This window comes from Bombina bombina, chromosome 3 (genome assembly GCF_027579735.1).
Source record: "Bombina bombina isolate aBomBom1 chromosome 3, aBomBom1.pri, whole genome shotgun sequence".
Classification (NCBI taxonomy): Eukaryota; Metazoa; Chordata; class Amphibia; order Anura; family Bombinatoridae; genus Bombina; species Bombina bombina.
The window spans coordinates 820,797,841-820,869,929 of NC_069501.1; positions in this window are offsets into that span (position 1 = coordinate 820,797,841).

The window sequence follows — 72,089 nt, forward strand, 5'->3', positions numbered from 1 at the left end:
GACTTGCGCTGTTTTTTTAATGTGCGTAAGGGTTGCTGGCCTGCCTATGTGTAGCGAGCTAAAACTGGCGTAAAATATATCCATTCTGCGCGCTTAAGATCATGTGCTGCCTTTGTGATATTTACTGCCGACGCCAGTTCTATGTTAGTCTATGGGAATAAAAAATGCACACGCTGTGTTTAAAATCTACATGAGTAACATGTGCTGTACCGGGTTTGTGATTGTGCGATGTGTGACAAAAATAGCAATCCTGTTTTCTTTTAAAGAATTTTTTATTGAGGTATGCAATAACATAACAGATATTCAGGTATATCATATCACAAACATGAAATAAAGTTACAGGTAAGATTAGAGTTCACAATAAACATAAAGTATTCTGTTACAGTAAACAGTAAAAATGACTGATCTTAACCAAAGGTCTGAGTAATTGTGATGAAATATGAGAAGTGGTACCTCATTTTATTTATCCAAACAAATTATCTTATAAGTAAATATCAATGAATAGTAGTTAAAAGTATTATCAGTGGCATAATTGGAAGTATCTGCTCTTTGGGAATAGCTTTTGCAAGGAGCATATGTGAGGAGGGAATGGGAAGGTAGGGGAATAGGGAGAAAGGAAAAAAAGGGAAAAGTTGTGGGAGGGGGGAAAGATAGCAAAAAAAACACACAAAAAAACAAACCACACAGTTTATTTATTTTCTCTGTTCATCTCCTCCTTATATAGAAATTTAGTCTGGAAACTCCTTCACCCAGGGTGCCCATGTTTCGAAGTAGATGTTGAGTTTATCTAGAGCTCTATGGGAGTAGAGCTCCATCTGCTTAATATATTGTATTGTAGTGAGGGTTTGAGTGAAAGATGGTGGATCTTGCTATTGCTAGTTTGGTAGCCATAAATAAGTAAATCGTTAGTGCTTTACCCGCTGGGGTTAAATTTGTTATATTCATGTGTAATAAAAATACTTCCGGGGAGTATGGTAAGGTGAGATGTAATTGATCAATGAGTCTGTGTAGTTTCCGCCAGGTTGTTTAAACTTTAGGGCAGGACCACCAAATATGGAAAGTGATACCTATTTATTCAGTCTCTCCAACACATGGGGTACTGTGTGCCGTAAATCTTGTGCAGTGTGCTGGGGACTAGGTGCCACCTGACTAAGATTTTGTAATGGAGTTTCCATAAAGTTGCACAATGCAAGAGTTTTTTGGTATCAAGGGTTTGTTTGTACCAAGTGTCAGCGTCGGCTGCGAAACCGCAGAGTTTGATTAATTTTGTGTTGACTATGTGGCTTAAGGAGGAGCCCGTAGTGAAATGAGAGGGCCCGTTTGACCGAATGGGCTTGAGACCACTTTCATTCCCAGCTCGTTAACGGTCTAATATTGTGTTTAGGGTATCCCCATGATCTCAAAAGTGAGCTAAGTCTGAACGCCTCAAAGTGGACTCTGTAAGGGACTTGATACTTTGTACATAGTTGGGAATGTAGGATCCATTTATCAGATTCATAAAGGTGAATGACGTATGTGATTTGAAGAGTCCACCAGATTTCAGTATGAGAATCTGGGAGACAGTAAAGGGCACTGGCTAATGTGAGGACTGGAGAGGGATGGGGTGTGATCTCAGGATTGTGCCTGATTTGGTCCCAAAATTGAAGGGCTTCACGGATTATAGGCTGAGCTCTGCCTAAATCTTTCCCAAGATGTGTGGGTATCCATGGCAAGTCTGAAAGACCTAAGCCTGAGGGTTAAAAAGCGAGGTCTCAAGGTCATGCCAGGCTGGGAATAGCTCGTAGTATGTGATTATATTAGGGAGGGTTAAGCCTCCATGTGATAGTGGTCTTTGTAAGGTTTGTCAGGAGGTTCTGTGTCTTTTGTTTCTCCAAATATAAGTAGTAATGAGGCTCTGAAGCTTATTGAGAATGGGCCTGGGGATGTTGAGCGGGATAGACCTAAAGAAAGGTTATCTTAGGAAGAAAAGACATCTTGATGGCTGATATTCTCCCTGTCCAGGATATTTCTTTAAATTCCCAAGAGTTTAATAAGCTTTTAAATTCTGAGAGTCTATCCGAGTAATTTTTTTATATGGTGATAGATGAGTCATGACTCAAAAAGGTTCCCAAGATCTTGATGGACTGCGAGTTCCAAATAAATTTGTGGGAACGCTGTAAGTGCACTAATTCTCGTTGGTTTATATTAATTGACAAAGCTTCGATTTTGAAGATATTGAGTTTATAATAACTTATTAGGCTAAAGTAGTTAAGGAGGCTAAATACTGTTGGTATGGAAGAGGCAGATGAGGATAAGAAAAAGGGTGATGTCATCCGCATATAAAGACATTTTTTGTTGGGCGTGTCCATGAGGGAAGCCTGAGATGTTGGGGTCAATCCTAATGGTTTGAGCTATTGGTTCTATTGCTAAGGCAAACAGGAGAGGTGATGGGGGCAACCTTGTCCAGTGCCATTAGAAATGTTAAGAGTGTTGGATTGAAAGCCTACTCCTCTGATCTTTGCTGTAGGGCAGGTATATAGGGCTTGGACTGCTCTTATAAACTCAATAGGGAGGTTTAATGCACCCATGACCTCCCATAAGTACTCCCATCTTACCCTGTCAAAAGCCTTTTCAGCATAGAGGGACAGGGCAAGAGGGGGGACACCCTCAATAGAGGCAGATGAGAGAATGTTCGAAATGTGCCTAGTAGCATCAGGGCCCTCTCTATGTGGGATGAAGCCCACCTGGTCAGGATGTATGAGGGAGGAAATGACTCTAGACAATCTGCTAGCCAATATTTTAGCATAAAGTTTTGTGTCCTGATTGATAAGGGAAATTGGGCGATAACTTCCACAGTCTTCTGGGTTCCTGTCTGGTTTTAGCATTGTGATAATTGTGGCTTCTAAAAATTCTTTACGGAAAAGACCTTTCCGCATTATTTCATTAAACAATTTACATAAGAGAGGGGTTATCAATGGTTGGAATGTTTTATAAAATCTGATAGTATAGCCATCAGGGTCAGGGGATTTACCAAACTTTAAATCCTTTATGACCCACTGTATCTCCTCAGACATGATTGGAGAGGTGAGAGAAGTGAGATCGGCCGTAGAGAGCTGAGGTAAATTAAGAGTGTTTAGAAAAGATTTAATTTCAGATGACGAGAGGCAGGGGTGATTGAGATAGTCCTCGATGTTGTAGAGGGAATGATAGAAAGACCTAAATGTTTCTCCTATTTCTTTGGGGGAATGTACAATGCTGTTATTCTTTTTTCTGATGGTATTAATTCTAGACTGACCCGTCCGGTGTCTAAGTTTAGCTGCAAGTGGGGAGGAGGCTTTATTACCTTGATACAAGTAGATTTGTTTAAATTTCTCTAGCATGATTTGTACTTTCCTGAATTCTAACGTCTGGATTTGTTTGGTGATGGTTATACAGGGAGTGCAGAATTATTAGGCAAGTTGTATTTTTGAGGATTCATTTTATTATTGAACAACAACCATGTTCTCAATGAACCCAAAAAACTCATTAATATCAAAGCGGAATAGTTTTGGAAGTAGTTTTTAGTTTGTTTTTAGTTATAGCTATTTTAGGGGGATATCTGTGTGTGCAGGTGACTATTACTGTGCATAATTATTAGGCAAATTAACAAAAAACAACTATATACCCATTTCAATAATTTATTTTTACCAGTGAAACCAATATAACATCTCAACATTCACAAATATACATTTCTGACATTCAAAAACAAAACAAAAACAAATCAGTGACCAATATAGCCACCTTTCTTTGCAAGGACACTCAAAAGCCTGCCATCCATGGATTCTGTCAGTGTTTTGATCTGTTCACCATCAGCATTGCGTGCAGCAGCAACCACAGCCTCCCAGACACTGCTCAGAGAGGTGTACTGTTTTCCCTCCTTGTAAATCTCACATTTGATGATGGACCACAGGTTCTCAATGGGGTTCAGATCAGGTGAACAAGGAGGCCATGTCATTAGATTTTCTTCTTTTATACCCTTTCTTGCCAGCCACGCTGTGGAGTACTTGGACGCGTGTGATGGAGCATTGTCCTGCATGAAAATCATGTTTTTCTTGAAGGATGCAGACTTCTTCCTGTACCACTGCTTGAAGAAGGTGTCTTCCAGAAACTGGCAGTAGGACTGGGAGTTGAGCTTGACTCCATCCTCAACACGAAAAGGCCCCACAAGCTCATCTTTGATGATACCAGCCCAAACCAGTACTCCACCTCCACCTTGCTGGTGTCTGAGTCGGACTGGAGCTCTCTGCCCTTTACCAATCCAGCCACGGGCCCATCCATCTGGCCCATCAAGACTCACTCTCATTTCATCAGTCCATAAAACCTTAGAAAAATCAGTCTTGAGATATTTCTTGGCCCAGTCTTGACGTTTCAGCTTGTGTGTCTTGTTCAGTGGTTGCAGTCTTTCAGCCTTTCTTACCTTGGCCATGTCTCTGAGTATTGCACACCTTGTGCTTTTGGGCACTCCAGTGATGTTGCAGCTCTGAAATATGGCCAAACTGGTGGCAAGTGGCATCTTGGCAGCTGCACGCTTGACTTTTCTCAGTTCATGGGCAGTTATTTTGCGCCTTGGTTTTTCCACACGCTTCTTGCGACCCTGTTGACTATTTTGAATGAAACGCTTGATTGTTCGATAATCACGCTTCAGAAGCTTTGCAATTTTAAGAGTGCTGCATCCCTCTGCAAGATATCTCACTATTTTTGACTTTTCTGAGCCTGTCAAGTCCTTCTTTTGACCCATTTTGCCAAAGGAAAGGAAGTTGCCTAATAATTATGCACACCTGATATAGGGTGTTGATGTCATTAGACCACACCCCTTCTCATTACAGAGTTGCACATCACCTAATATGCTTAATTGGTAGTAGGCTTTCGAGCCTATACAGCTTGGAGTAAGACAACATGCATAAAGAGGATGATGTGGTCAAAATACTCATTTGCCTAATAATTCTGCACTCCCTGTAATATTATCGTTTATAGCACTTGAATATGTTGAGTTAAGTTGAAGTCTTAGCATTCTTAGTTGTGAGGTGAGATACGAAAGAGGGTCTCCCTGGGCTTTACGCATGAGGGTGTCATTTTCTATATAGTGTCCTCTTAGGAAAGTCTTAAGCGAGGCCCATAGGACCTTGATCGAAGTTTGAGTGTTATCGTTAAAATTTATGAACTCAAGAATTTTGTCTTTTGTCTTAAGCTTATCAATTGGGTTTGCAATTAGCCAATCTTTAAGGCGCCATGGAGGGGGAGAAAAGTTAATATTAAGAGGGCCTAAAAATAATGACAAGACGTCATGTTCTGACCAGGAAACTGGAGAGATTTTAGTGTAGGATATGTGGTCTAAAGCTCTGTTGCTTGTGAAAAAATAATCAATACGAGTATATGATTTGTGTGTTGATGAGTAAAAGGTGAACTCTTTATCTTGAGGGTGGAATGCTCTCCACGCATCATATAAGTCATATTGGCTAAAGAGTTTCTGGAATGCACTAGAGAGGGAGTGAGTCGATCTCTGTGGTGCTGATATCTTTGGCCCCATCCTAGAATCAGTTTCCCCTGCTTCACAGTCAACACTGATCCCAGTAATTTTCTAAGGAATCATATTTGTTTAGAATTAGGTGCATATGCATTAACTAAAGGGATATTAACCCCAGATTTTTTCTTTCATGATTCAGATAGAGCATGCAATTTTAAGCAACTTTCTAATTTACTCCTATTATCAATTTTTCTTTGTTCTCATGTTACCTTGATTTGAAAAAGCAGTAATAAAAGGTTAGAAGCCGGCCCATTTTTAGTTCGGCACCTTGGTAGAGCTTGCTGATTGGTTTGCTACATTTAGCCACAAATCAGCAAGTGCTACCCAGGTGCTGAACAAAAAATGGTCCGGCTCTAAAGCTTACAGTACTGTTTTTCAAATCAAAATAGCATGAGAACAAATAAAATTGATAATAGGAGTAAATTAGAAAGGTGCTTAAAATCTTAAAATCTCATGCTCTATCTGAAAAAAATTGGGTTTCATATCCCTTAAGGTATATAGGGTGTCGTTAAATTTACAAATCAGTATGAGGAATCTAGCTTGAGGGTCACATTCCCCGTAGATGGGGTCGTACTTAACATTTGTGCTAATAAGTATGGCTACTCCTCTAGATTTGTATTGGAAGGAAGCTTCCACTACTGTCTGATATTTTTTGTATGTGCGTGCAGTACCTGGGGAGGAGATCCAGTGAGTCTCTTGAAGGAAAGCAATATCAGTTTTGGACTTATGTAAGTAGATCAGTAGGAGACTATGTTTTGTGCGTGAGATGAGACCCTGTGTGTTGAGAGTGATCAGGCGGAGACCTTCCATCCTGTGGAGAGAAAAAAAAGGAAAAGTGAAAAGGATTATGCTACCTGCTCATGACAGTCGTGTAGAGATTGTCTAAATGAGGGTGGGTTTGGGAAGTTGAGGAGTGATGTATAATGGTGAAAGGGGAACCAAGATATGTCAAGCTCAAAGATAGTTATATCAAATATGGAAAGATATGTAAATTAGCATTAATATGACAGTGAGTAATAATATTTTATGTTAAACCCGGAATCTCAGGTAAACCTTAATTCTATGGCTAAAGGAACATTGTAAGAAACTACATAAAGCTATAATCTCTAAAACAGTGGTAAGACTGCAACAATTATGGTCTTAAACTAGTGTCCCGCCCGTGCCCCAAAAACTAAATTATAGGATACATTCAAGCCTGGAGCTGCCTCATTGGATTTGTTAAGCTGAAAGACCTCTGGGTCCAGGTCTCTGTATCTGAAGTGAGTGGGATAAAAGTTATACTACTTGCAGTAAACAATTGTGCAGAGATTGTCTGGATAGGGATAGGTCCTGGGGCCGAGAAGGAATGTATAGAGGCACAAAGAGGACAATGATATATCATGGTTAACCTAAATTAAATCCCATATGCATAGAGATGAACATTAGCCTAGACATAACAGTGGATTAAGGAAATTCTAGGATATGTTAAACTGTGAGTCCCAGACAAGCCTGGAGTTTAAAGCTAAATAAATAATGTGATAAACATTATGAGAATATAATATCTGAGACTGTGATGAATCTAAGACTAGTAAGGTTTCGGAATAGAATCTGACCTGTGCCTTTGTATCTATGGTATAGGATATGTTCGAGCCTGGGCCTATGTCCTCATTTTCAGTAGAATAAGCGGGTCCCTAGGACTAGGTACCGGTAACTGTTTAGGAGCTGAGTGATTAAAATTATCTAAATACCGTCTTGTCAGGTGACGTACTAGAGAAAGTAGGGGGATCTACTAATAAGACCGGGTCAATCTGACACATATTATGGGTAGTACCTATAGTAAAACTTACTAGAAATAAACCTTTAACTGGTCATGAACTTTAAACATTTAAAACTAAGGTCATTAACACATCTGAATCTGAAATTTATCATGTAAAGGATAAAATCAGACTTAGATATAAATCCATATTCATGGCATGTACTCATGTGTAGAACCTGAGCAGTCCTATGTGAAGCTCAAGGTCTCTAGTAGTTGAGAGTGGGATGGCTTGAGTTCAGTTATGTTCTCTAGATTGTATGGCATCTTTTCTTTTAGAATGTAGGGTTGATCTTCTAGGGAGTGGATCCCACTCCGGAGCAGAAGTGTTGAGTGATTTGGGATTCTCAGTTTTGTTGGTAGCATCAGATGGTTGATGTAAGCCGAGTGATTGAAGGAGTTTCATCCCCTGGTCCGGTGAATGATCACCGTGTTGGAAGAAGATACTTCACACTGTGTTGGCGTAGGGTTTGGGTAAACTATTGGAATGTCCTTCTCTTGGCTTGTGTGTGGGGGGAGAGGTCCGGGTATAACTGGATAGTTTTATAGACCATTGAGATATCCTAGGAGGTCTGGATTGCCAATGTCTTCAGGTATACCCCGAATCCTGATGTTGTTGCGATGTGACCTGTCCTATAGGTCCGCCAATTTGGATTCAAGGTCTGAAATCATTTCGGAGAGATTTTGCGTGTAAGGTAGAAGAATTGCGTGGTCTATATTCAGATCCTCATGCTTCCTTTCCAGAGTCTCTGTTCACTCTCTGAGAGCTGAGATGTCTCACTTAAGTTCACTGACTAATTGTTTGAGGTCTTGCTTAAGGGATGTGTAGTGAGTGTCCATTTTATCCGATAAAGCCTTAATAAAGTCTAGAATAGAAGACTGTGAAGAGGAAGATCTGTCTAGATGTAAGTTATCAGCATTGTGTTGTCCTTTGAAGGAAGTGGTGGATTCTCTAGAGTCTTCATCTGAAACCTCTGGATTATAATGATTTTTACTATTGAAATGGTCCGTTTTTTTTCTTCATGGCATGAGCCATCTTGGTAAAGAGTAACCCCTTTGTGTTGGAAAAGGAATATCAATGTAAAGGAAATGACTAGTAACTACCCTGGTGGGCTTGAAAACTGGGGAGAGTCTGTCCGGCACCCCTGTCCCTAAGTGATTAGACCTACATGACCAATCCCGTTGTTCAGAAGGGAAGCTGAACTGATTAAGTTAGGATGATTTGGGTTATTAGCTCAACTGTATGAAAGCCAGGTAGTAACCCTATTTATCTTCTTCTGATCTTCAGGCTATCAGTTGGTAGGGGTCTTCAGTGTAAAGCCCCCCCTCCTAGGGAAATGTCTCCTATCAGTGAAGTAGGAAAAAGGAATAGGGGTATGACCCATGGGTAATGGGCCCACAGGAAAGGGAGGAGGAGGGTTTAACCCAGCATGAGAGTGGATTAATTAGATCCTAGGTTTAGTGATCACTCCAGAGGTATACCGTTTTATTTGTAAAATGTAGGAGGGAGTATGCAGGCGCTGCAGGCAGTGCTGGGGATAGGAGCTTCAAGGGAGTTTTATTTATTTGGAATATGAGGAAGGCTAAGTGATTTGATAGACTTCAGGGCTTGATATGGTACATTCTCAAATGAGGGGGGATCTGCATTCTTGAGCTTTGAGTGCGTAAGTGAATTAGATCTCAGCCCCTTGAGTGATAAGGCAATAGTAGTTACTTTCAGGGCCAAGCCAAATGCTACCGTAGGATAGGTGCAATTATTCCAATTGCCTGAACCTCCTATACTGTAGTAATATCCTCAGGAACCAATGTGCTGAAATTCTAAGCGCTATCTCCCTTCCCTAATATGCTGTCTCAAGTCGTGCTCTGTACCGGGGCAACACTATCTGAGAAAAGATACTGTCCGGTATCATGTAGAGTCGTGTTGTGTCTCCCTGAGGGGAGTGTGTCAAACAGGAGCTCCGGTCGAATCTCTACTATTCACTTTATTTAATCAACAGTATGGGGTGTTAGTTGGGGAACATACCCTGTAGGTGAGCTGGGAGAAGTCTGATGACTTGTCTGTGATGAGCTGCGCACTGCATAGAGTTCCGTAGACTGAAGGCCAATTAAGATGGCAGTTTTTCGCGTGCTTTCAAGCGCCTTCGGAAGTGCCCCAAACAAGCGTGAGGGAGGAGGAGTCCGATGTCGTGATCTGCTCCGGAATGTAAATGTGGACCTCGCTCTCTCCAGGGGGAATAGCACTTTTTCTGCTGCGTCAGGTCTGTGTGTAGGTTCAGCTCACTGCAGCTGTTGTAATGTCGCAGGTCCGTAACCTTCCCTCAGTGCTCTGTAGATACTCCGCAAGGATATAGGATATATAATTAGGCTTAGGAGACCAATAGGGGACAAAATAATAATGATATTATAAATTTTTAAGTTATATTGGACAGGTTTTCAGGGCTATTATGGAGGAGCTCTGCTGTGCTGCATCCACTCAGCTCCGTGGTTAGCTCAACCTCCGCAATGCTGTTTTTTACTCACGCCCCAAAGTATTTGATTGAGGTCAAAGTATACTTGTGAATTATTTTACATGTTTCTACACAGACACCTTTTTTTGTTTTTAGCAAACGCACAGTCCATGTTGTATAGGAACACTTCAAATAAAACTCCCAGCTCTACTGATATAGCAGATGAGTGGCCATGTCGACGAAGTTTTGCTGAAGTTGAAATCCGTATAGTTTTCTATGGGAGACACATTGCCACTCATCAGCATAGAGAGGGTCTGCCCACTTTTTTCAATATATCACCAGACCCATGGACTGCAAGATTGGCAAGGCCAGAAAGGCAATGTACCATAGATCTGATAATGTTTTCATTATCGGGCGATAGTGATATACACAGCTCACAGTGTCAAATATGCTGTGTATTTGTTGTGTTTACTAAACTGTTTTAAAGTACCAAGTTATAGTCACAGTTATGGAGAACTTTAGGAACCTCTTTTGAGAGGTGTAATTTTTAAATAGTTAAATATTAATGCTAAATATTTCCTTAATAAAAAGCTCACAATAAAGTAAAGGACATATTTTTTTCATTTCTTCAATATCTTTAATAACTGGAGAAATGTTTAACTAGTTTATTAGTTCTTTATAGTGTTTGAAGAATGACTGTTTGTTGTCCTCTAATACTGCACATCTTCATATCTATTTTGTTGTGATGAGGTCTCCAACTAGTACATGATGACATCAGATACAATAAGCTAGCGTCTAAATGCAGAGGCACTTATTCATTATGGGAGGGTTGCACTTCTTCATTATGGGAGTTGATTGACACCCCCTGCTAGCGTCCGCAAATATGCAGTTCTTGTGAACTGCTGGTGCAATGATAAATGCCAACAGCGTATGCTATCTGCATTTATCATAGTGCGAGCGGACATGATACGATGTAGCATATCATGTACGCTGCACATTGATAAATGCCAATAGTATACGCTGTCGTCATTTATCATTGCACCAGCAGTTCTTGTGAACTGCTGGTGCAATCCCACCCCCTGCATATTCGCGGCCGCTAGCAGGGGGTGTCAATCAACCCGATCGTATTCGATCCGGTTGATTTCTGTCTGCGGCCTCAGAGCAGGCGAACAAGTTATGGAGCAGCGGAAACAGGGGCATCAAGTTCCATACGGAGCATGATAAATCAGCCTCATGCTGTTTAGTTAAGGTTTAATGTTTCCTATGGATGTTGCAATTGCCTGGTTATAACTACTGCATTTTTTGCATCATCAGAACTTTGACCTTTGTCTCCTGGTGTTTGTTTTGTGTTTTCATGTTTATATAGTTGCCTTTTGTAAAAATAAGTTGTCAAATGTTGATGTGATGAATTTTCAACATAATATTAAAAATAGATTTTTTTTTTTCCTTGTAGGAGCCTGCAGCCATGTTATTGTAATATAATAATGACATAGAAATAAATGGATAATAATCCAAGTTTATCTTAGACCTTATGAACATTTTCCAGAATACAACACTGAAGTATATCTATAATCTATTCCAGAAATTGTATAATACATTTATTTAAATGTGTAAAAAGGATTATACTAAAGATAATTTATAGTGGTCACGTATTTTGTGAAAGTTGCACATTGTGATTTTATCACTATAATTATGTACTTAAGTACCAATTATAAATGTAAAAATTACTTTTTAGGTCTGAAAAAGACTGTATTTAAACACTCACATATACTTAAACTGGTATGAAAATGTACACTTGTAAGAATTGCTCTGTATGAAAATTTAAATCCTCTGCACAATTCATCTTCTGTAATTATAGGACTATAGGGCAGCATTTCTGCTTCCCATTCTTTAATAAATATTACTTTCTATATGTTATATGTATAGGTTTATTCTTCTGCTTGTTTTATTTATTCTTGTCTCACTAAGGGCCCGATGCTGGAATTATAGTAAAAAGGGTCAGTCCCAGTCTCCTTTTAAAAGCAAAACAGCTTGCTGGAAAGTGACACTTCGCTCTCTAGAGCAAAGTTAGCAGTGAGCAGGGGGCGTACTTTAAAAAGTAACTCCTAAAGCCAATATAAATCACATTACACTGCTTTGTGCATATAGCATCTTGCAATCACCTATTTTCATATGAATGTGTTTTTCAATTAGGGTTATAAGAATTTGGAGTGTTTTGAGAAAAGCTAACCACCTTTTAGTTTACAAGAAAAAACTGTGAGATTTGCAATGCAAAAATATGAATAGAATTATGCTGAGATTAGAGAGACAATTTCATATACACCCAAGGAACGCCACTGGAACAATTACACTTTGTATAAGTACACATTTCTGTGTTTTTTGCACCTCTAGTTTACTTAAATTACGATTTACACTGTACATATTTAATACAATTTTTTCCTGTGTAATTTACAGACAAATTTAGTGTTTTTTTTATAAAATATGATTTTTGGTTACAATCAGCTAGATTACGAGATTTGCGTTATGAGTGGCTCGGTAATAACTTGCAAGTTATTTCCACCACTCACCTTTAATAGCGCTGCTATTACAGGTTTGCAAAAACCCGGCGATATGGCTGCATTGAGCTCCATACCGCACACAAATACCAGCGCTGCTTTGAGCTGGTTTGACGTGCTCGTGCACGATTTCCCCATAGACATCAATGAGCAGAGCCGGCTAAAAAAAAGCCTAACACCTGCAATAACGGAGCATAAAGCTCCTTAACGCAGCCCCATTGATGTCTATAAGGAAACAAAATGTATGTTTACACCTAACACCCTAACATAAACCCTGAGTCTAAACAACCCTAATCTGCTGCCCCCGACATTGCCAACACCTATATTACACTTATTAACCCCTAATCTGCCACCCCCAATGTCGCCGCCACCTACCTACACTTATTAACCCCTAATCTGTCGCCCCCAATGTCGCCGCCACCTACAAAAATTTATTAACCCCTAATCTGCCGCCCCAACATTGCCGCCGCCACTATACTAAAGTTATTAACCCCTAAACCTCTGGCCTCCCACATCACTAACACTAAATAAATATATTAACCCCTAAACCTAACCCTAAGTCTAACCCTAACCCTAACACCCCTAACTTTAATATAATTAAAATAAATTGAAATAAAAATTACGATTATTACCTAAATAATTCCTATTTAAAACTAATTACTTACCTATAAAATAAACCCTAAGCTAGCTACAATATAACTAATAGTTACATTGTAACTATCTTGGGTTTTATTTTTATTTCACAGGTAAGTTTGTATTTATTTTAACTAGGTAGACTAGTTAGTAAATAGTTAACTATTTACTAACTACCTAATTAATATAAATACAAATTTATTTATAAAATAAAACCTAACCTGAGTTACACTAACACCTAACATTACAATAAAATTAAACAAATTAAATTAAAAAAAAACATTTATCTAAATTACAAAAAATAATAAACACTAAATTACACAAAATAAAAAAAGAAATGATCAAAAATAAAAACGAATTACTCCTAATCTAATAGCCCTATCAAAATAAAAAGGCCCCCCAAAATAAAAAAAACCCTAGCCTACACTAAACTGCTAATAGCCTTTAAAAGGGCCTTTTGCGGGGCATTGCCCCAAAGAAATCAGCTATTTTACCTGTAAAAAAATACAAACAACCCCTCAGTAGTAAAACCCACCACCCACACAACCAAACCCCCCAAATAAATCCTATCTAAATAAATCTAAGCTCCCAATTGCCCTGAAAAGGGCATTTGGATGGGCATTGCCCATAAAAGGGCATTTAGCTCTTTTACATTGCCCAAAGTCCCTATTCTAAAAATAAAGCCCACCCAATAAACCCTTTATAAAACCTAACACTAACCCCCGAAGATCCATTTACAGTTTTTGAAGACCGGACATCCATCCTCATCCAGCCGGGAGAAGTCTTCATCCAAGCGGGCAGAAGTCCTCAACGAAGCCGAGAGAAGTCTTCATCCAAGCGGTAAGAAGTCGTCCTCCAGGCGGGCAGAAGTCTTCATCCAGACGGCATCTTCTATCTTCATCCTTCCTACGCGGAGCGGCTCCATCTTCAAGACATCCGGCACGGAGTATCCTCTTCATACGGTCCCAGCCGTACACTAAAGGTTTCCTTTAAGGTACGTCATCCAAGATGGCATCCCTTGAATTCCGCTTGGCTGATAGAATTCTATCAGCCATTCAGAATTAAAGGGTAAAAAATCCTATTGACTGATGCAATCAGCCAATAGGATTGAGCTTCAATCCTATTGGCTGATCCAATCAGCCAATAGGATTGAGCTCACATTATACTGGCTGTTCCAATCAGCCAATAGAATGCAAGCTCAATCCTAATGGCTGATTGGATCAGACAATATGATTAAAGCTCAATCCTATTGGCTGATTGCATCAGCCAATAGGATTTTTCACCCTTTAATTCCGATTGGCTGATAGAATTCTTGGATGACGTCCCTTAAAGGGAACCTTCAGTGTACGGCTGGGACCGAATGAAGATTATGCTCCGCTCCGGATGTCTTGAAGATGGAGCCGCTCCGCGTCGGAAGGATGAAGATAGAAGATGCCGTCTGGATAAAGACTTCTGCCCGCCTGGAGGACGACTTCTTGCCGTTTGGATGAAGACTTCTCCCGGCTTCGTTGAGGAATTCTGCCCGCTTGGATGAGGACTTCTCCCGGCTGGATGAGGATGGATGTCCGGTCTTCAAAAACTGTAAGTGGATCTTCGGGGGTTAGTGTTAAGTTTTATTAAGCAGAAAAACTAAAAGGTTTAGACTGTGCGATTGGTAGGGAATGTAGCTCACCTTTAGAACGTTATCCCAGAATTTTAAAAGTAAATGTAATATAAGGTGGCGCAACTTAGCTTGCTATTCCCAAAGTGTAAGTATAAATAATAGCTTAGATGTTGCAGGTCATTCTCACCTTTACAGTCCCCATCTCCTGTTTCCCATCCTCCTACCCATCTAGATTGAAACTTCCCATGGGAATAGGGCCCTCAATTCCCCCTGAATCTTTCTGTAAAATTTTGTCTTTTATTGTATTGTTTCTCCGTTGTACTTCTATCCTTGTACCCAAATAAAGAATAATAATAATAATAATAATAAATGTAACAGAACTGGAGCAGTTCTGCAAACAAGAGTGGGCAAATATTGCACAGTCTAGATGTGCAAAGTTAGTAGAGACATATCCCAACAGACTAAAGGGTGTAATTAAAGCAAAATGTGGTTCAACAAAATACTGACACAAGGCGGTGATCCTTTTTCCAACTCAGTGATACTGTTTTTTAATTGTCTTTATTTTTGTCTGACTTGTTGGTATTATATCTTTCACTTGGATGTTATAAGTTGTACTGAGTAATTACAACTGGATAAACAAAAACTGTGTCTGTCTTTAATTCAGTATGCAAAGCAACAAAATGTGATTATTTTCAAGGGGGGTGATTATTTTCAATACCCACTGAATACACATATAAACACATAAATACATATGTACACATATGTAGACATATATAAGTGCATTGGAGCCCTTTGCAGTTAAGTATATGAAAACATGTAAAAGCATATTTATACAATATTCATATTTAATAGGTTTTAACTATGTATTTACTGTAAATATTTCACATTCTAATGGTCTGCACAATAGTTCAAAATATTTATAAATAGATATTCCTATATATTTCTGTCACGTTGATTGGAGTAGCCGTGTTAGTCCAGAGATTTAGATATCAAAATAACAAGAGTATTGCATTGAGCAATGATACTTTTTTATTGGACTAACTATACATTTATAAGTTGACAAGCTTTCGGAAGAGTTCCTTCCTTTATCAAGTCTGAAGCAATACTGATCAATTCAAAGGAATTTACAGATTATATCTTAAAACACAGAATAGCTAAGAAGACAGAAAGTGCAGGGAGAGGAGGAGGTGTCTTAAATATCATGAGGGGGGCTTAGGTAACAGGCAGACAGTGTCCAGTGTAGGAGAACAGACAGGGGAAATATATAGCTTTACATAGAGCATATACTGACATAAAGTTATATATCAACAAAACATTGAATCAATATCTATAAAGATGTAAAATTGTATATACAGGGGAAATACAAAAGTTTAAAAAAGACAAAAGTGTGGACATAGGCTTACATGTGTACCTATGTATAAAGAATGTGGAATATACAATGTAATTGACTAATTGAAAGTACATTACAGAAAATTTTGATAATGTGTTAAGAGTCCACATTTAGTCCAGAATTAAACAAGTTGAAGTGCATTATCATTTTCATTTCAAAGGTTGTTTTCTTTCCATGGTGTTTTTGAAGTTGCCTCTGAGAATTTTGTTTATATCTATACCTGCTGTGTGTATATATATATATATATATATATATATATATATATATATATATATATACAGTGGGGCAAAAAAGTATTTAGTCAGCCACCAATTGTGCAAGTTCTCCCACTTAAGAAGATGAGAGAGGCCTGTAATTTTCATCATAGGTATACCTCAACTATGAGAGACAAAGTGTGGAAACAAATCCAGACAATCACATTGTCTGATTTGGAAAGAATTTATTTGCATATTATGGTGGAAAATAAGTATTTGGTCGCCTACAAACAAGCAAGATTTCTGGCTCTTACAGACCTGTATCTTCTTCTTTAAGAGGCTCCTCTGTCCTCCACTCATTACCTGTATTAATGACACCTGTTTGAACTTGTTATCAGTATAAAAGACATCTGTCCACAACCTCAAACAGTCACACTCCAAACTCCACTATGGTGAAGACCAAAGAGCTATCGAAGGACACCAGAAACAAAATTGTAGACCTGCACCAGGCTGGGAAGACTGAATCTGCAATAGGCAAGCAGCTTGGTGTGAAGAAATCAACTGTGGGAGCAATAATTAGAAAATGGAAGACATACAAGACCACTGATAATCTCCCTCGATCTGGGGCTCCACGCAAGATCTCACCCCGTGGGGTCAAAATGATCACAAGAACGGTGAGCAAACATCCCAGAACCACACGGGGGGAACCTAGTGAATAACCTGCAGAGAGCTGGGACCAACGTAACAAAGGCTACCATCAGTAGCACACTATGCCGCCAGGGACTCAGATCCTGCAGTGCCAAATGTGTCCCCCTGCTTAAGCCAGTACATGTCCGGGCCCGTCTGAAGTATGCTAGAGAGCATTTGGATGATCCAGAAGTGGATTGGGAAAATGTCATATGGTCAGATGAAACCAAAGTAGAACTGTTTGGTAGAAACACAACTCGTAGTGTTTGGGGGAGAGAGAATGCTGATTTGCAACCAAAGAACACCATACCTACTGTGAAGCATGGGGGTGGCAACATCATGCTTTAGGGCTGTTTCTCTGCAAAGGGAACAGGACGACTGATCCGTGTACATGAAAGAATGAATGGGGCCATGTATCGTAAGATTTTGATTGCAAACCTGCTTCCATCAGCAAAGGCATTGAAGATGAAACGTCGCTGGGTCTTTCAGCATGACAATGATCCTAAACACACCACCCGGGCAATGAAGGAGTGGATTCGTAAGAAGCATTTCAAGGTCCTGGAGTGGCCTAGCCAGTCTCCAGATCTCAACCCCATAGGAAACCTTTGGAGGGAGTTGAAAGTCCGTGTTGCCCAGAGACAGCCCCAAAACATCACTGCTCTAGAGGAGATCTGCATGCAGGAATGGGCCAACATACCAGCAACAGTGTGTGACAACCTTGTGAAGACTTACAGAAAATTTTTGACCTCTGTCAATGCCAACAAAGGATATATAACAAAGTATTGAGATGAACTTTTGATATTGACCAAATACTTATTTTCCACCATAATTTGCAAATAAATTTGTTCCAAATCAGACAATGTAATTGTCTGGATTTGTTTCCACATTTTGTCTCTCATAGTTGAGGTATACCTATGATGAAAATTACAGGCCTCTCTCATCTTCTTAAGTAGGAGAACTTGCACAATTGGAGGCTGACTAAATACTTTTTTGCCCCACTGTATATATATATATATATATATATATATATATATATATATATATATATATATATGTGCAAAAAAAATCATATATATGTAGAAATATGTATTTATGAATAAATAGAACATATTTCTCTGTGTGAACACTGGAATGTGAAATATTCATATGTTCATGTCGGGTTAGCCCACATGAGAATATGCAATCGGGTTTGCTTGTGAGTAAGGTTTTTTTTCCACTTTTTTTGCTCCATTGACTTCTATGGGGGTCACGGGAACATGCACGCGATATTCTAACTTAGGATTTTTTCACTCATTGGGTTAGAGCACAAGCGAAAACATTTTACTTTCAACTCATAATACGAGCACAACTTCTTGCACAGTTAACGCTTGAGCAGGAGCATTAAATAGTGCTCCACTCGTAATCTGGCCCATTGGGTTTTCGCAAGATTTCAAAATGAAAAAAATATTCTGTGGGTTTTCCATCATTACCAAAAAATTATTATGCTCCCTACAGAAGATAATAAAAACCGAAAAGTGCAAATTTACACAAGGTTTTTTATTGAATGCAAAAACTGTTAAAACACATTTGGAAGCTGTCAATAAAGTCTTAAACACTACAAAATGTTCAACTAGTTGTAAGTAAAAGAGGAAAAATAAGCTTATTGAGGCCGGTTTTCCAATGTATTAAAGTTTTCAAACAATACAAGTGTTTCACTTTATAGATATATTATTATTTGTAGCATTAATTGCTTGCCCAGGAATAGGACAGGTTGGAGTTATGTTCCTATTTAAATATCACTATGTATATAAATAAAACTGCAGAAAGTGTATCCACCCTTCTGGTACAGCTACTTGGGTGCAAATATTTAGTAAATATGCAACAAAGTGAGTGCACTCTCATGACTTCTGGATACAAACAATGACAATTTTTTATGACGTTTCAGGGACTTTAATATCACCTTTTTCAGAATTATATACAGTATATATATATATCTATAAATATATATAAATATATAAACACATACGTTTAAGAAAGAAAATTGACACACAATAGTGTCCCTTAGTAAAGACTGGGGATTCAGCACTCTTTAATAGAACACAAAACACTCGTAGCTGATACAATATCAACATTTTTGGGTTTTATTATGCACAGAACTGACCAGGGACCTGGACAGGAAAGTATCAAAAAATTGCATAAGATACTATTTTAATACATAATAAAATACTAAAAATAAACTAGAACAAAATCTAGGTTATAAAAATATGTATATATATTATTTAAATCTATAAATGTATATAACTTGATGTGAGCATCTTTCTCTTTAAATTGTATAAATTGCTTGTTTATAATAATTATGAAGTGACTATTTTCTAGTCATGGGTGACACATTGATCATTGGTATTTGTTTTGATACCTGATATATTGCCTATGCCTTCTATTTTCTCTTTACAAGTGAAAAGAAGATATATTTCTTACCTAATTTTGTTTGAAGTGAAGGGGGTTATATCTTTTTTGCTGTCATAGGATGCAACCTGCGTTACAAGTTATTTCATGAAATTTCTGCCCTTCTAGCTCTGCCCCAGTCAACTGTAAGTGCTGTTATTGTGAAGTGTAAGCATCTAGGAGCAACATCAGCCCAACAACAAAGTGTTAGGCCATGCGAGCTCACAGAGCAGGCCTGATAATTATCTGTTGCAGCACTCACTACAGAGTTTCAAAGTTGCCTTTGGAAGTCACATTCACACAAGAAATGTGTGTCGGGAGCTTCATGAAATGGGTTTCCATGGCCGAGCAACTGTACACAAGCCTCCCATCAATCTGTAATGCCAAGTGTCAGCTGGAGTGGTGTAACACACACTGCCACTGTCCTCTGAAACAATTGAAACATGTTTTCTAGAGTGAAGATGCACCTTTCACTATGTTGCAGCCTGGGTGCAGTGGATGCAAGGAGAACCTACTGACTGGAATGAATAGTGCTTATTGTAAAATGCAGTGAGAGAGGGATAATGATCTGGGGCTGATTTTCAGGTTTTGGGCTAGGCCCTTTAATTCCAATGAAGAGTCATATTAATGCTACAGGATACAAAGACATTTTTGACAATAAGTTGCTTCCAACTTTCTGGCAACAGTTTGGTGGAGGACGACTTTTCCCATTCCAGCATAACTATGCCTCTGTGCACAAAGGTAGGTCCATGAAGACATAATATGATAAGTTTGGTAAGGAGGAGCTCAGTGTCTGACCTAACAAATACAAATTCCCACATATAAACTCCAACATTTTGTGCAAAGACTTCCTAGAAGAGTTGCAGCTGTGGGGAGGGAAATAGAAACACTATATACTAAATACTAATGCCCATGGTTTTTAAATTCAATATCCAATAAGTTCAAATAGGTGTGATGGTCAAGTGCCACATCATTTTGGACATACGGTGTATCTCCCTAATGTTTCTCAGAAGAAGAGGCTAGACAAAGAAAACTAGTTTTCAACTTGGTGGCACCCATTACTTTATATAAACTAAAACTTTACACTTCTTCAACGTTTAAACAACTAATATACTTTAAAACATACATCTACATACTATTCTTAAGCTAATCTTTGGAATACATTATTATATCTTGCATTTATTAAGGGCAAGATTACATGTGGAGCACTAAGTTTGTGGGAATGCAATTAATAGCCAGCCATTACAAGTGGCTGGTTATTGCTACAGCGAGCACGTGGTAGCAATTAGCGCTTTTAAAATTACCATTTATAAATGTGCCCCAAATGCTCCCAAAATACAGTGTGGTTTATTTTATTAAAAAAATAAAGATAGCAGCATTTTTATTTTTTTAAGGAAATAACTTCACTAGGAAGTAGTTTGGGGCTAAAGTGCCTTTACATTGCGGTCTATGGGAACTTTGTGTTACTTACCACCTTTGCTACACTTAGGTTCTGATGTAATTTCTGACAGCATCAGAACGAGGCTTCCATTGGAAACTATGGAAGTGTGCTCTCATGGGCACAATGCTTCTTAGCAATGCGAACGCGAGCTCGCATTTCCATTGCAGTCAACTTCTATAATGCAATATTAGGGCTCAAAAAATTAACCAGAGGTCAGACCTCTGCATTTCTGTCAGATAATGCACCACTTTGCCCAGAAAATTGTTGCAATTGCAAAAGTTTAGGCATTCTCATGTTTATTTCTTTTGTTTGTATTGGTATGACATAAAAAAGTGGAGAGAAAAAAAGCCAAATCTGGCTCATTCCACGCAAAACTCCAAAAATGCCAATATCTGTGCGACTTATGCCTTTTGCTGATCATGGCATGAGAACGATGCTCTATTGGAGCCTATAGAAGAGTGCTCTCGTGAGCGCAATGCTTCCGTGCAAAACGAAAGTGAGGTTGCGTTCACATTGCACATAACTCGTAATACCAGCACACATTTGCATGCGCTGGTATTACTCAGTGGAACGCAAATATCGCTTTAGCAAAAGCATTATTTTGCACTCCATTTGTAATCTTGCCTTTAGTGTTTAATTTCCCTTAAAATGAAACTCTAATCTTAGTGAATATATTGTCATGGGCAATTACATTTCATCCTTAAGAGTTATATGATGTATTAGACATATACAATTATGAAAATGTAAAAATTATTTAGTTTCTAATGTAGCTAAGTGTAATGCATACTTCTTAAGATTAGAAATGGGTTTTCTTATTTCCCTAAGTCAAAATCACAGTGTCTATTAAAACTTTAATTAGCCACACACTTACTGCAGGATAATCCTTTCAGAATTCAAGTGAAGTTTTTTTTTTAATGATACATTAACTCTTCAACTCAAAGTATGTGGCAATGATAGAACAAAAGTGACTAAAAATGATATATTAAAAATATGCTGTAGTACTAATCCTTATTTAATTTTGTTTGATACATCTTCATTAAATGAAGCAAGAGTTCTAATTTCTACATTAGCTTTTCAATTGTTATGGCACATTATATTCTAATGATTGAACAAAAGAGAAATATTCCATTATATATGAAAAACAACTGCTAACTATGATCATTATTTAATTTCACTTGATTAAAAAGCTGAAGATTATGCAGTGTGAAATTTCATTGTTCATTTATCATTACATTTCTTTGTAGTACGGAGTCTAGGTGTAAATTGGTGCCCAATAAAGTTCCCATCAAGCCTCAGTCAAGGGACATGTGATGTAAAATGAATCCATATATACCCTGATACACCTGGGAGCTTGTTTGGTTATCTTTTAATAAAAGGTTATTCTCATAATAATTACAAGACTGCATTTTGCATGTTAATTGGCACTTATTAAAAAAGCAAATTTTAAATAATTTGGGCAAATTACATGTTATTAGCTGCAATTGAGAGTGACTGTCAAACCCGAAACAGCTCAAATGGAATGTTTCAAATCTGCATTTTGATACCTTTTATATCTACTATGGCCAGATACTCTATGCAAAGTAACATTGTTAATTATAAATGAAAAACTGTAAATAAAACTGAAATAATTTAAATATTCTCACCTACGTTTTTACTGGCAATCTGGGATTATAGCACTGAACAGGTTAGTGCTTTATTACTTTATTTTTTAAGCTTGGAAATCCCTGCCTGGCCTTCCACTAATATTCACATGCACGTTTACATCATCCCTAAAACATGCATAGCCTACCTCAGTGTTCCATAACTCAAGTACCCCTAACAGGCCCGATTTTCATGAGCACAGGTGAAATAATCAGCTGAACAGTTACCATGGTTACTAAAATGCGTTCATCCATAAAATGATTATATCCCCTGTGCTCTAGCTAAGATATCATGACAATCTGCCTGTTAGAGGTTAGAGGCCTGAAGTTGAGAAACACTGACCTACCTCATGTCACCTCATCTCTCTAATACTTGTCACCTCAAAACATTTTGAAAAGCAAATGAATTAACATTTAAAACAAACATTCCCCTCTTTGACATTAATTCTACCATTCAAATGCTTCTATAGAATTGTGTTAACACTTAAAGGGACACTGAACACAAATTTCTTCCTTTTATGATTCAGATAGAGCATGCAATTTTAAGCAACTTTCTAATTTACTCCTATTATCAATTTTTCTTTGTTTTCTCTTGCTATCTTTATTTGAAAAAGAAGGCATCTAAGCTTTTTTTTTATTCAGAACTTTGGACAGCACTTTTTTTATTGGTGGATGAATTTATCCACCAATCAGCAAGAACAACCCAGTTTGTTCACAAAAATGGGCCGGCATCTAAACTTACATTCTTGCATTTCAAATAAAGATACCAAGAGAATGAAGAAAATGTGATAATAGGAGTAAATTAGAAAGTTGCTTAAAATTTCCTACTCTATCAGAATCACGAAAGAAAAAATTGGGTTCAGTGTCCCTTTAAATGTTATATTCCTGGGGGCGGAGCCGGGAGCTTCATAGAGATGGAGGTGTAGGTTTGGAGCTCCGCAAAACACTGCTTATCAAACAGTTGCAAAGGGCATAAATTTATTTGCTGCTGCTTTAAAAACCTAAGGGAAGAGGTAATGAAGGAAAGGTGAACCCAAAAACTTGAGACCGGGAACCGAGCTGCACATTGAACGCTGTGAAACTCAAGGAGCAAAGTATGAAGCGTTAGCTAGGCGGAGTGATCCGCCATCTTGCCCACGCGGTCAGCAACTACTCAGAAGCACAGACTTCAAGCCGCATACACGGCATCTAGAACATACTCGCCACATAAACGTGGAGATCGGACCAAGAAGAAACTGAATGACCGACAGGGTAAGAGAAAGGAGCGGTGGTTATTAACTTTGGGAGCGCGGTCGCGGACCGCCCCAGAACAAGCAATAATAAATAAATGGCGTAGTGCCGCGTACACACAGCAGACACCACATGCTTGTGGGAGAGGTTGCTAAAGAGAGACATAAAACTGGGGAGCCACTTGGGTGCTGCAACAGTATTAATGCAAGCGAATTAGGAGATGGAGGAATGGCATAATAGAGGAACTCCTTTACATGACACCTAAGTCCCCGCTCAAAGGCAGAGTATTAAGCGACCTATTTACTGGCATACAGCAGAAGACGCAGCAAATCTATGGGTGGATGTATCAGTGCTGCGCCACAGAAACATAGTTAGCTCCAAGTCAAAAGACTATCTACTCAAACACTAATAGGTGACCAGCTGCATTAGGATACGATAAAGCTGCCCCTCCACAGCTTGCCAAATATATACATATCCTTAGAAGCTATCTTTATAAAACAAGAGATTAATGTATTTAACAAGAAACCGCTTTGAGGCTGAAGATATGACTGCATGCATGATGCATAAGGTGCAATGCTAACAGGCGCAAGATCCCAGGTCCCATTAAACACAACGATGCTACATCCTGACAAGTATAATAACTATGTATAATCTGTATGCTGCAGAATAGCCTGCCTTAACAACAAATTCCTACAAAGCGATTAATCTATCCAAGGAAACTAAGGATACAAAAGGCATACACCTTGCTTAAGATTTACAGGTTTACATCACTTAATTCACAAAAAAAGAGACTATAAACGCTGACACTCATCTGTCAACTAATAACTTACCACCGCACCGGGTGACATATATTAGCCAATATGACAGCTAGAAAGCACACTAAATCCTCTCAAGGACTTAAAACTCCAACAGCAACTATGTTTTTTAAACCAGTAAAAGAGAAGGCTATAGAGGCAATCAACAGCGAAGCAGATGAAGAGGTGGATTCTGATACAGACTCACAAATCCAGGTAGATGATTCTACCCCCGCTACAAAAGCTGACCTCAAGACACTGGTATCAAAGCAAGATATCAACCAGAACTTTGACAAGTTGTGGGAAAAAATCGACACATTTCAAAGCACTATAACCAACAGTCTAGCAGAAATTAAGCAAGATGTTATAGACCTAGGCTCTAGAGTGGCGATCCTAGAAGACGCTGACACTTCAGTAACAGAAGATCTCTCTAACTTCAAGCAGCAACTTACTGCACAACAACAAGAGGTTATGGAAATGCAAGACAAACTAGAAGATCTTGAAAATAGAAGCCGAAGATGTAACCTAAGGCTGAAAGGAATACCTGAATCTGTTACAGCAGAAGAATTACATATCTATCTACATCAGCTCTTCCAAGCCATAACGGGAGAAGGGGGCGACGAGAAATTCCAAATGGAAAGAGCACACAGAGCACTTCGTGCCAAACCAAAAGAGGGAGCCCCACCTAGAGACGTCGTGGTCAAGTTTTTTAGATTCCCAGAAAAAGAGGAGATCCTGACAGCAGCACGGAAAAATCCCACATTCAAATTCCAAGGTTCGGTGATCCAGTTCTACCAGGACCTCTGTCTCAAGACGCTGCAGAGAAGAAGCGGTTTGAAACCTCTCACCACTATCCTGAGGAAACACCAAATCAGATATAGATGGGGATTCCCCTTTAATCTATACATCATACATAATGGCAGACCTCTAAGTCTTAGAGAACCGGATGAGATTCCAGCAATTTGTAGCAAACTACACTTGGAGATCCCAGATCTACCGCAAAGCAACCATGATGAGGATACCGAGCAGCAGACATCTAGACACAACCACCTACAAAAACCAAAATGGACAAAAGTCACGAAGAAGAAAACCAAAACATGACATCTTTATCCAATACAAGCTCGGAGATTCCAGGGACTGGACTGAAGCAGTATGTCCCACCAAACACCCTGTGGAGACATAAGTAATCAAGGTTTAGTATCACACCCCTAGACAAAGGCTGACGGGGGTGGGAACTGTGAGTAATATGTTCAAATTAACTCTGACTATTGATCGTGCCCAAATCTACCACGTTGGCAGTGGGAGTACAAAATATTCAGAAAATGTTTGAAGTAATAGGGGGGAGGGGGGGGGGGAGATCATAGTTTTGTTAATTTTCTATGTTTATCTTCTACATATAGTTACCCAATGTAGGAGTCATTTGTTATTTATTGTTTTTAATGTTGCCACTCGATATTCCACAGTTGATATGCTGCATACTATATGTAACTTGCCTAATAATGATGTTGTCTTTGTTTTCCTACATTGCTTGCCCCGCTTGGGCGAAACCCCTGGAGGGGGACATACCCTTTTTGAGTTATCCAGGGATAATGTTTGTGAATGTGGAAGAGGCGGATCCGGGGGGGAGAGCCCCACACACCAAATTGTAAGTAATGACTAGTGATATTCGCTTAATTTCACATAATGTTAGAGGCCTTAACACAGACCTTAAAAGACGGACAGCACTGTCGCAATACCTGAGATTAAACGCTAAGCTCATTTTCTTGCAGGAAACACACTTCACCAAAGAGGTGGTTCCAAAATACTGGTCAAGACACTTCACACAACACTACCATTCAACATCAGACAAAAAAAAGAGAGGGGTGTCGATATTGATACATCAATCCATGGGATTTATGGTGGAGGAGACAATTAGGGACCCAGAGGGGAGGTATCTGATAGTAAGAGGAAGACAACGAGACAAGCAAATTATTCTATGCAACATATATGCACCTAACGAGACACAGATATCTTTTTTTGCACACATATCTCATCTACTGACCCAATGGTCACAAGCCAGGATACTCCTAGGAGGCGATTTTAATATATCAATGTACCCATACCAAAATACAGAACAGACTAAATTGACACACAAACAACTAAGACATAATTCTATGATTAAGAAAATAAAGGAGATTTTTTTATCCCACAATATTATAGATTCATGGGATACCCTATATGGTAAAACATCTGACTATACCTACTATTCTCACGCACACAAAAAATACTCCAAATTAGACTACGTTTATGTAAGCCAAATCTTGATACCAGACTTGACATCCTCCACCATACACGCCTGTGCTTGGTCAGATCACTCCATAGTCCAAATTCACATTAAAGACACCTATCATGTTAGTGCGGCACGTTCATGGAACTATGACCCTATGATATTGCAAAAACCAGGCACACACGAATCTATTTTACAGAACATGTCAGAATATTGGACAATGAACGAGGGAACCACATCTAACCCTATCAACACATGGGCGGCACACAAACCCTTCATTAGAGGATTGCTAATCAAAGAAAAAGCGGCCCTAAACAAGATTAATAGAAAGCAAATAGATTTACTGCAAACTCAAATAGATACCCTTACTAAAACTCACCAACAGAACCTATCAGCCACAGTATTCCAAGAACTACAAGCCAAAAGACTAGAATTATCAGAGATTATGAATGTCAGCCGCTCTGGAATCAATCCGGGATGTAACCCAACTGCTAGCGTGAATTGAAAGCACACGCTAGCACACTGAGAAATATCCAGGACGTGACCCACTCAGGAAGCAGATTAGAAGATAACAAAAATGAATATTGTTCCAGAATGCAGGAAAGCCACAAAGGATAAAACGTCCCTTTAAGTAGTACAAAGAACAAAAAGGAAATGCTCTTACTTGAAGCTTCTGAAAAAGGTCCTCTTTAGCAGGCTTGTAAAACAAAGGAAAAGTTCTCTTTTGCAGCTTGTAAAAGTATAATGTCCCTTTAAGCAGGTTTATAACAAACAGAAAGGCAAAGTTCTCTTTTGCAGCTTGTAAAAGTAAATGTCCCTTTTAAGCAGGTGTATAACAAACAGAAAGGCAAAGTTCTCTTTTGCAGCTTGTAAAAGTAAATGTCCCTTTTAAGCAGGTGTATAACAAACAGAAAGGCAAAGTTCTCTTTTGCAGCTTGTAAAAGTAAAATGTCCCTTTAAGCAGGTGTATAACAAACAGAAAGGCAAAGTTCTCTTTTGCAGCTTGTAAAAGTAAAATGTCCCTTTAAGCAGGTCTTGTTTATCAAAGAATAGGTTTAAAGGTAAAGGCAAAAGCAAGGTCAGGCAGGCAGAAGTCGGCATCCAAATATCAGCAAAAGGTAGAGGCAAAAGACAAGGTCAGGCAAGCAGAAGTCGGCATCCAAGTATCAGCAAAAGGGTAAAAGCTACAGGCAAGGTCAGGCAGGCAGAAGTCAATGTCCAAATATCAGCAAGTAGGGATTAGGCAAGAGGCTTGGTCAGGCAGGCAGAAGTCGGTACACAGAAGAACAAAACTGATATGGTACTCACAATCCAGGGAAACAAACAAACGGGCCCAGATTCAGATCTCCCGCCGAGATTTAAAGGGCAGGAGCGTAACCGTCATCAGAGGGTGTGAGAGGAAGCGTCATGTTGCTAAGCAACATGACGTCAGAGACACAGAGAAGTTCCGGGAGCCGCGGCGACACGGCGATGAACGGAAGCGTTCATGACAGCACCCCCTCCTCAAGGACCCCTCCGGGGGACAGGACCAGGTCTATCAGGATGAGTCTTGTGGAAGGTCTTGACCAATATAGGAGCATTTACTTGATGAGCAGGTTCCCAAGAACGTTCCGTGACTGGATAACCCTTCCAATGAATGAGATAATACAATTTCTTGCCCCGCAATTTGGAATCTAGAATATGGCTGATCTCAAACTCAGGATGTCCATGCACCAATAACGGTGGAGGTTCAGAAAAAGGCTTAGAATACCTGTTAATCATCACAGGTTTTAAAAGAGAAACATGGAATACCGGATGGACTTTGAGAGACTTGGGTAAAGCTACCCGATAAGCAGTGGAACATACCTGACCCAGTATTCGGAAAGGACCCACATATCGTGGTCCCAATTTGTTAGAAGGTTGTTTCAGGCGAAGAAATCGAGAGGAAATCCAAACTTTATCACCAGGGCGATATTTGGGAGCCTTCTTCCGTCGAAGATCCGAAAAGAACTTGTAACGTCTAGAAGTTACAGAAAGAATACGATGTATCTTCTGCCAATGTCGAGTTAATCTTCGGGCTGTAAGATCAGAAGCAGGATTCACTGTGGAGGAAGTATGCAAAGGGAATGTCCTAGGCTGATATCCGTAAGCTGCATGAAAAGGAGAAGTCTGAAGGGAGGAATTGTACCGGGCATTATGGGCCAATTCAGCCAAAGGAAGGTAAGAAGTCCAGTTAGAGTGATAATGATCCACATAATGTCTAAGATATGTTTCAAGACACTGGTTTACTCTTTCAGTCTGACCATTCGATTGTGGGTGGTGAGAAGTAGAGAGAGATATAGTAGTACCAAAATGTTTACAAAGTGACCTCCAAAATCGAGAAACGAATTGTACCCCTCTATCTGAAACAATATCTAGAGGAAATCCATGGATTCTTACAATATGTAGAATAAAAAGTTCAGAGAGTCTTTTGGCAGATGGTAATCCTGGCAAGGGTACAAAATGAGCCGTCTTAGTGAACCTGTCGACCACCACCCAGATAGTATTGTTCCCAGTGGACAAGGGAAGATCGGTAATAAAGTCCATGGATACATGAGTCCAAGGCTGGTGGGGTATAGGCAATGGTTGGAGTAATCCTGAAGGAAGTTGGCGTGGAGTTTTGTTCATGGCACATTGTGTGCATACTGAGACGTAATCCTTCACATCTTGAGAGAGTGTAGGCCACCAGACATGTTGTTTGAGGTTTCGAGTGGTAATACTGATGCCAGGATGTCCAGAAAGGGGACTATCATGAGCCCAAAATAAAATCTTGGAACGAAGGCGTTCAGGAACAAAGAGTAAACCATCGGGAGGTTTACAGGACAAAGGAAGATGCTCTTGAGCGGACTGTAATTCTTGTAACCAAGAAGTTGTTAACTGGGCAATGACTTCATGAGGTTGGAGAATGGTACCAGACTCAGGAACTGGGGTATCTTGAAATTGTCTGGAAAGTGCGTCTGCTTTAATATTTTTTGAACCAGGTATGTAAGACAAATTATAGTGAAACCGAGAGAAGAATAATGACCAGCGTGCTTGCCTGGAATTTAGTCGTTTGGCTGTTTGGAGATACAGAAGGTTCTTATGATCAGTAAGTATAGTAAATGGCAAAGAAGTACCTTCCAGCCAATGTCTCCATTCATCCAATGCCATCTTGATGGCAAGCAACTCTTTATTCCCTACGTCATAGTTAAATTCGGAAGGAGTGAATTTTTTAGAGAAAAAAGCAACAGGATGAATCCTTCCAGTCTCTGGTATTCGTTGAGACAGAACAGCTCCAGCAGCAACAGAGGAAGCATCCACCTCCAGAATAAATTGAAACTCAGGATTTGGATGACGAAGGATAGGAGCTGAGGAAAAAGCTTCTTTGAGAGATTCAAAAGCTTCTATAGCCTCAGACGGCCATACTTTACAGTTTTGTCCTTTTCTTGTGAGAGAAGTAAGAGGAGAAGTAATAGTAGCAAAATTCTTGATGAACTTTCTGTAATAATTGGCGAAGCCTAGGAAACGTTGTAAAGCCTTCAAAGAATCAGGTCTAGGCCAATCCAAAATGGCAGAAAGTTTAGTAGGGTCCATTTCGAATCCAGATGCCGATATTACATAACCCAGAAAGGGTATGGATTTTTGATGGAAAGAACATTTCTCCAGTTTAGCAAACAGATGGAATTCTCTTAGACGTTGAAGTACTTTCTTGACGTGGTGCACATGATCTTGGTGGTTCTGAGAAAAAATTAAGATGTCGTCCAGGTATATGATAACAAAAATATTCAAAAAATCACGAAAGATCTCATTTACAAAATGCTGGAAAACCGCCGGAGCATTGCATAGCCCGAAGGGCATGACCAAATATTCATAATGCCCAAATCGAGTGTTAAAGGCAGTCTTCCACTCATCTCCTTTGCGTATACGGATCAAGTTGTATGCACCGCGTAGGTCGAGTTTGGTGAAAATGGTGGCTCCCTGAAGATAAGTAAAAAGTTCAGGAATAAGGGGCAGAGGATAACTGTTCTTGATGGTAATCTGATTCAATCCACGATAATCAATACAGGGTCTTAATCCACCATCCTTTTTTCCCACAAAAAAGAAACCGGCCCCTACAGGGGAAGAGGAGGGTCGAATAAATCCTCTAGCCAGATTGTCTTTTATATATTCTTCCAGAGCCATGTTTTCTGGTTTAGAAAGTGGATATGTCTTGCCTCGAGGATAGGCAGCCCCAGGAAGGAGGTCAATGGGACAATCAAAAGGGCGATGAGGAGGAAGACGTTCAGCTTCTTTTTTGGAGAAGACATCCACAAAGTCATGGTAATGCATAGGTAAGGATTCCGGAGTTTCAACTGTGAGAGCAATAGTGAGCGGTAACTTAGTAATCTTTTGAAGACATTTAGTCTGGCATGTAGATCCCCAGGAAGTGAGTTCACCGAAAGTCCAAGAAAAAATGGGATTGTGAATCTGGAGCCAGGGTAATCCCAAGATAATGGGAAATTGCGGAGTGGAAATGACATCGAAACAAATTGTCTCAGAATGAAGTATTCCTACGGTGAGGATTAAGGGTTGAGTAGAAAACTGAATGTATCCAGAACCCAAAGGATCTCCACTGACCGTAGAGACTGAAATGGAATACTCCTTCTTTAGTAAGGGTATAGAATGAGTAGAAACAAATGTAGAGTCAATGAACACACCTCCAGCACCAGAATCAATTAGAGCTTGGGTATAGATCTTCTTATGTCCAATTAGAAGAGTTACTGGAACAAAGAGTTTCTTGTATAGGGAATGACCACTATTTTGGCTTAACTCAGTTCCCTGGACTAGAGTTAAGCCCTGGCTTTTACTGGCCTAGTAGGACAATCCCTTAATAAATGTCCTTTAAGGCCACAGTACAGACATAAGCCAAGAGTCCGTCTTCTCAAGCGTTCAGTCTCAGTTAATTTTATACTTCCTACTTCCATGGGTTCAGCCTGATCAGTAGTAGGAGAGGCTGGAGTGACTGGATTAGAAAAACGAGGAGCTAAACGAAAAGGAGTTCGAGTGGAAGTCCTCTGTGTTCTATCCTTTTCTTGTTGGCGTTCACGAAACCTGGCGTCGAGACTGATACAGAGATTTATTAAGGCTTCTAAGGACTCTGGAAGTTCACGATACACCAATTCATCCTTGAGACGCTCAGAAAGTCCTTTACGGAAAGCGGCTCTGAGTGCTCCCTGATTCCAAGTGGTTTCAGAGGCAAGGGTGCGGAACTCAATTGCATATTGAGAGACTGGTTGATTTCCTTGACGTAAATCCAGGAGAGTAGCTTCAGCAGCGGATGACCTTCCAGGTTTATCGAATACGTTTGAGAATGTAGATAGAAATGTATCAACATCCAACAGTATAGGATCATTCTTTTCTAGCAAAGGTGACACCCAAGCCAAGGCTTTTCCTTTCATTAAGGAAATAAGAAACGTGATTCTAGAAGAGGCAGTAGCAAAGAGAGTAGGGCTATTTCGGAAATGAAGACGGCATTGATTCAAAAAGCCTCTACATTCTTCAGGATTCCCATCATATTTATCCGGAAGAGGAATCCTGGGACTTAGTTGTACCTGAGACTGATTGTTAGGAATCGGAGGAGGTAATGCCTCAATCGGATTTGGATTGGGATTAGGATTGGGAGGTGCGGTAGCAACCAAATTTTGTAATAGAGCAGTAATTTGATCAAGTTTAGTGTCCAGAGACTGCAAGTGAGTGGCATGAGAACCCAAGAGCTGTCCCTGGTGAGCCACGGCCATAGATAATTCAGTGGGGTCCATTTTAATGGCCCGTTTGTAATGTCAGCCGCTCTGGAATCAATCCGGGATGTAACCCAACTGCTAGCGTGAATTGAAAGCACACGCTAGCACACTGAGAAATATCCAGGACGTGACCCACTCAGGAAGCAGATTAGAAGATAACAAAAATGAATATTGTTCCAGAATGCAGGAAAGCCACAAAGGATAAAACGTCCCTTTAAGTAGTACAAAGAACAAAAAGGAAATGCTCTTACTTGAAGCTTCTGAAAAAGGTCCTCTTTAGCAGGCTTGTAAAACAAAGGAAAAGTTCTCTTTTGCAGCTTGTAAAAGTATAATGTCCCTTTAAGCAGGTTTATAACAAACAGAAAGGCAAAGTTCTCTTTTGCAGCTTGTAAAAGTAAATGTCCCTTTTAAGCAGGTGTATAACAAACAGAAAGGCAAAGTTCTCTTTTGCAGCTTGTAAAAGTAAATGTCCCTTTTAAGCAGGTGTATAACAAACAGAAAGGCAAAGTTCTCTTTTGCAGCTTGTAAAAGTAAAATGTCCCTTTAAGCAGGTGTATAACAAACAGAAAGGCAAAGTTCTCTTTTGCAGCTTGTAAAAGTAAAATGTCCCTTTAAGCAGGTCTTGTTTATCAAAGAATAGGTTTAAAGGTAAAGGCAAAAGCAAGGTCAGGCAGGCAGAAGTCGGCATCCAAATATCAGCAAAAGGTAGAGGCAAAAGACAAGGTCAGGCAAGCAGAAGTCGGCATCCAAGTATCAGCAAAAGGGTAAAAGCTACAGGCAAGGTCAGGCAGGCAGAAGTCAATGTCCAAATATCAGCAAGTAGGGATTAGGCAAGAGGCTTGGTCAGGCAGGCAGAAGTCGGTACACAGAAGAACAAAACTGATATGGTACTCACAATCCAGGGAAACAAACAAACGGGCCCAGATTCAGATCTCCCGCCGAGATTTAAAGGGCAGGAGCGTAACCGTCATCAGAGGGTGTGAGAGGAAGCGTCATGTTGCTAAGCAACATGACGTCAGAGACACAGAGAAGTTCCGGGAGCCGCGGCGACACGGCGATGAACGGAAGCGTTCATGACAATGAACAGGGCATCTCTCAGAGCAGCTCATAGATTGAAATCACAGTACTTTATTTATTCCAATAAACCTGATAAGTACTTAGCCCACAAACTCAGGGAACAGACAAAATCATTTTCCATACCAGTTTTACAGACACAAGACGGAACTAATACCTCTAATCCACAAGTAATAGCGGATACTTTTGCACAATATTACGCAGGTCTTTATGACGGAGAAAAAACAAGTAAAACTAACCAAACCAAACTGTTACTACACAAATTTTTAGATGACGCTAATTTAAGTCCAATAGACGAAGCCACCCGAGACGAATTAAATGCAGAGGTGTCGACCAGGGAGGTCCTATTAGCCATTAAAGAACTTAAGCCTGGAAAGGCAGCAGGTCCGGATGGTTTCCCAGGGGAATATTATAAACTTTTTAAATCTACTTTAATCCCGCACGTTGTAACTTTTTGTAATGATATTCTACAAGGTAAGACAATCCCAAAAGAAATTCTGCAAGCAAAAATAGTAGTGATCCCTAAGCCGGGGAGGAATCCCAAATTATGTCAGAGCTATAGACCTATATCACTAATCAATCAGGATATCAAGATCTTTACTAAAATTTTAGCAAACAGGCTTAAACTACATTTACCAACTTTGATCCATCCGGACCAGGTAGGATTTATCTCAGGTAGAGAGGCCCCCGACAATATCAGACGCACGATCTCCCTGGTCGACTACCTAACCAGGACACGAACGCCTTCTCTGGTCCTGTCACTGGACGCGGAGAAGGCGTTCGACAGAATAGATTGGGATTTTATGTTTGAAGTGCTACACAGGTTAGGGTTTAATGGCTCATTTGTTCAGGCTATTAGGAGTATATACTCATATCCCACAGCTTACATCCGAGCGGCAGGTTATCAGTCTAGGGGAATTGATATTCGTAACGGTACAAGACAAGGGTGTCCCTTGTCGCCGCTTTTATTTGCTATCTGTATTGAGCCATTGGCAGCGATGATTAGATTAACTCCAGAGATACACGGAGTTCTGATAGGTAGAGAGGAATTCAAATTATCTTTATTCGCAGATGATATCCTTCTCACCCTATCCAATCCAATGACGTCTTTACCCCACCTATATCGAGTCCTTAAGGACTATGCTGACATATCAGGGTATAAGATCAACCAAGAGAAATGTGAAGCGATTCCTATCGCTCTCCCTTCCCACACTAGAAAGCTCCTTGAAATTAATTTTTCGTTCGAATGGGCCAAGGAAGCAATAAAATATCTAGGAATTCGGTTGTCTAACGCTATTCCAGACCTCTACAAACTAAACTATGTCCCACTATATAAATCTATTAGAAAAGAGATCAACAAGTGGAGAACAGGGGGTTTCTCTTGGTACGGACGTCTATCTACTGTTAAAATGAACGTTCTCCCGAGGTTACTATATTTATTCAGGGCCCTGCCGATTAAGATTCTCATACCAGAACTCAATAAACTCCAAGTAGACTTGATTAAATTTATAAGAGGGAACAAAAAAGCTAGGATACCATCACAAATACTACAGCAACATAGACAACTAGGAGGGGTTGGGGTACCCAACTTGCTTAATTACTATCAAGCGGCGAGATTAGCACAAACAACACTGCTGGGCAATCCACAAACAGATTTGGTATGGGTGAAAGTAGAGTCCAAGATAGCAGAATATAACCACTCAGACGATATACTTTGGGGGCGTCCAGGGGACAGACTTGGGTTGGATGGGGTTTCGAAACTTACAGGTGAGATGATGTCCATGTGGCACTCAATGACCACTGCCCTAAAATTATTCCCACAAGACTCACTATTGAGACCTCTGCGAACTCTATTAGATAGAGACTCTCATAAGCTGATCAATAAATGGGTGAACAAAGGACTCTATAGGGTAGCAGACTTTCTACACAAGGGTAAAATAGCCACACACCATCAGTTACAAGACAAACTATTACCAGAAAAATTGCCATGGTTTTTATACTTACAAATAGCATCAGCAATTAATAAATATCTACCTCAACAATCTAGACAGACGTTGACGACACTAGAAAAGCTAAGTGGCTCGGGATCCCGACTTAAAAAACTAATCTCCATTATATACATCTCACTGCAAGAAGCTAAACACACTGACAAATCCCCACTAATGGAAAAATGGGACAGAGATACTAATGCTACACATTCCAAAGAGGACTGGACAGAGATTTTTTATAAATCAGGCAAAGGTATGATCAGTGCGGACTTTAAAGAAAACTGTATTAAAACTACCTTTCGATGGTACCTTACCCCGATAATCACATCACATTACACTCAAAATGGTAGCAAAAATTGCTATAGAGGCTGCAACGAGATAGGGACGTATAGTCATATGTGGTGGGATTGCCCACACGTTCAGCAAATTTGGTCTAAACTATCCCAACTATTGAGCGAGGTGCTCTCCGAAAACATCACCCTAACAATAACTCAAGCCTTGCTGAATGAACATATCACACCTTTTAACTCAGCCACAAACACATTCATACACACTTTATGCACTGCCACTAGGATCTGTGTGGCCCGATACTGGAAGGTGGGGGTGCCCTCCTGGGGGGAGGTACTGGAGAAAATCAAGATAACATACTCACTCTCTGAATCAGCATCACTGATACAAGCCAATCATGACCAATTCTTAAAAGTCTGGAATTACTGGATATTAGGGGGACACTGATTAAGCACATCTGGGGAATTTGACTAGGACACAACTCTGAGTTCAAGACAGGACTGGATACGTTTAGAGAATCAAAAGGCGACAGTGGAGGGTAGGGATTTTTGCAGGCCGACTACAGACGGGGCTCTCTCTTCCCGGATCGGCGTCTGAAGCAAGGCTGAAGCAGGCAAGTAGATGTCTAACACTTTATCGAGTGGGGGGGATGTTGATTTATAGTTTATTGTTATACAACAAGAGGATAATAGATATTGGGAAATGTTTTAATAGAATGCAATTGAGTGGAGCGGGGACTGAAGGGTTGCCATGTATATTTTAAATGTCCACAGAAATTGGTGATGTGCCTCACCCTTTGGTCTCTGTAGTTCTTACCGATTGTATGATTAATCACACTGTTTGATAAATCTCTCCATACTCAGACAAAAGCGTTTGGACATTCCACAGTTTTTCTGGTTCAGCAAACCAATCTGTGGCAACCTACTATGAACTTTTACCTAATGGACCCTCACCAGAGAAATAGAGGGAAGAGTTGGAGAATTACAAATAGGACAAATTATGCAATATGTGTTGTATCTATTATTCTTTGTTTATTTTATTTTTACAATAAAAATCATTTCAACTAAATGTTATATTCCTAGTTTTGCACAGAAAATTAGGAGAGTCAACTTTTGAATTAGAATATCATCTGTGATATCTAAATGTTACAATCAATATAGTGTAATATAACAGACTGCTGACAGAAATAATTGGGAAATATTTGCACTTTATATTTTAGAATGGACAAATGATGTCATCATTTATTATAATTAATGAGCATGAACAATTTCTCCAACATGGGTTGTATTTGTGATGTTTTAAGTAATGGAGCTGAGCAACACTGCTTTAAATATAAATGAAACCCATGCATTTTCTTTTGTGATTCCTACAGAACATGAAAGAGAAAGGGATGTTCAAGTGGGCGTGCATTTATATTACCTGTAAGGTTTTTTAGCCTATTAGAATCCTTGACATGCTTTTTAAGTGTACACAGATGTATAGCACCACAGGCTATGATTACGGCTTTCCGCAGAAACATGTAAGCCATTGGTGCTATGCTCTTGTCACCTGACCCTTTTTACTGGTTGTACTGCCAGAGCCTGCTAATGCTCTTTTTAATGGATTTAATAAACCAAAGTTTTATTTACTCAATGCTCTTGGGACTCATCTTTCTCAGTTTTTGATGATTCCTACAGAACATACACTTTTCTACATTTTTTCTGTCAAATGTGCTTTGTTCCCATAGTGTTCTTTGTTGAATAGATGCCTATGTGCTTTGTTCCCATAGTGTTCTTTGTTGAAGAGATGCCTAGGTTGGTGTCAGGAGCACTACATGGCAGGAACATGTGCTGTCATCTAGTTCTCTTGCAAATGGATAACATTCTTGCAAAACTGCCATAAAGAAATCCAGACGCATGCTCTTATAAGCTTCCCTGCCTGTTTTTAAACAAGGATACCAAGAGAACAAAGAAAATTTGTTAAAATAAGTTAAATAGAAAGCTGCTTATAACTACATGCTCTGTCTGAACCATGAAAAAAATAATAATTGGGTTTTATGTTCCTTTAAAGGGACAGCTTACTCCAGAATTGTTATTGTTTCAAAAGATAGATAATCCCTTTATTACCAATTCCCCAGTTTTGCATAACTAATGCAGTTATATTAATATACTTTTTACCTGTGTGAATAACTTGTATCTAAGTCTCTGCACACTGCACCATTATTTCTGTTCTTTTGACAGACTTGCATTTTAGCCAATCAGTGCCCTCTAATAAGTTACTCTATGGGAGTAAGCACAATGTTATCTATATGGAACACATGAACTAATGCCCTCTAGCTGTGAAAACTGTAAAATGCATCCAGATAAGAAGCGGCCTTCAAGGGCTTAAAAATTTGCATATGAGCCTATCTAGGTTTAGTCTTCAATTAAGAATGACTCTCTATTTCCATTTGAAACATACTAGAATGCCAAGCAGTACACATGACCCCCCCCCCAGAAAAAAAGTACATTAAGGGGTACATTAAGATAATTACAAAAAATGTTTGTATCATAACTTGTAAATGACAACAAGTGGCTGAAACAAACTTCATTTTATTGTGTACATGGAAACATATATTTTGATGGCAGCTAAGAACCATAGGCTCAACAAGTCTGCCCAAAAGATTATAAAAGTGTAAACATATCTAGTACATAGGATGGGCTTATGCTTATCTTGGGTATTTTTTATGCCCACCACATGTGTTTATTATCACCACTAATGGAAGTTTATTCTATGAATCAACCACCCTTTAAATTTATCATTAAACATAATTCAAACTCACTAACAAAACTTTGTGGTCAGTATATTGCACAGTGTTGGCTCCTACTAAGACAATATATTTTCTTGCTGCAGCAAAGCCAGATGTATTTGATCTTAATAGCAATGGTCAGGGGCAAGTTTTTATTCTATTCAAACACAGTGATGACTGTTGCCTCTGCAGAACTATATAAAAATTATTTAAATTCAAATAGTTTATTTTTACAAACCATGAGATTCTAATATTTAATCACACCATTTATAAAATGTATACAAGCTTGGGTTTTACAAAATTACAATTCAATAACGGCAAAACTTCAATTAATTATAATATTCCACAAAGATCAACAGAATTATATTTCAGTTTTCCAATGTGGTGATCCACACCATCTTGCTTTTCTTGTAGCTAGAAGGTCTTTACTTTTTTACATTCATATTTTGTTTTTCTTTCATTCACTTGTTTTGAGTATAAATTCTTCTGGGAATTATGGTAAAGGGATATTAGACTTTTTCTATATTATGTTATGCTGTCTACAACCTCTTGAAAACCCATTTTGCCCTCTTTTGCATAGCATACATTTACTATCAGTATGACCTTTTTTAAGTTGTTAAATTTGTGCACATGCTCAGTTCATATAAATAAGCACATCATTTTGTGTTTTATTTAAAAGTTAAAACTACAGCTCAAATCACTCAATGAAACATATATACAACTTAAAGGGACAGTCAACACCAGAATTGTTGTTGTTTAAAAAGAAAGATAATCCTTTTATTACCCATTCACCAGTTTCGCACAACCAACATAGTTATATTAATATACTTTTTACCTCTGTAATTATCTTGTATCTAAGCTTCTGCTGACTGCCCCTTATTTCAGTTATTTTGACAGACATGCTCAATCAGTGCTCAGTACTAGGTCACTTTAAGTGCATGAGCTCAATGTTATCAATATGAAACATGTGAACTAATGCTCTCTAGTGGTCAAAATGTATTCAGATTAGAGGCAGTCTTCAAGGTCTAAGAAATTAACATATGAACCTCCTAGTTTTAGCTTTCAACTAAGAATACCAAGAGAACAAAGCAAAATTGGTGATAAAAGTAAATTGGGAAGTTGTTTAAAATTGCATTCTCTATTTAAATCATAAAAGTTTTTTTTGGACTTGACTGTCCCTTTAAATATCATCATGTTCATTTATCTAAATACATATTGAGACCCTAAATTATATTGCATTGCTAATTGCACAAATATAATTTATTTATAATATATTAAGTATGTGAAAAAAACACTATAAATTACAGTAGACAGTAATCAATATTGTTACAATAATTTACTTTTAACATTGACTGTGTAGATGGATATTTACAACTGTGTACACAAGATCAGGCAAATGTCCCCAGTCATAATCACCCACCAGAGTGAATATTTCTATGCCATTAACCTGCCTTTTTTACCATGAGATGCAGTGTAAGTGTACAACAATCAGCTATTACCTCCAGCTGCAAATGTTGCCACTAATTCTTTTCTTTTGATTTCCTTTTTTTGCCAAACACTGGATACATTTCTACAGAGTCACAATTAAACTTCCATGATTCAGATAGAGCATATTATTTTCATTAATTTTATTTATCAAATGTAATTTGTTCTCTTGGTATCCTTTGTCGAAAAGTGTATACACATAGAAGCAGCAATGCATAACTGGGAGCTAACTGGTGTTTGGTGGCGTAGACTCATTGGCTAAGTGGTTCAGTTTTCAGCTAGCTCACAGTAGTGTTTTGCTGCTTGCGGAGCTGATTTAGACTGTATGTAATCCCTTTGGAAGTGTTAAATACATAGGTATATGCTAGCACCAGTGTAATGATACAATGCTCTAACAATATCTTTTTGATCTTTTATATCACTTCAAACTATGGACTTATGTTAGTTTCTGTACAGAACTTTAACTTCCACTAAAGACACCTAGCACTGATATTCATTTTAATTAAGAGAAATTAAACAGAAATTGGTAGCTGCATGAAATGGCAGTTTCATATCTGAGAAGCATTTTAAAATGAATAATAGTTTTATCAGATGGGTATATTTTTATGATTTTCCTTTTCAGTGGATTCCTGGAACAAACGGGTTCTTGCAAATCAGTCCCTTTTCTGTAAATGTATATGAGTTATAAATGTGATTTAGCACTGATTCAGCTTAGCTAATAATACTTTATTAAATATGTTTTCAAACAAACAGACTCAAATACATTTCTAATCTTCAATCTGTAACTAAACATAAATATGTGTTTATTAATATGTGGAGGTTTAGAGAGCATTTAGTGCACCTTTATAAACTGCATTATATTAAGCTAATGTTATTTATAATAAATTAATATAAATATTTTTGTGTAAAGTAACAGGGGCTGCTGTCTTCAATTATACATTTTTTATTTCACATAGATGTACAAATATTGTCTCAGGAAACACACAGTTTGCTTTGAGTGACAAGAAAGGATTTACAGAGATGCATAAAAAACTAGAATTTAGTTGTCATTACTGAAAATTATGTGATGGATAATGTTTCTTGTCAATTTGAAACCATAAAAAATGTCTTTATTAATTCATTTGGCATATTATATTGTAATTTATCATGATGATCTCACAGGGTTACCGTGGTAACATAACAAGTAATACACCAAGAATTATTTAGCATTAAATTTCAACTTAAATGAACAAAATGTTTATTGTTTAAAAAGATAAATAATCCCTTTATTACCCATTTTCCAATTTTGCACAACCAACACGTGTATATTAATAGACTTTTTTTTACTACTCTAATTACTTTGTATCTAAGCCTCTGCAGATGGCCCCTTATTTCAGTTCTTTTAAAAGACTTTCATTTTTGCCCGTCAGTGCTGACTCATAAATAACTCAATGGGAGTGAGTACAATGTTAGAGGTGGCCTTCAAGATCTTAGAAATTAGCATGCAAGCCTACCTAGGTTTCGCTTTCAACAAAGAACACCAAGAGAACAAAACAAATTTGATGAAAGTAAATTGAAAAGTTGTTTAAAACTGCATGCCCTATCTGAATCATGAAAGTTTAATTTTGACTAGACTGTCTCTTTAAATCCTCTTTTTGGTAACAAGAGTAAAATGTTGATAGATAGACACACTTTGCACCTCACTTGTAATACCAATGCACATTTACGTGTGCTGGTATTACTCAGTTTAGCGCAAATATCGCTTTCGCAGGAGCAATATTTTATGTTTAACTTGTAATCTGGCCCTAAATGAATTACGAAGGAGAAACGGAGAGTACAATGCTATAAGTCGTATTTGCATTATTAAGATACAGTTTCATTTCTGTTGATTGTTAATTACATTCACTAGAATTCCCATGTTTATTTTACCATAACTCTTAGAATATGACCCTATGGCAGAAACCAAGGAATAGAGTTCTCCTTTTTCTACTGCAAATCAATCATCTGCTATTGAGATAATGTGATTTCAGATAGCACAAGCAATTCTAAACAACTTTCCAATTTACATTTAGCATGAAATTTGCTATGTTCTCTTGGTATTCTTTGTTAAAAGCTAAACCTAGGTAGGCTCATAAACTGATTTCTAAGCCATTGAAGGCTGCCTCTTATCTCAGTGCATTTTTCACAGCTAGACAGCTCTACTTCATGTGTGCCATATCGATAACTTAACACCTGTGAAGTTATTTATGAGTCAGCACTGATTGGCTTCAATGCAAGTCTGGGGAAAAAAAACCAATATAAAAATTCAAGTAAACAGTCCCTTTAATTTTATAATTTTGTCCGCTGTCCCTTAGTCCCACATGATGTCTGTTTACCAGTAATAGGTTTGTATTTTTATATGAGCTTGTGAATGGCCACACAGGTTCAGAAGGTGCAGGTGACGTTACCACCATAGAGTGACTGAGCCCTTGGTAGGGAAACTGTGAACATACTATAACTAAAAAAATAAAGATTGTGTGCAGCACAGGTATCACATAAATATAGGTGCAAAGCTGCTACAGGGTCCTGCATCAAATCCCAAATCCAAAATGCAAAAAAACGAATGAACCAACAGCACAATAGAAAGCTCAAATCTTTATATATTTCTTAGGCGTCAAAACCCCAAAAAGTTTTTTTCTTGATGCACAATAAATACATGAAGATTTGAGCTTCCGAGTGTGCTGTTGCTTCATTTGTTTTCTGTACATAGTATAACTACAAATAGAAGATTTACAGAAAATATTGCAGCACTAGAGAATATTTTCAAACTACTCATAAATACTGGTTGGCCTTATTTTAAAAAGCAGCATATTACTGAACAGAGAAAAGTGCCAGGTTCACAGACAGAAGAGCTAAACTGTTCCCTTATATGCATACGGGCACATGCTCAAATTATTCAGTAGAATGTCTGCATCGTGATTGTACCAAGAAATATGTCAATCAAAATAAAGGAAAACCCCCTCTGGCAGTGATTGGTCAGTCTGCGGCAGTGAGAAGATGGAAGGCGGAACTTAAAGGGACAGTAAACACCTTGTGATTACAATATATTTCTGTTGTGTTGCTATAGTATAATATTTCAGCCAAGTCATAAGGTTTTTAAAGCATATTAACATCCTTTTTACTGCAATGACTTCACGTGCATGTGCACAATGTTATCTATATGAAACACAAGAACTAATGCCCTCTAGCTGTTAAAAACTGTCAAATGCATTCAAATTAGAGACGGCCTTCAAGGGCTTAGAAATTAGCATATGAGCCTACCTAGTATTAGTCTTCAACTAAGAATAACAAGGGAACAAAGCAAATGTGTTGATAAAAGTAAATGTAAATTTTTTTTTTAAATGACATGCTCTATCTGAATCATGAAAGTTTAATTTGGACTTTACTATCCCTTTAATGTGTTATGTTTTGAGTTTAACTGAGTTGAGCAGTGCTTTCTGAGAGATGCAGTTTCATGGTGGGTACAGTTAGTCTTGTCTGTTTCCTAAGCTTGTAGAAGTTATGTTCAAGTTTCAGTTAGTAGCTAGAAGCATAATAAAGAGTTGATTTGGAGTTAAACTTGGAGTGAAGTGTTAACATTTTGGTGATAAGGATGTCTCTTCTGCCTCTAGATCCTCACCCTTTCTTCAAAGTCCAGTTGAGTCACTTGTTACTTCAGTTTGTGGATCCTGATGTTTGATAATTACTTGCATTCAATAAGTGATACAGATGTTCCTTAAAGGGACAGTATACACTCATTTTCATATAAGTGCATGCAATAGATGACAAATAACAAAAGTTTAAATATGAGCGCAGGGTGATTCACCAAACTCCTGAAAGACCTAAAGGTCCCTAATATAGGTCAGAAACTAGTAATACAAAATAACAGAAAACAGGAGCGCTAAAAGCTGAAGGTGAATTAACTCTAAACGTGAATTATTAAATACGATAAAACCAGGTATATCCTGTAAGAAAAAAGGTGCTAATAAAAAACAGAATCTAAATTAATTCAAAGTGCCATTCACTAATGGTGTATATTTGGTAAAACAAATTACTTCAAATTGCCAGGTGTATCCCTTTAATTAGTGCACTATTGTTCTTAATAGGTAAAGATACTATGATTGAAAAAGGAGACCAAATCTACATATAAAAAAGGGGCTATGCCAATTTAATATAATTCATAAAACACAAAAGGATAGTATTATACAATTCTATTAAAAATTCTAATCTATAAATGCATAAAACTAACGGACGTCTCCGTTAAAAAAATAAAACTCAGGTTGCCACCACATAAAAATATATATATAGGAAGATCCGTTAATGTGGACCAGTGGAACTAATATCAGTTCAAGTTAGAAAGTTAATGGGAGTGATTTCCAGAGTCAATACTCTCAGATAGCGATCAACCTCAGGCTTACCCCCACACTGTGTGTGCTCTGAAGTCTCTGTAATCAAAGTTACCACCGTAGCGGGGTGTCGTCACCTTTATGGGCGCTGTCCTGGATCAGCCTCCTGATTGGTCCTTTATCGGAGTGGCTTTAGAAGGTAACTGAAATTTTCGCTGCCAAAGTATCTGCTCTTAAGTGTATATCAACACACAAGATACCTTTGAAGGAGTGATGTATAGAAGAATTATCTTTGTCCAATCCCCAAACGGAGGGGCTCTGATTTCACTCTGCGATAAAGTTCTGTGCAGTAGTGCCCTTGTCAGATTATGCCGACCTTGTTTGCCAATAATGTCAGTCTCTGCCGGTCCAGCTAACAATTGCCAATTTTTAATTGTACAAAGGGTAACGATTTCCAGCAGCAATGCACACTCTCGAGTGTAGCTCCAGCTTAGAATGTAGATAGAATAACTATAGTTGTGACTTCATCAACGCGTTTCTCCCTATACAGGGCTTTTTCAAGATGAGTTAGTCACAGCATATGTACCTTTTTAAAGGTGTATCCCAAATCTCATTGGTCCAAAGTTCATTGGTAGTTTCTAAAGGTGGAATTTATCTTGAATTGCAAAAAATTCTTTTTCAATATTTAAGGTGGTATTGGCAAACCTAAATAGTGAGGCAACCAATCCTATACAATATATTTCATAATAATAAATAGATAATTTAATATATAAAATAAGAAAATGAATATACTAAATTGATACTGAATTAATACATTAATATAGTTTACTAGCAGCATAAATTGACACTGAGAAAATGCAATGTACATATATAGAGCAGAGATAAAACAAATAAATATAGGGAACTTAAAATTAGTAATACCTAAGTCTAGCCAGTAACGACATTAACTAGTCTAATAAAAAAGGGGAGATGTCCAACTCAGAGTTTAGGCCAGCAGGATATAATGTATCATACTTGCATATAAGTTCAGCCTCTTTTAGTTTTAGAAATTTTTCTTTGTTCCCTCCTCTCCAATTCTGCTTAACATGCATTATCCCCCAATATTTTAAATCTTTTGTGTTCCCGTTATGTATATGTTTAAAGTGCTTGTACAGATTAGTGTCCTCAACTCCTTTCTCAATGCATAAGAGATGTTCCCTTATTCTATCTCTTATCATTCTCTTAGTCTCTCCAAAATACACCAGATTACATGTGCATTTAATAACATAGACTACCCCTTTGGTTGAGCACCTGATGCATTCCTTAATGATAATTTCATCTCCTAACTTGTGCAAATTTATAGTACTTCTTTTATCGCTATGCTTGCACGCCTTACAGGAGTAGCAGGGAAAGAAACCGGATATCTTTTCTCCATATAAATTCTTTTGTGTGAAGCCTAGTTTTTTATTTCCATTTCGGGGCACTAGGTGCCAGAATGGATTTAAAATTTTATTTTTTTTTAAAAATCATTCTGGGTTTATCTGGAAGTGAACTTCCCAATATGGGGTCAGCTTTAAGTATGGACCAATGTTTATTTAAAATCTTTCTCATAATGCCATGGTCAATGTTATATTCCATAATAAATTGGACATTTATTTTTTCTGTATTTTCATTGGGGTATTTTTGTTTATATGAAAGGAGTGATCCCCTATCTGTCTCCCTTGCCCTATTCACTGCCCTATTTACAACCTCATCATTATATCCCCTATCCTTAAATTTATCAATTAGAGTTATGATTTGATTCTCAAAATCTGAGAGTCTGGAACAGTTCTTTCTTACTCTCAGACTTTGGCCAACAGGGATATTATCCTTCCATTGTTGGAGGTGGCAACTATTGGCATGTATAAAATTGTTGGAGTCCACCTCCTTAAAATATGTCCTTGTTTCCAAACTCTTATTAATAGCCATAATTTTTAAGTCTAAAAAAACAACTCTTTCTGTACTATAATCAAATGTAAAATGCATACCCATATTGTTGGCATTCATGTCAGTAAACAAATTTAATAACTCTACTTCAGACCCCCGCCATATTATCAGGACATCATCGATGTACCACCTATAGAGCACGAGGTTCGCACCATAGTCACCATCCTGGAAGAAAGACTCTTCCCAGCTGCCAACAAACAGGTTGGCGTAACTTGGTGCGAACCTCGTGCCCATAGCGGTACCCTCTATCTGTAGATAAAACTTGTCGTTATACATAAAATAATTATTTTTCAATATAAAAGCTATGCTCTTTAGTAAAAAATCTTTTTGCTCTGACTTCATGTCTGGATCAGTGTCTAGATATTTCTTAATAGCTTTAATACCCTTCTCATGATCTATTATAGTATATAATGAAGTTATGTCTCCAGTAACTAAAATGAGATTATCATGCCAGTCTATCTGTTCTAGAATGTTGAGGACTTGCGTCGAGTCTCTTAAATATGAGTCTAGTTTTTTAACAAATTTCTGTAAATAGGTATCAACGTACTGTGAAAGATTCGAGGATAATGCCCCTATACCCGAAATAATCGGTCTACCCGGTGGTCGAGTCAGATTCTTATGTATCTTGGGAAGGAAGTAGAACACAGGGACCCTAGGATGAACAGGGTCCAGGAATTCCACTTCCCTCCCATTTAGTATTCCCAAATTTTTTCCTTCTATTATTAACTTTTTAAGAACAGCGGCAAACTTATTTGTCGGGTTTAAATAAAGCCGTTTATATGTTTTGGTATCTTGCGTGTTGATATACACTTAAGAGCAGATACTTTGGCAGCGAAAATTTCAGTTACCTTCTAAAGCCGCTCCGATAAAGGACCAATCAGGAGGCTGTTCCAGGACAGCGCCCATAAAGGTGACGTCACCCCGCTACGGCAGTAACTTTGATTACAGAGACTTCAGAGCACACACAGTGTGGGGGTAAGCCTGCGGTTGATCGCTATCTGAGAGTATTGACTCTGGAAATCACTCCCATTAACTTTCTAACTTGAACTGATATTAGTTCCACTGGTCCACATTAACGGATCTTCCTATATATATATTTTTATGTGGTGGCAACCTGAGTTTTATTTTTTTTAACGGAGACGTCCGTTAGTTTTATGCATTTATAGATTAGAATTTTTAATAGAATTGTATAATACTATCCTTTTGTGTTTTATGAATTATATTAAATTGGCATAGCCCCTTTTTTATATGTAGATTTGGTCTCCTTTTTCAATCATAGTATCTTTACCTATTAAGAACAATAGTGCACTAATTAAAGGGATACACCTGGCAATTTGAAGTAATTTGTTTTACCAAATATACACCATTAGTGAATGGCACTTTGAATTAATTTAGATTCTGTTTTTTATTAGCACCTTTTTTCTTACAGGATATACCTGGTTTTATCGTATTTAATAATTCACGTTTAGAGTTAATTCACGTTCAGCTTTTAGCGCTCCTGTTTTCTGTTATTTTGTATTACTAGTTTCTGATTGTACCAAGAAATATGTCAATCAAAATAAAGGAAAACCCCCTCTGGCAGCGATTGGTCAGCCTGCGGCAGTGAGAAGATGGAAGGCAGAACTTAAAGGGACAGTAAACACCTTGTGATTACAATATATTTCTGTTGTGTTGCTATAGTATAATATTTCAGCCAAGTCATAAGGTTTTTAAAGCATATTAACATCCTTTTTACTGCAATGACTTCACGTGCATGTGCACAATGTTATCTATATGAAACACATGAACTAATGCCCTCTAGCTGTTAAAAACTGTCAAATGCATTCAAATTAGAGGCGGCCTTCAAGGGCTTAGAAATTAGCATATGAGCCTACCTAGTATTAGTCTTCAACTAAGAATAGCAAGGGAACAAAGCAAATTTGTTGATAAAAGTAAATGTAAAAGTTTTTTTAAATGACATGCTATATCTGAATCATGAAAGTTTAATTTGGACTTTACTATCCCTTTAATGTGTTATGTTTTGAGTTTAACTGAGTTGAGCAGTGCTTTCTGAGATATGCAGTTTCATGGTGGGTACAGTTAGTCTTGTCTGTTTCCTAAGCTTGTAGAAGTTATGTTCAAGTTTCATTTAGTAGCTAGAAGCATAATAAAGAGTTGATTTGGAGTTAAACTTGGAGTGAAGTGTTAACATTTTGGTGATAAGGATGTCTCTTCTGCCTCTAGATCCTCACCCTTTCTTCAAAGTCCAGTTGAGTCACTTGTTACTTCAGTTTGTGGATCCTGATGTTTGATAATTACTTGCATTCAATAAGTGATACAGATGTTCCTTAAAGGGACAGTATACACTCATTTTCATATAACTGCATGCAATAGATGACAAATAACAAAAGTTTAAATATGAGCGCAGGGTGATTCACCAAACTCCTGAAAGACCTAAAGGTCCCTAATATAGGTCAGAAACTAGTAATACAAAATAACAGAAAACAGGAGCGCTAAAAGCTGAAGGTGAATTAACTCTAAACGTGAATTATTAAATACGATAAAACCAGGTATATCCTGTAAGAAAAAAGGTGCTAATAAAAAACAGAATCTAAATTAATTCAAAGTGCCATTCACTAATGGTGTATATTTGGTAAAACAAATTACTTCAAATTGCCAGGTGTATCCCTTTAATTAGTGCACTATTGTTCTTAATAGGTAAAGATACTATGATTGAAAAAGGAGACCAAATCTACATATAAAAAAGGGGCTATGCCAATTTAATATAATTCATAAAACACAAAAGGATAGTATTATACAATTCTATTAAAAATTCTAATCTATAAATGCATAAAACTAACGGACGTCTCCGTTAAAAAAATAAAACTCAGGTTGCCACCACATAAAAATATATATATAGGAAGATCCGTTAATGTGGACCAGTGGAACTAATATCAGTTCAAGTTAGAAAGTTAATGGGAGTGATTTCCAGAGTCAATACTCTCAGATAGCGATCAACCGCAGGCTTACCCCCACACTGTGTGTGCTCTGAAGTCTCTGTAATCAAAGTTACCGCCGTAGCGGGGTGACGTCACCTTTATGGGCGCTGTCCTGGATCAGCCTCCTGATTGGTCCTTTATCGGAGCGGCTTTAGAAGGTAACTGAAATTTTCGCTGCCAAAGTATCTGCTCTTAAGTGTATATCAACACACAAGATACCTTTGAAGGAGTGATGTATAGAAGAATTAGCTTTGTCCAATCCCCAAACGGAGGGGCTCTGATTTCACTCTGCGATAAAGTTCTGTGCAGTGGTGCCCTTGTCAGATTATGCCGACCTTGTTTGCCAATAATGTCAGTCTCTGCCGGTCCAGCTAACAATTGCCAATTTTTAATTGTACAAAGGGTAACGATTTCCAGCAGCAATGCACACTCTCGAGTGTAGCTCCAGCTTAGAATGTAGATAGAATAACTATAGTTGTGACTTCATCAACGCGTTTCTCCCTATACAGGGCTTTTTCAAGATGAGTTAGTCACAGCATATGTACCTTTTTAAAGGTGTATCCCAAATCTCATTGGTCCAAAGTTCATTGGTAGTTTCTAAAGGTGGAATTTATCTTGAATTGCAAAAAATTCTTTTTCAATATTTAAGGTGGTATTGGCAAACCTAAATAGTGAGGCAACCAATCCTATACAATATATTTCAGAATAATAAATAGATAATTTAATATATAAAATAAGAAAATGAATATACTAAATTGATACTGAATTAATACATTAATATAGTTTACTAGCAGCATAAATTGACACTGAGAAAATGCAATGTACATATATAGAGCAGAGATAAAACAAATAAATATAGGGAACTTAAAATTAGTAATATCTAAGTCTAGCCAGTAACGACATTAACTAGTCTAATAAAAAAGGGGAGATGTCCAACTCAGAGTTTAGACCAGCAGGATATAATGTATCATACTTGTATATAAGTTCAGCCTCTTTTAGTTTTAGAAATTTTTCTTTGTTCCCTCCTCTCCAATTCTGCTTAACATGCATTATCCCCCAATATTTTAAATCTTTTGTGTTCCCGTTATGTATATGTTTAAAGTGCTTGTACAGATTAGTGTCCTCAACTCCTTTCTCAATGCATAAGAGATGTTCCCTTATTCTATCTCTTATCATTCTCTTAGTCTCTCCAAAATACACCAGATTACATGTGCATTTAATAACATAGACTACCCCTTTGGTTGAGCACCTGATGCATTCCTTAATGATAATTTCATCTCCTAACTTGTGCAAATTTATAGTACTTCTTTTATCGCTATGCTTGCACGCCTTACAGGAGTAGCAGGGAAAGAAACCGGATATCTTTTCTCCATATAAATTCTTTTGTGTGAAGCCTAGTTTTTTATTTCCATTTCGGGCACTCTGTGCCAGAATGGATTTAAAATTTTAGTTTTTTTTAAAAATCATTCTGGGTTTATCTGGAAGTGAACTTCCCAATATGGGGTCAGCTTTAAGTATGGACCAATGTTTATTTAAAATCTTTCTCATAATGCCATGGTCAATGTTATATTCCATAATAAATGGGACATTTATTTTTTCTGTATTTTCATTGGGGTATTTTTGTTTATATGAAAGGAGTGATCCCCTATCTGTCTCCCTTGCCCTATTCACGGCCCTATTTACAACCTCATCATTATATCCCCTATCCTTAAATTTATCAATTAGAGTTATGATTTGATTCTCAAAATCTGAGAGTCTGGAACAGTTCTTTCTTACTCTCAGACTTTGGCCAACAGGGATATCATCCTTCCATTGTTGGAGGTGGCAACTATTGGCATGTATAAAATTGTTGGAGTCCACCTCCTTAAAATATGTCCTTTTTTCCAAACTCTTATTAATAGCCATAATTTTTAAGTCTAAAAAAACAACTCTTTCTGTACTATAATCAAATGTAAAATGCATACCCATATTGTTGGCATTCATGTCAGTAAACAAATTTAATAACTCTACTTCAGACCCCCGCCATATTATCAGGACATCATCGATGTACCACCTATAGAGCACGAGGTTCGCACCATAGTCACCATCCTGGAAGAAAGACTCTTCCCAGCTGCCAACAAACAGGTTGGCGTAACTTGGTGCGAACCTCGTGCCCATAGCGGTACCCTCTATCTGTAGATAAAACTTGTCGTTATACATAAAATAATTATTTTTCAATATAAAAGCTATGCTCTTTAGTAAAAAATCTTTTTGCTCTGACTTCATGTCTGGATCAGTGTCTAGATATTTCTTAATAGCCTTAATACCCTTCTCATGATCTATTATAGTATATAATGAAGTTATGTCTCCAGTAACTAAAATGAGATTATCATGCCAGTCTATCTGTTCTAGAATGTTGAGGACTTGCGTCGAGTCTCTTAAATATGAGTCTAGTTTTTTAACAAATTTCTGTAAATAGGTATCAACGTACTGTGAAAGATTCGAGGATAATGCCCCTATACCCGAAATAATCGGTCTACCCGGTGGTCGAGTCAGATTCTTATGTATCTTGGGAAGGAAGTAGAACACCGGGACCCTAGGATGAACAGGGTCCAGGAATTCCACTTCCCTCCCATTTAGTATTCCCAAATTTTTTCCTTCTATTATTAACTTTTTAAGAACAGCGGCAAACTTATTTGTCGGGTTTAAATAAAGCCGTTTATATGTTTTGGTATCTTGCGTGTTGATATACACTTAAGAGCAGATACTTTGGCAGCGAAAATTTCAGTTACCTTCTAAAGCCGCTCCGATAAAGGACCAATCAGGAGGCTGATCCAGGACAGCGCCCATAAAGGTGACGTCACCCCGCTACGGCGGTAACTTTGATTACAGAGACTTCAGAGCACACACAGTGTGGGGGTAAGCCTGCGGTTGATCGCTATCTGAGAGTATTGACTCTGGAAATCACTCCCATTAACTTTCTAACTTGAACTGATATTAGTTCCACTGGTCCACATTAACGGATCTTCCTATATATATATTTTTATGTGGTGGCAACCTGAGTTTTATTTTTTTTAACGGAGACGTCCGTTAGTTTTATGCATTTATAGATTAGAATTTTTAATAGAATTGTATAATACTATCCTTTTGTGTTTTATGAATTATATTAAATTGGCATAGCCCCTTTTTTTATATGTAGATTTGGTCTCCTTTTTCAATCATAGTATCTTTACCTATTAAGAACAATAGTGCACTAATTAAAGGGATACACCTGGCAATTTGAAGTAATTTGTTTTACCAAATATACACCATTAGTGAATGGCACTTTGAATTAATTTAGATTCTGTTTTTTATTAGCACCTTTTTTCTTACAGGATATACCTGGTTTTATCGTATTTAATAATTCACGTTTAGAGTTAATTCACCTTCAGCTTTTAGCGCTCCTGTTTTCTGTTATTTTGTATTACTAGTTTCTGATTGTACCAAGAAATATGTCAATCAAAATAAAGGAAAACCCCCTCTGGCAGCGATTGGTCAGCCTGCGGCAGTGAGAAGATGGAAGGCAGAACTTAAAGGGACAGTAAACACCTTGTGATTACAATATATTTCTGTTGTGTTGCTATAGGATAATATTTCAGCCAAGTCATAAGGTTTTTAAAGCATATTAACATCCTTTTTACTGCAATGACTTCACGTGCATGTGCACAATGTTATCTATATGAAACACATGAACTAATGCCCTCTAGCTGTTAAAAACTGTCAAATGCATTCAAATTAGAGGCGGCCTTCAAGGGCTTAGAAATTAGCATATGAGCCTACCTAGTATTAGTCTTCAACTAAGAATAGCAAGGGAACAAAGCAAATTTGTTGATAAAAGTAAATGTAAAAGTTTTTTTTAAATGACATGCTATATCTGAATCATGAAAGTTTAATTTGGACTTTACTATCCCTTTAATGTGTTATGCTTTGAGTTTAACTGAGTTGAGCAGTGCTTTCTGAGAGATGCAGTTTCATGGTGGGTACAGTTAGTCTTGTCTGTTTCCTAAGCTTGTAGAAGTTATGTTCAAGTTTCATTTAGTAGCTAGAAGCATAATAAAGAGTTGATTTGGAGTTAAACTTGGAGTGAAGTGTTAACATTTTGGTGATAAGGATGTCTCTTCTGCCTCTAGATCCTCACCCTTTCTTCAAAGTCCAGTTGAGTCACTTGTTACTTCAGTTTGTGGATCCTAATGTTTGATAATTACTTGCATTCAATAAGTGATACAGATGTTCCTTAAAGGGACAGTATACACTCATTTTCATATAACTGCATGCAATAGATGACAAATAACAAAAGGTTAAATATGAGCGCAGGGTGATTCACCAAACTCCTGAAAGACCTAAAGGTCCCTAATATAGGTCAGAAACTAGTAATACAAAATAACAGAAAACAGGAGCGCTAAAAGCTGAAGGTGAATTAACTCTAAACGTGAATTATTAAATACGATAAAACCAGGTATATCCTGTAAGAAAAAAGGTGCTAATAAAAAAACAGAATCTAAATTAATTCAAAGTGCCATTCACTAATGGTGTATATTTGGTAAAACAAATTACTTCAAATTGCCAGGTGTATCCCTTTAATTAGTGCACTATTGTTCTTAATAGGTAAAGATACTATGATTGAAAAAGGAGACCAAATCTACATATAAAAAAGGGGCTATGCCAATTTAATATAATTCATAAAACACAAAAGGATAGTATTATACAATTCTATTAAAAATTCTAATCTATAAATGCATAAAACTAACGGACATCTCCGTTAAAAAAATAAAACTCAGGTTGCCACCACATAAAAATATATATATATAGGAAGATCCGTGCATGTACAGATTAGTGTCCTCAACTCCTTTCTCAATGCATAAGAGATGTTCCCTTATTCTATCTCTTATCATTCTCTTAGTTTCTCCAAAATACACCAGATTACATGTGCATTTAATAACATAGACTACCCCTTTGGTTGAGCACCTGATGCATTCCTTAATGATAATTTCATCTCCTAACTTGTGCAAATTTATAGTACTTCTTTTATCGCTATGCTTGCACGCCTTACAGGAGTAGCAGGGAAAGAAACCGGATATCTTTTCTCCATATAAATTCTTTTGTGTGAAGCCTAGTTTTTTATTTCCATTTCGGGCACTCGGTTTAAAAACCATTCTGGGTTTATCTGGAAGTGAACTTCCCAATATGGGGTCAGCTTTAAGTATGGACCAATGTCTATTTAAAATCTTTCTCATAATGCCATGGTCAATGTTATATTCCATAATAAATGGGACATTTATTTTTTCTGTATTTTCATTGGGGTATTTTTGTTTATATGAAAGGAGTGATCCCCTATCTGTCTCCCTTGCCCTATTCACGGCCCTATTTACAACCTCATCATTATATCCCCTATCCTTAAATTTATCAATTAGAGTTATGATTTGATTCTTAAAATCTGAGAGTCTGGAACAGTTCTTTCTTACTCTTAGACTTTGGCCAACAGGGATATTATCCTTCCATTGTTGGAGGTGGCAACTATTGGCATGTATAAAATTGTTGGAGTCCACCTCCTTAAAATGTGTCCTTGTTTACAAACTCTTATTAATAGCCATAATTTCTAAGTCTAAAAAAACAACTCTTTCTGTACTATAATCAAATGTAAAATGCATACCCATATTGTTGGCATTCATGTCAGTAAACAAATTTAATAACTCTACTTTAGACCCCCGCCATATTATCAGGACATCATCGATGTACCGCCTATAGAGCACGAGGTTCGCACCATAGTCACCATCCTGGAAGAAAGACTCTTCCCAGCTGCCAACAAACAGGTTGGCGTAACTTGGTGCGAACCTTGTGCCCATAGCGGTACCCTCTATCTGTAGATAAAACTTGTCGTTATACATAAAATAATTATTTTTCAATATAAAAGCTATGCTCTTTAGTAAAAAATCTTTTTGCTCTGACTTCATGTCTGGATCAGTGTTTAGATATTTCTTAATAGCCTTAATACCCTTCTCATGATCTATTATAGTATATAATGAAGTTATGTCTCCAGTAACTAAAATGAGATTATCATGCCAGTCTATCTGTTCTAGAATGTTGAGGACTTGCGTCGAGTCTCTTAAATATGAGTCTAGTTTTTTAACAAATTTCTGTAAATAGGTATCAATGTACTGTGAAAGATTCGAGGATAATGCCCCTATACCCGAAATAATCGGTCTACCCGGTGGTCGAGTCAGATTCTTATGTATCTTGGGAAGGAAGTAGAACACCGGGACCCTAGGATGAACAGGGTCCAGGAATTCCCCTTCCCTCCCATTTAGTATTCCCAAATTTTTTCCTTCTATTATTAACTTTTAAGAACAGCGGCAAACTTATTTGTGGGGTTTAAATCAAGCCGTTTATATGTTTTGGTATCTTGCGTGTTGATATACACTTAAGAGCAGATACTTTGGCATCGAAAATTTCAGTTACCTTCTAAAGCCGCTCCGATAAAGGACCAATCCGACAAGGGCGGCCGGATTGTAGTGATGGACACTAGTCATTATGAATTAGAAGCTATGAGATTGTTGGGTGACAATAAAACATATAAACGGCTTGATTTAAACCCCACAAATAAGTCTGCCGCTGTTCTTAAAAAGTTAATAATAGAAGGAAAAAATTTGGGAATACTAAATGGGAGGGAAGTGGAATTCCTGGACCCTGTTCATCCTAGGGTCCCGGTGTTCTACTTCCTTCCCAAGATACATAAGAATCTGACTCGACCACCGGGTAGACCGATTATTTCGGGTATAGGGGCATTATCCTCGAATCTTTCACAGTACGTTGATACCTATTTACAGAAATTTGTTAAAAAACTAGACTCATATTTAAGAGACTCGACGCAAGTCCTCAACATTCTAGAACAGATAGACTGGCATGATAATCTCATTTTAGTTACTGGAGACATAACTTCATTATATACTATAATAGATCATGAGAAGGGTATTAAGGCTATTAAGAAATATCTAGACACTGATCCAGACATGAAGTCAGAGCAAAAAGATTTTTTACTAAAGAGCATAGCTTTTATATTGAAAAATAATTATTTTATGTATAACGACAAGTTTTATCTACAGATAGAGGGTACCGCTATGGGCACGAGGTTCGCACCAAGTTACGCCAACCTGTTTGTTGGCAGCTGGGAAGAGTCTTTCTTCCAGGATGGTGACTATGGTGCGAACCTCGTGCTCTATAGGCGGTACATCGATGATGTCCTGATAATATGGCGGGGGTCTGAAGAAGAGTTATTAAATTTGTTTACTGACATGAATGCCAACAATATGGGTATGCATTTTACATTTGATTATAGTACAGAAAGAGTTGTTTTTTTTTACTTATAAATTATGGCTATTAATAAGAGTTTGGAAACAAGGACACATTTTAAGGAGGTGGACTCCAACAATTTTATACATGCCAATAGTTGCCACCTCCAACAATGGAAGGATAATATCCCTGTTGGCCAAAGTCTGAGAGTAAGAAAGAACTGTTCCAGACTCTCAGATTTTGAGAATCAAATCATAACTCTAATTGATAAATTTAAGGATAGGGGATATAATGATGAGGTTGTAAATAGGGCCGTGAATAGGGCAAGGGAGACAGATAGGGGATCACTCCTTTCAAATAAACAAAAATACCCCAATGAAAATACAGAAAAAATAAATGTCCCATTTATTATGGAATATAACATTGACCATGGCATTATGAGAAAGATTTTAAATAAACATTGGTCCATACTTAAAGCTGACCTCATATTGGGAAGTTCACTTCCAGATAAACCCAGAATGATTTTTAAAAAAAACTAAAATTTTAAATCCATTCTGGCACCGAGTGCCCGAAATGGAAATAAAAAACTATGCTTCACACAAAAGAATTTATATGGAGAAAAGATATCCGGTTTCTTTCCCTGCTACTCCTGTAAGGCGTGCAAGCATAGCGATAAAAGAAGTACTATAAATTTGCACAAGTTAGGAGATGAAATTATCATTAAGGAATGCATCAGGTGCTCAACCAAAGGGGTAGTCTATGTTATTAAATGCACATGTAATCTGGTGTATTTTGGAGAGACTAAGAGAATGATAAGAGATAGAATAAGGAAACATCTCTTATGCATTGAGAAAGGAGCTGAGGACACTAATCTGTACAAGCACTTTAAACATATACATAATGGGAACACAAAAGATTTAAAATATTGGGGGATAATGCATGTTAAGCAGAATTGGAGAGGAAGGAACATAGAAAAATTTCTAAAACTAAAAGAGGCTGAACTTATATGCAAGTATGATACATTATATCCTGCTGGCCTAAACTCTGAGTTGGACATCTCCCCTTTTTTATTAGACTAATTAATGTTGTTACTGGCTAGACTTAGATATTACTAATTTTAAGTTCCCTATATTTATTTTTTTTATCTCTTTTCTATATATGTACATTGCATTTTCTCAGTGTCAATTTATGCTGCTAGTAAACTATATTAATGTATTAATTCAGTATCAATTTAGTGTATTCATTTTCTTATTTTATATATTAAATTATCTATTTATTATTATGAAATATATTGTATAGGATTGGTTGCCTCACTATTTAGGTTTGCCAATACCACCTTAAATATTGAAAAATAATTTTTTTGCAATTCAAGATAAATTCCACCTTTAGAAACTACCAATGAACTTTGGACCAATGAGATTTGGGATACACCTTTAAAAAGGTGCATATGCTGTGACTAACTCATCTTGAAAAAGCCCTGTATAGGGAGAAACGCGTTGATTAAGTCACAACTATAGTTATTCTATCTACATTCTAAGCTGGAGCTACACTCGAGAGTATGCATTGCTGCTGGAAATCGTTACCCTTTGTACAATTAAAAATTGGCAATTGTTAGCTGGACCGGCAGAGACTGACATTATTGGCAAACAAGGTCGGCATAATCTGACAAGGGCACTACTGCACAGAACTTTATCGCAGAGTGAAATCAGAGCCCCTCCGTTTGGGGATTGGACAAAGCTAATTCTTCTATACATCACTCCTTCAAAGGTATCTTGCGTGTTGATATACACTTAAGAGCAGATACTTTGGCAGCGAATATTTCAGTTACCTTCTAAAGCCGATCCGATAAAGGACCAATCAGGAGGCTGATCCAGGACAGCGCCCATAAAGGTGACTTCACCCCGCTACGGCGGTAACTTTGATTACAGAGACTTCAGAGCACACACAGTGTGGGGGTAAGCCTGCGGTTGATCGCTATCTGAGAGTATCGACTCTGGAAATCACTCCCATTAACTTTCTAACTTGAACTGATATTAGTTCCACTGGTCCACATTAACGGATCTTCCTATATATATATTTTTATGTGGTGGCAACCTGAGTTTTATTTTTTTTAACGGAGACGTCCGTTAGTTTTATGCATTTATAGATTAGAATTTTTAATAGAATTGTATAATACTATCCTTTTGTGTTTTATGAATTATATTAAATTGGCATAGCCCCTTTTTTATATGTAGATTTGGTCTATTTTTTCAATCATAGTATCTTTACCTATTAAGAACAATAGTGCACTAATTAAAGGGATACACCTGGCAATTTGAAGTAATTTGTTTTACCAAATATACACCATTAGTGAATGGCACTTTGAATTAATTTAGATTCTGTTTTTTATTAGCACCTTTTTTCTTACAGGATATACCTGGTTTTATCGTATTTAATAATTCACGTTTAGAGTTAATTCACCTTCAGCTTTTAGCGCTCCTGTTTTCTGTTATTTTGCATGCAATAGACACTACTATAAAGAATAAGATGCACAGATACTGATATATAAATCCAGTATAAAAATGTTTAAAAACTTACTTAGAACCTCTTAGTTTAGCTCTGCTGAAAAAGTAGCTGGAAAGCCCACTGCAAGTGGGAAATAAGACACTCCCCCCTCCCCCTTCTTTTGCATATGAAAAGACCCTTTACACAAATAGGAGCAAGCTGGAGAAGGTAGCTGACGGTATTCACATAAAACTTTGGGGCTTGGTTAGGAGTTTGAGAATCAGAGCAATGTTATTTAAAAATAAGCTAAACTATACATTTTTTAAAAAAAACAAAAAAACTTTATGGGCTATATAAATAGATCATCTACAAAACCTTTATGCAAAGAAAAAATGAGTGTATAATGTCCCTTTAAGCAAGAAAATGTGCACTATTTATTCCCTCCCTTCGAGCAGAAGGGCATTGCATTATCTTGCAGATAATAAATGTGAGACTGTTCTTACTGCTTTGGATAATTTTTTTGTGTCAAGAGTAAATGTAGCAACTAAATCGCCAGAAATTACACCAATGTGAACAGAAACCAAGGGAATCGCCTTTACAGAATATTGCTGCCTGTAGAGATATAATTGTTTTATGGGACTTAAGAAATATGGATGGTGAAATAATCCGCTTATTGATTAAACAAATATGCTTTGTGTAAGAAAACAATTGCGATTATATTATGATATATCATTAGAAAATAGCATTACTGTTGCAGCACAAATAAAGGCTGCGCTGACAGAAGCCAAAACAATTAACCTGGGCACAAGAAGCACAGTTCACAGTGTGGATCCCTTACAGAAACCTTCCAGTCATAGGGGTAGAGTTAACAAGTGCCGGGCGAACATGATTCGCTGTCGGCATTTAACATTGCACAAGCATTTCTTGTGAAATGCTTGTGCAATGCCGCCCCCTGCACATTAGCAGCCAATCCGCTAGCAGGGGTGTCAATCACATCCTGATTGGATTGGATCGGGATGATTGCAGTCCGCCACCTAAAAGGTAGTGGGCAAGTTAAGGAGTAGCGATCTTATGACCGGTGCTTCTTAACTTAGGTTTCCGGCGAGCCAGAAACTTCAGGCGTAAAAAGCAGCATCCACTGCTTGTTAAATCTACACCATTAGATTAAAGCAGGAAAGTTAGTAAACAATCACTTCTCCAGTAGGATATAAGATCAAAACATAGATGTTCTCGTTATGGTTCTACTAGCATGCTGCAAACTATGCAAGATGCCTTGCAAAAGCAGAACAGTGCAATTAATGTAAATAGACTGGACTCTTCACCAAGATAGGCTTTAATAAGAAGTTTAAACAACAAATACAGTGGTAAAGAATATGAAAATATCCCAGCGCCTACTAGAACCTTATCGGCCTAGGGGGGTGATACCTAGTTATCACCTGGAGAAATAGTAAATAGGAGGTAAATCCCAGGCGCCAATATATGGCTAAGGTTTAAAGTGTTAAAAATGTTTATTACAGCTCGTCATATAATGTTAAAATGTAGTTAAATTACAAGGCTAAAAAGCATGGATCCACGCTATACAATAAAAGATAATAATGGTAGAAAATAACAGTATACAATAGGACAATTGGACATAGAACAGTATAAACAATAGTGCTATACAGTGACTTGGTGCAATACTCCAAGTGAGCTAAAACTGGGGTGATGACGTCAGGGGTTGCAATAAGAAAGGCCAATACAAACAGTGAAAAAATCCATCAGAAAATCAAAAATCAAATATCAAGATAAAAAATAGTGTCCAATGGGAAGTTAACGTCCAAAGTGGAAAAAATGTGTATCCTTAAAAAGTCAGTGCAAGAGGTAGTCAGTACGTGAGAAAATTTCAAAATTTTCAAAATTTTAACCTTGATCCAAAATAAATCCGATGCGATGCTCCTATTTAGTGTGCTTCCGAAAAAGGTAGAAAAAATATAGAAAAAATATAGAAGAAATATAGAATATTAGTGTAGGTGTGGCCAGCCTGGAGTGGCTGGAGTGGTGAAGGTGAGAGCACACTCAATGACACAGTGCAGACAATTCCAAAAATAAAAATATAAATAAAAAAATTAAAAATTCAGGGGAAAAAAAATATATATATATATATATATATAAAACCTGTGGAGAGAAAGATAAAAACAATGTGTAGAATGATCACAATATGTTCCTCAAATGAAATAAGGCTTACCAGTGTTGTCTACGCGTTTCGGCCTTCTCTCCACAGGTTTTATATATATATATATATTTTTTTTTTCCCCTGAATTTTTAATTTTTTTATTTATATTTTTATTTTTGGAATTGTCTGCACTGTGTCATTGAGTGTGCTCTCACCTTCACCACTCCAGCCACTCCAGGCTGGCCACACCTACACTAATATTCTATATTTTTTCTATATTTTTTCTATATTTTTTCTACCTTTTTCGGAAGCACACTAAATAGGAGCATCGCATCGGATTTATTTTGGATCAAGGTTAAAATTTTGAAAATTTTGAAATTTTCTCACGTACTGACTACCTCTTGCACTGACTTTTTAAGGATACACATTTTTTCCACTTTGGACGTTAACTTCCCATTGGACACTATTTTTTATCTTGATATTTGATTTTTGATTTTCTGATGGATTTTTTCACTGTTTGTATTGGCCTTTCTTATTGCAACCCCTGACGTCATCACCCCAGTTTTAGCTCACTTGGAGTATTGCACCAAGTCACTGTATAGCACTATTGTTTATACTGTTCTATGTCCAATTGTCCTATTGTATACTGTTATTTTCTACCATTATTATCTTTTATTGTATAGCGTGGATCCATGCTTTTTAGCCTTGTAATTTAACTACATTTTAACATTATATGACGAGCTGTAATAAACATTTTTAACACTTTAAACCTTAGCCATATATTGGCGCCTGGGATTTACCTCCTATAAACAACAAATACAGGCTATAAGTGACAGATGTTGGAGTTTTAAGTGTGGATGAAAGCAGTATTCCCTATGCTGCAGAACACATTTTGTGCCTGCTGACTGTTAAAATGTCTGCTACAGCAAGGTCTCAGGATCTTGAACTAATGCTCAGGCCCAAAATGGCAATGGGCAAACTCTAAATGGGCAGTTCGGTTAACTTAGCCCTACCCACTACAGTCAGTGTAATGATGTAGAGTAGTAGACAGTCACAGAGGCACTGCGTGGGGGCTTAGCTGAGCTAGTTCATGTCAGGACACGGCACGTTAAAGTGGTGGCAGTTCTGCATTTTTGGCAGAGCTAGTAGAGCACCTGCAACTCGTCTTCCATTATGGGGGGCCTGCAATTGCAGTCTGTTGCTGTTGTGTGAAAAGTAACATCTGCTGCATCTGCATTACACTGCCCAAAGAAGTCTGCCCAAACTTCTCATGGCTTCAGCGCTACTCTGCACAGTGGTTTCACCTCAGTAAAAATGTTGGACCAAACTGTGCTTTTTTCCCTTTTATTTGGAACAATTCTTTATAGTATAGTAGCAGGGGGAGGGATTTTCAGTGTGCATAAATAACCCCTCCCCCAAGCAGCCACAGCAAATGAGGGAAGAGTGGGAACTTCCTCCTATCAGAGCTAAACCTAGGTAGGCTCAAACTGATTTCTAAACCATTGAAAACCGCCCCTTAGCTCAGAGCATTTTGAAAGTTTTTAACAATTAGACAGTGCAAGTTTGTGTGTGTCATATAGATCACTCCCGTGGAGTTAATTAGGAGTCTGCACTGATTGGCTAAACTGCATGTCTGTCAAAAGCACTGAGATAAGGGGCAGTCTGCAGAGGCTTAGATACAAGGCAGTCACATAGGTAAAACATATATTAATATAACTGTGTTGGTAATGCAAAACTGGGGAATGGGTAATAAAGGGATTATCTATCTTTTTAAACAATAACAATTCTGGTGTAGATTGTCCCTTTAAGGATATTTCAGCAGGAATTAGATGAAGTGTGTGGGGAACAAAGATTGGCATGTAAATAATCTGTTAGTGCTGCTGTTTTTTATTTGTCTATCACTCCGTCTTAAAGGGTTATGATACCCAATTTTTTTCTTTCATGATTTAGAAAGAGCATGTCATTTTAAACAACTTTCTAATTTACTTCTATTATCTAATTTGCTTCATTCTCTTGATATCACTTGCTGAAACGCATATCTAGATATGCTCAGTAGCTGCTGATTGGTTGCTGCACATAAAGGCCTTGTGTGATTGGCTCACACATGTACATTGCTATTTCTTCAACAAAGGATATCTAAATAATTGAGCAAATTAGATAATAGAAGTAAATTGGAAAGTTGTTTAAAATTGCATGCCCTATCTGAATCATGAAAGTTTAATTTTGACTAGACTGTCCCTTTAACCATCACTGATGTGATGCCCATCTAGTTTTTCTATGTCTACCAAATAAAATATGTTTTACTGCAACTAAATGGATGCCCCTCTCACTATTTAAACTTTGCTCCGGTCTGTTGGCTGCCCTGATAGACCTGTAACTTGATAAAGTCTTCTCTGTAACTGCTGGATGGACACTGTTAGGAACTACAGTCATCAGATTGATTTATTACATGGCCATGGCATCCCTCAGGTTTCCCCTTTACAGGTCTGTGGCAAAGAACTGTACTCCTCACATGCTTTGGATTCCTATTCATTCTTGTCTTAGGTGTTTGATATTCAAAACCTCACCGCTCAGGTGAGATGATTTAAGAAGTCTCCTCACTACGATGAGGCTCTTAAAAAACTTAGAAGCACAAATGATATCTTGAGAAATGTTTATGTAACTATGTAGTGTTCTCTAAATGAAACATTACAATAAAAGGTCTAAAAAAATTCCAATGGTTTTGTGTGATCTCTGTCCATGTGGTTGAGGTTTTGAATAACAGGCCCTTAGACAGTGACACAGAAGGCTAAGAACTTTTTCCATGCCTCATGTACTAATATGAATTCAATATGAGATGCTATTTAATTGCCCTTTGTGCATATAAACTGTGCCTGTGTGATACCTAGGGCTCCATGTACGAAGCAGCGAGAGCTGCTCCGGAGCCTTTGCGGGGCAGGTTCGCATATGCGATCCTGCTTCCCGCAATGTAAGAAGCAGCGGTCATTAGACCGCTGCTTCCTACACCCTACGCCACCTCTTAGGTGGCGAAGCAAAATCACAGAGAGCTCGCTCGCTCTCGGTGATTGACAGCCCCTTCAGTCGCGTGATTGGTCGCGCGACTGAAGGGGCGGGCATTACACACTCCGCTGAGTGTGTAATGATACATACGGGCAAGCGGATCAATAGATCCGCTGCCCGTGTGTAGCGGAGGTGGGCGGACAGCTTCGCGAGTTAAGAAGCTGTCCGCCCGCCTCTTAGTACATGGAGCTGCTAGTGTGTTTATATGATTATGTATGCTGTGCAGTTGTGTGTGTAGCTTTGTGTGAATGTGTGTCTCTACATTTTTATCTGTATGCTGTGTGTAAGTACTGTTATTTCTGTATGCTGTGTATGTAAAAGTACATCATTAGACTCATATTCTTATACACTGTGAACTTTTGCACATGCTCAGTAGTAGTGTGCATATAACCTTAGAAAGTGTGCATATAAAAACACTGTGAACAATTTGATAGTAGAAGTAACGAATGATGGAATATATACCTAGCGCCTGTGTAATCCTATATGCTCCGGCTGTCTTGACCTCTAGCTGTCAATAAGGAACTCTAAGAATATATGGATGTAGCCTGAGCGCCTCAACTAGAAGTGGGCTAGGATGTGAATAGGTAGTACACGTGTATTTATTAATGACAATAAATGTTGACAGTTTAAACAATTAAAACAATAATTAAAACAAAAGATTAAAACAATAAATAATATGCAATATGCAAAGGTACCTATGTGGAATATTTAAATAGTACATTAACATGGATCCATGTTTATCAACATACAAAAAGACTGGTAAGATGTGACAGTAGACAATCTTGATAATAATATGCGAATAAAAGCTATATATACATACTGTATATATATATGGAAAAGTACCACTAAAGAAAGTACCACTAAAGCAGTACTAAACCACCTTGGTACACAAATGGGGCACTAAGCGCCCAGCGGGGTCTTGGTGTAGTGAGAAATCACAAATTGTTCCTATCAGTTGAGTGTAATTTGTAATCCCAGGTTCAGTGAAAATATGATGTAGAATTTCCAAGCGTATACTTAGGTAGAGTCCAATATAGTTATGTTATAGATGGTGTAGGAGGAAAAAGGGGATGTGACTGAAAGTTCAAAAAATAGTGCAAAATAGTGAGAGAGAAAAAAGGATAATCCTTCAATAAAGGATAAAAATTAAAAAATGTGATTTTTTTTAGCAGAAATTGCCAAAAGATGCCATTGTAGAAGTATCTGCAGCATAATGTAACACCAGTTCTACAGAAGTTAATGGGACATTGTACACATTCATTTTTGATGCAATTGTTTTTATAATTCCCTAGTAAAGTACTGTATAGCCCCATATTCAATTTTCATCAAACGCTTGCACATATATATATATTATTTATTTTTATTTTTTTTAAATAAAATGTTGCAGAATCTCAAACCCCATAGATTTATATGTATGCATCTGCCATCCTTGCTTTCCTCACTCCCTTCATGTTAATGAGAACTACACATGCGTGGGTTTTCCTCATGACATAGACAATACAGCTGTGACGGGCTCTGGTTGCTCTATGTTTGTGCTACACTTTCCCCAGCATCCAGGGCATGGTAGAGGAAGAGGTGCTTATGTCTTATCCCTGAAAAGCGGCCACCTGAGAAGAAGACTCCTATGTTGTGGTATTAGCACTTCCAAGTAAGAAATGAAGTGTCACATACTATTTTCCTTAGGACTTGAAAGTGGTAGCATGATCATTCTATTAGAAATTACGTGCCATAAATAATTTTAGAGCCGTCATGTTTGCGCTTTTAAGTTCTAAGGAAATTAGTATGTTCCACTTAATTTCTGAAAATGTGGTCATGCTAACGCTTAGAAGCTTTAACTGTAATGACTGTGTTCATACTTTGCGTTCATACTTCCCTTTGCACCTAAGGTAATGTGACCAAGCTGCTGTGCACTAGTGTGCGGTCACATATACTGTTGTGCATGCGTTGTTAATAAAAGTGGGCATCACTAGGCATTTTGCATGCCGTTTGTGATTAGCTGAGAGGCATGATCTCTGGTTGTTGGCTCTGTCCAAGGTATGAAATTAAAATATACTAGTTTTTTATATTATTATTCTTAATGGTTATGCTGCCTCTCATGTATATCTTCTAGGTATGTGTTACTTAACGTTCAAATAATAGGTGTACAAGGGCCCTTTAAGATGCTTACCATTAAAAGTCAGGGAGGCTGTATCAGAAGAGCTAAATATGTACTGTATCTGAACAAATTGACTAATCTGAATAGGTTTCAACTATAGTAGTAGCACAAAAATGGTAGTTGTCATGAGATGCAGGACACATGCAGGACACAGCAAAGATGGTACAACTCTATTTTATTGTAGAGCATGGAAATATACATCTGGTAGTATTGATCTCACTAACTAACTGCGACACAGACAAACGGGTTTAAGCCCCGCCCCCATTCTGGTGATGTAACTTCCTACTCTCATCACATCTTCCCCCTTTTCAAAGGACAAAGCATACATTTTTTTTAATTTGAATATAACAAATAACAAGGTATACAACAACAGTTTTGTATAGTATAGAACACATAACAAGTTACAGAAAATATAAACAACATGAATTACATCCTGACTTGAACATCGGGGTAGACTACCCTAGTCCACAGTGACCATGGGATTATTCTGCCCATACTTCTGGTCACTGTTCTAACTAAAGTTAATCCCGATATTGGGCCGGAGGTTTCACCACTCTTCCGCTTGATTTAACTCTACATGAACTGTCCTCTGATACAGAAAAAGGTGATTGAGAGTCTGCTGGAGGCAAAGACATATCCCCACTGTGATCTTGCTGAGGGGAAGCCACCCCTCTTAAAACAGGGGATCCCACCGGCGGTGGTACTGAGGCATCAAGTTCCAAACTCTCATGTACAGGCTGAAGATGTTTTCGATTTCGACGTGTGACTGTCCCTCCATCAGTAAGGACTACATAAGACCTTGGTTCTGGAGAGCGTCCAATTACCGTAGCAGGCGTCTTCCATTTCTTCTCATCATCCAGTTTAATTCTGACACTTTGCCCTAATTAATTTTGACACTTATGATGTGCCATAAATAATTTTGGAGCCGTTACGTTTGTGCTTTTAAGTTCTAAGGAAATTAGTATGTTCCACTTAATTTCTGAAAATGTGGTCATGCTAACACTTAGAAGCTTTACCTGTAATGACTGTGTTCATGCTTTCCTTTGCACCTAAGCTAATGTGACCAACTGCTATGCACTAGTGTGCGGTCACATATACTGTTGTGCATGCGTTGCGAATAAAAGTGGGCATCACTAGGCATTTTGCATGCCTTTTGTGATTAGCTGAGAGGCATAATCTCTGGTTGTTGGCTCTGTCCAATTATCACGCAACACACACGCTGCAACTAGAAGGTATGAAATTAAAATATACTAGTTTTTATATTATTATTCTTAATGGTTATACTGCCTCACATGTATATCTTCTAGGTTTGTGTTATATAACATTGAAATAATAGGTGTACAAGGGCCCTTTAAGATGCTTACCATTAAAAGTCAGGGAGGCTTTATCAGAAGAGCTAAATATGTACTGTATCTGAACAAATTGACTCATCTGAATAGGTTTCAACTATAGTAGTAGCACAAAAATGGTAGTTGTCATGAGATGCAGGACACAGCAAAGATGGTACAACTCTATTTTATTGTAGAGCATGGAAATATACATCTGGTAGCATTGATCTCACTAACTAACTGCGGCACAGACAAACGGGCCTAAGCCCCACCCCCATTCTGGTGATGTAACTTCCTACTCTCATCACATCTTCCCCCTTTTCAAAGGACAAAGCATACATTTTTTTTCATTTGAATATAACAAATAACAAGGTATACAACAACAGTTTTGTATAGTATAGAACACATAACAAGTTACAGAAAATATAAACAACATGAATTACATCCTGACTTGAACATTGGGGTAGACTACCCTAGTCCACATTGACCATGGGATTATTCTGCCTATACCTCTGGTCACTGTTCTAACTAAAGTTAATCCCGATATTGAGCCAGAAGTTTCACCACTCTTCCTCTTGATGTAACTCTACATGAACTGTCCTCTGATACAGAAGAAAGTGATTGAGAGTCTGCTGGAGGCAAAGACATATCCCCACTGTGATCTTGCTGAGGGGAAGGCACCCCTCTTAAAACAGGGGATCCCACCGGCGGTGGTACTGAGGCATCCAGTTCCAAACTCTCAGGTACAGGCTGAAGATGTATTCGATTTCAACGTGTGACTGTCCCTCCATCAGTAAGGACTACATAAAACCTTGGTTCTGGAGAGCGTCCAATTACCATAGCAGGTGTCTTCCATTTCTTCTCATCATCCAGTTTAATTCTGACACTTTGCCCCGCATTCAGCTCCTGCAAGGGCCTCACAGAATGTCTCCTGTCGTAGAAGAATCAATACCCCTTTTTGCCTCTTCATCCCTTCTAAGGAATTCGTCCTGAGGAATAGAGCTAGTTGGCTGGAAGACACCCACAGAGGGTAAGGTGGTGTGAATCTGGTGTACTAGCATCAGCTGTGCCGGGCTAAACCCTGTGGCTTAAATGGGAGTCGGCCTATAGGACAAGAGGGTCAGGTACGGCTCAGATTGCTTCAAAATTAATTTTGTTGTTTGAACTGCCCTTTAAGCCATTCCATTGGCCTGCGGGTAATGTGGACTTGATGTGGAATGTATAAAATCATATTCCCTGCTGAAAGAACTGAACTCTGTGGAAGCGAACTGCATTCCGTTATCACTCACCAACTCCATTGGGATGCCCCACCGGGCGAACAAGCTCTTGAGACGAGTGATAACGGCTGATTTAATTCAAAGCTGCAATTTCCAAATACCTGGAATAATAGTCGATCACAACTAGGAACTTTTTCCCGTGCAGTTCGCACAAATCAGCAGCTATTTTCTGCCACGGGCCTGCAGGCAGCGGAGTAGAAATCAAGGGCTCCCTTCTCTGAGTAGGCCGGCGTTCCCGGCAAAAGGCACATTTAGACACATGGCTTGCAATGTCGGAACTGATTCTAGGCCACCATACAGACATAGCTGCCCTTTCTCTGCACTTTGTAATGCCTAAGTGGCCATTGTGAATCCTGTTTAACATCTCCTGCCGCATACTGACAGGAATAACAATGCGGTCCTGGAACAGCACCAACCCATCCAGCTCCGTGAGCTGCGACCTTTTTGACTGGTAAGACCTTAAAGACATCCAGGCTGCCCGACTCTTGGGCCAACCTTCTTTTATGTACTTTATAACTTCTTGAAGGTCTGTATCTAAATATATCTCTTTCTTTATTTGTTCCAGCTTCCCTGAAAACATGGACTTGGAGGCCAGAACTGAATCTACATACACTTTCACATCCGATTCCTTTGAAGACTCTTCAGTGTATCTGCCACAACTAGTTGTTTCCCCGGCACATGCACTGCCTGATTGTTGAATCTGAGCAGCCTCATTTGAAGTCTCTGGCATCTTAGGGGTATTTTGTCAATATCATAGGAGTTGATTAGAGGGACTAGCAGTTTATGATCAGTCCCCAGACTAAATTTCTCTAAACCCACTAGGTAACGCTGAAAGCGCTCACAGGCCCAAACTGCAGCGAGGCACTCTTTCTCAATTTGGGCGTATTTTGACTCAGCAGCCGTTAGTGTACGGCAGTGCTTTCCAAACTGTGTGTCGGGACACACTAGTGTGTCGGCAGCAGTGTGTAGGTGTGTCCCTGCTTCAGCACAAATTAAAAAAAATATATATTTTTTTGGTTTCTGACTTTCCGCCTGCCTGCTACGTATATCATATGGTTGACATGTGATTGATACCTAGGGGTCACAGATCATCTTAACCTATTGGCGCAGCTTAGTGGGAACTGAAACTATTCCCATTGGCACATTGGCTCCTGACTGCACGTGTAGTCTCCTTAAATGGCTTGTGACTGCACGTGTAGTCAGTGAGTGGGACAGCAGTGTGTTTTCAGGGTGGGCAGTAGTCAGTTGGACTCACCGAGCTCTGAGGGCGGCAGCTTAAACACTGAGCTGAAGTCAGTGGGGTTTTTTTTTTGCAACTAGCTCCCAGTAGTGCATTGCTGCTCCTGCTCTTGATATATGGATAGGAAGGGGAAGCTTAAAAATGCTTGATGATGAAATGCGAGTGTCTTTATCCAATATTCCACCAAATATTCAGAAACTGTGTTCATCCCATCAACCTCATACATCCCATTAAAATAGTAATAGCTATTGGTGATATTAAACTTTTTTTTAGTTATTGCACATACATACTGTTACTTGTAAATACATTTTGTTATTATATAATTTATGTATGTGTCCGTATCTCTTAAAACAAGGTAGTTTAACCTCCTGTTTGCCAGTACAACTGAATTACTGTGTCGCAACATGATGTAGGTCTAAAAAGTGTGTCACCAACATAAAAAGTTTGGAAAGCTCTGATGTAGAGTATTTATTATACTTATGGTAGAAACTCACTGTGGGACCATTTAAAACATTTTTTTTACAGAAGAAGATTTCTTTAAAATGATTATATTTCATATTAATATAAAGCTTGCAATACTGAATGTTCAGGCTTATGTGCAATACATCATTACTAACAGAAGATGGGCAATGGTAAAACACTAGAGCAATCCATTTAAAAGGACATCAAACACTTTGAGATGGTTATATAAAATGATAAATCGTATATGTAAAAAAACATGTGCAATATAATTTCACTATTTAATTTGTCCCCTTTTCCTGTTATTCAATTCTGAAATTTTGAGCTTTTCAGTTCCTGTTAGAAAAGGAAGTGCAGAACACTTATATTACACACATTCTACTGACCTGTTTATAACTGTCCCTTATTGGCCACAGCAGAGAAAGTAAACTAAGTTATAACATGGTAACTAAGCTCCCATTGTTTTATAGACACTAAAATTTTACACTTATTTTGTCAACAGCTAATGTAACTTTAAAAAATATATCTACATGTTATTCTCAGACTAATCTTTTCTTTAAATGCATCATTCTATCTAGCATTTATTTACGGCTAGATTTGGAGTTTTGTCGGTAACGACCCGAAAAACTAACGCCGCACCATAAAAATAACTCTGGTATTGAGAGTCCACATAAAGGCTGCGTTAGGCTCCAAAAAAAGAGCGTAGAGCATTTTTAACGCAGCTTCAACTCTCGATACCAGAGTTGCTTACGGACGCGGCCAGCCTCAAAAACGTGCTCGTGCACGATTCTCCCATAGGAAACAATTGGGCTGTTTGAGCTGAAAAAAAACCTAACACCTGCAAAAAAGCCGCGTTCAGCTCCTAACGCAGCCCCATTGTTTGCTATGCGGTAACACTTCCTACGTCTGCACCTAACACTCTAACATGTACCCCGAGTCTAAACACCCCTAACCTTACACTTATTAACCCCTAATCTGCCGCCCCCGCTATCACCGACCCCTGCATATAGCTATTTTAGGATTAATATTTATTTCACAGGTAACTTTGTATTTATTTTAACCAGGTACAATAGCTAAAATAGTTAAAATAATTACAAATTTACCTGTAAAAGAAATCCTAACCTAAGTTACAATTAAACCTAACACTATACTATCAATAAATTAATTAAATAAACTACCTACAATTAACCTAACACTACACTATCAATAAATTAATTAAATACAATTCCTACAAATAAATACAATTAAATAAACTTGCTAAAGTACAAAAAATAAAAAAGAACTAAGTTACAAAAAATAAAAAAATATTTACAAACATAAGAAAAA